The sequence below is a fragment of the Papaver somniferum genome, chromosome 7, assembly GCF_003573695.1.
Source record: "Papaver somniferum cultivar HN1 chromosome 7, ASM357369v1, whole genome shotgun sequence".
In the NCBI taxonomy this organism is placed as follows: Eukaryota; Viridiplantae; Streptophyta; class Magnoliopsida; order Ranunculales; family Papaveraceae; genus Papaver; species Papaver somniferum.
The window spans coordinates 219,216,519-219,288,607 of record NC_039364.1 but is presented as its reverse complement, the minus strand read 5'-3'; the positions used below and the strand labels follow the sequence as shown (position 1 = coordinate 219,288,607).

At 36.5% G+C, this 72,089-nt stretch overlaps 2 protein-coding genes and 3 long non-coding RNA genes across 6 annotated transcripts; 2 read left to right on the top strand and 3 right to left on the bottom strand.

The window, feature by feature from the left end:
• Positions 1 to 23,428: 23,428 nt before the first annotated feature.
• Positions 23,429 to 25,213, bottom strand: LOC113298584. The gene is made up of 3 exons (XR_003334280.1): positions 25,130 to 25,213; positions 24,749 to 24,825; positions 23,429 to 23,742 (listed from the first exon to the last, which is right to left on the bottom strand). It is a non-coding gene; the product is annotated as an uncharacterized LOC113298584 (long non-coding RNA).
• A 26,356-nt stretch (positions 25,214 to 51,569) lies between these two features.
• Positions 51,570 to 55,865, bottom strand: LOC113299600. Of its 2 annotated transcripts, XR_003335130.1 has the most exons (9): positions 55,143 to 55,865; positions 54,054 to 55,029; positions 53,445 to 53,952; positions 53,202 to 53,351; positions 53,016 to 53,058; positions 52,809 to 52,934; positions 52,535 to 52,725; positions 52,286 to 52,350; positions 51,570 to 52,187 (listed from the first exon to the last, which is right to left on the bottom strand). It is a non-coding gene; the product is annotated as an uncharacterized LOC113299600 (long non-coding RNA). The 2 variants fall into 2 exon arrangements; XR_003335129.1 differs by having other exon boundaries at positions 51,570 to 52,350.
• Positions 55,866 to 55,935: 70 nt separating this feature from the next.
• LOC113299599 lies at positions 55,936 to 57,974 on the top strand. Its single transcript, XR_003335128.1, has 5 exons — positions 55,936 to 56,043; positions 56,567 to 56,705; positions 56,853 to 57,175; positions 57,276 to 57,705; positions 57,866 to 57,974. It is a non-coding gene; the product is annotated as an uncharacterized LOC113299599 (long non-coding RNA).
• Positions 57,975 to 58,232: 258 nt separating this feature from the next.
• Positions 58,233 to 59,993, top strand: LOC113299598 (kunitz trypsin inhibitor 2-like). Its single transcript, XM_026548653.1, has one exon. It carries the CDS (start codon positions 59,307 to 59,309, stop codon positions 59,916 to 59,918), a length of 612 nt encoding a protein of 203 aa, XP_026404438.1. The 5' UTR covers positions 58,233 to 59,306; the 3' UTR covers positions 59,919 to 59,993.
• A 162-nt stretch (positions 59,994 to 60,155) lies between these two features.
• Positions 60,156 to 64,366, bottom strand: LOC113299597 (transmembrane protein 53-like). Its single transcript, XM_026548652.1, has 6 exons — positions 64,209 to 64,366; positions 63,544 to 63,692; positions 62,356 to 63,240; positions 62,159 to 62,264; positions 60,917 to 61,098; positions 60,156 to 60,651 (listed from the first exon to the last, which is right to left on the bottom strand). Exons 3-6 carry the CDS (start codon positions 63,102 to 63,104, stop codon positions 60,381 to 60,383), a joined length of 1,308 nt encoding a protein of 435 aa, XP_026404437.1. The 5' UTR covers positions 63,105 to 63,240; positions 63,544 to 63,692; positions 64,209 to 64,366; the 3' UTR covers positions 60,156 to 60,380.
• Between the last annotated feature and the right edge of the window lie 7,723 nt (positions 64,367 to 72,089).

Sequence of the window (72,089 nt, the reverse complement as noted above, 5' to 3'; positions counted from 1 at the left end):
AAGACGGAACAAAAACCTAGGGTTCTTCTGTGGGAGACAGATTTATCCTTTGATAGACTTTTCTGTGTGAGACAGATTTGTTTATTTTCAAGTCTGCGATTTTGGGTTGCAGCAACTCTTAGTTGTGGGTGAGATCAGCTAAGGGAATCAAGTGTGCACTGTCCTGCTGGGATCAGAGGCGTAGGGAGTACAACTGTACCTTGGATCAGTGGGAGACTGATTGGGGTTCAACTATAGTCTAGTACGAAGTTAGCTTGGAGTAGGCTAGTGTCTGTAGCGGCTTAATACAATATGTATTCAATCTAGACTAGGTCCCGGGGTTTTTCTGCATTTGCGGTCTCCTCGTTAACAAAATTTCTGGTGTCTGTGTTATTTCTTTTCCGCATTATATTTTTATATAATTGAAATAATACAGGTTGTGCGTTTGTGATCATCAATTGGAAACCCGACCTTTGGTTGTTGATTGATATTGATTGATTCTTGGACATTGGTCTTTGGTACCGTCCTTGAGTAATATCAAAAACAAGATAAAGATATTAACTCCTTGAGATACTTTTATCTAGATTGAGTCTGACTGTCTAGTTGATTCTCTAGCAAAGTATTTCGGAGTTAGTCCATACAGATTGCTAAGCGAAATATTGGGTGGTGTTGTTAGACCCCCGCTTTTTCAGTTGCGCTCCTTACGTCTCTGATCCCAGCAGGATACTACGCACTTGATTCCCTTAGCTGATTTTACCCACAACTAGGGCTGCACATGGTTCGGTTCGGTTTTTGGCCCCAAAAAAACCGAAACCGGTGACCTCGGTTTTCTAGTTTTCATAAACGCTGACAACCACTTGGCAATTCGGTTCGGTTCAGAACCGATCTGAATCTGTTTGGTTAAAAACAAGTCGGTTTCGGTTTTTATCCGTCTCATTCGTTATCAGTGACTCATCATTCATACATTGAAAGTCTAATTCCGTTGTTGTGCAATTGAAAGTTACAGCATATAAATTACAAACCTAATATTTACAATTGAGTGCTAGACATCTCTAGAGCTCCATTTCGTTTTATAATTTTGTTAATATCTCATTGAGGCAATTAAACATACACACACGGTATGTTGTAAAGATTCAATTACAAATACAACTTACACAAGGTCAAATCATATTCATACAGTAATCAACAGACATGCACTTGATTAACTTAAAAAAAATTAAGATCTAGAACTGTAAATATTAGATCATTCGAATCATATTCATACCCTTTGGTCTAAAACCAGAAAAAAAGAGAGACCATTTTAATTCGGTTAAGATCTTGAATTGAAAGCGGAAATGGATGAAGAGATTTTAATTGACGATAACAACACGCTAACAGTAGCAGACATACACTTGATTATAGGGTTCAATCAACGGTATAAAGAGAAGATGAGGAAATTAGTTAGGTGTCGATGATGGGTGATTCGTTGTGGTGAGATCCTAGCAGTGATGGTTGATAATGGTGGACTAGTGCTGGTGGCGAGAATTCTTTCTTTTTCTTTGAGCGAGGGAAATAAGTTAGGGCTATATAATTCGAAGATTCCTAACATCTACGGCCATCATTAACTTAGATGAAGGGCCCTTGTTCATCGGTTAAATACCGAGAGATACGGTACGGTTTTTGGAAGAAACCAAAGTGGAACCGTGATAAATAGGTTTTTAATTATTTGAAAACGTTGAATACTTTTGGTTTTACGGTTTCGGTTTGTTTCGGTTTTTAAGTGAATGATTTCGGTTCGGTTCATGGTTGTGGTTCGGTTTTGTGCAGCCCTACCCACAACTAACAGTTGCTACGACCCAAAGTCGAAGACTTTAATAAATAAATCTGTATCGCACAAAAAATTCTACGGTAATAGATAAATCTGTCTCCCACAGAAATACCAACGAGTTTTTGTTCCGTCTTTTGATAAATCACGGTGAACAGGAACCAATTGATAACCCGGACTTATATTCCCGAAGAATAGCCTAGAATTATCAATCACCTAAAAATAATCGTGATCGACTAGCGAAAGAAAATATTGTGGAATCACAAACGATGAGACGAAGGTGTTTGTGACTTCTTTAATATCTTTCCTATCGGAGAAATCAATTTCAAGCCAATCTTACGATTGTACTCAAATACGATAGAAACAGTAAGATCAGATCACGCAACTACAAAGAAAATAGTTGGGTCTGGCTTCACAATCCCAATGAAGACTTCAAGTCGTTAACCTACAGGGTCTCGAGAAGAAACCTAAGGTTAAAGGAGAATCGACTCTAGATAATACAACTAGTATCACACAGGAGGTGTGGGGATTAGGTTTCCCAGTTGCTAGAGTTCTCCTTTATATAGTCTTTCAAATCAGAGTTTGCAATCAATGTTAGCTTAGTAACAAAGCATTCAATATTCACCGTTAGATGAAAACCTGATTAGATTCAAGCTAATATCTTTCAACCGTTAGATCAAAACTTAGCTTGTTACACACAAATGAAATGCACGTTTATTTAGGTTTGTGTAACTGTACCCAAACATGTACACTTAGTTGGTTCAACAGTAGTTAACCAAATGGTTAGCCATATGAGCACTTCCATATCAACCCTATTCTTCATTACCACAACTAGTTCAAATGACTCAAATGAACTAGTTAGAGAGTTGTTCAATTGCTTAGATCTTATAGAAGTATACAAGACACAATCGAAGCAAAAACGATTTGATTCACTAGAATCAATTCATGAACTTTATAGCCACAGTTTGAAATTATGCATTCCTTAGTTTATATAAGTTTAAGTTCACGAATAACCGTTTTTAGAAAATAACCAACTTAAGTACGCATACTAGTACGCGGACTTAAGTACCTGGAATAAGTTTGTTTTCAGTTCACAAACTCCAGCATAAATTCACATGACGTGAACTTCCGACAGTGCGCGTACTGGTACGCGGACTTTAGTTCCGATTTTCCTGAGCAGCAAAGTACGCATACTTTGGTTCAAGGAATAAGGACTTACACACGTATGTGTTACTACACAATGTTTATATCCTTCCAAAGTTATATATTCTAAACTCTCATTTCAATCATTGAAACATTCTTATAGGACGTTATATAGTTGTTATTCACAAACCATTTTTCGTCAAAGTCATTTTCAAGTAATTGAAACTAATATGACTTTCGTCACTAGTAAAGATGAACTTGGCCAAAGCGAAAGCTTACCAACACATATTTAGAGAAATAGATAAGCGAGATAAACTCAGCTCGAAATAGCAAATGTGTATAATCAAAGTCCATATAGAAATACGACTTTTGTCTCAAGATAAGAGATAGAGTATATAGACTTTTTAGTGATAGATAAGTTCAAGTCTCTACATACCTTTTAGTCGATGAAGTTCCACAAGTTCCACAAGTTCCTTGAGTAGTTCTTCGTCTTTGTATGATGATCGCCATGGAGTCTTGAGCTCAACTACACTTTCTATCCTAGTACGAGACTTCGTTAATAGTATACTAGAAATCAAGACTTATAGTTTTGATCACTAACATTGACAAACATGCTTGAGATAGCAACGGATGCGAGTTCGACCGAGCAGTTCTCTAACAAGTTTCTTCTCTGTGCCAAATATTAGAATGACTTTTATGTTATTCATACGAATGTGATTTCCACATCGGATGCCCAACGATGATGGTGTTCAAGTTCTGTTGAGTTTAAAATTTTGAACTCTGGTCAAATTGGGTCCATTTACATAAGACAAAGTAAAGGACATTAATATGGTGTTCAAGTTCTTTTGAGTCTATACACGAAAAATTCCGATACCATTTTCCCGTGGCCAAGTTTATTTGTGGACGAGATGGATTACCAAAATCAAATTTCCTTATGGTTATGTGGGTAACACTGGTATGCCAAAGTTCAATTACTGACCATAACCCAAGTCGCCAAAATTAATTAACAATTTCTTTATGGTTATCAAAGGTGTAAACCATAAACCAAATTTCGTTATGGATATTAGAGGTGCAGATCATAAACCAAATTTCGTTATGGTTATCGAAGGATCAAACCCATAAACCAAATTTCTTTATGGTTATTAGAGGTGCAAACCATAAACTAAATTTCATTATGGTTATTAAAGGTGCAAACCACTTGTAAAACAAGTGCTCCTTTTGCGAACCAATTTTCTTTATGGTTTTAACAGGGACAAACCGTTTACTTACCATGTAGGATCAGAATCTCGCAGCAATAATGCCTCAGCGAAATTATTAACAACACAACACGACAGTGTCACAGAACAGCTTCAGAAACGACATAATAAACGACATCAGCCAAATCATGAGAAAAGTGTGACGATCCTGCGAAAATAAAGAAGTTTGTGAGATTGATATTTATAAGGTTGCGAGAATGTCGCAAGTCAAATCCAAAAATAAAGGACAGACTAGCTGTCATCCACTATGTAATTCCCTATAAATAGTCGTTCAGTTGTAAAGGAAAGAGAGAGATCTTTTTTGAGTGAGAAGCAAGTAAATAGGAGAGAGAAAATCTAGAGCAGTGGTTATTTTTGATTCATTTATCTTTTCTTGTAAGATTGTTCAAAGATTCATCAATAAAATTAAGGTTGTTAATCCAAAAATGAGTTGAATATTAATGAAATCTTGTGAGGGGTGTAGTGTTGGATTTCCTGCAACTATATAATGGCGCTAGAAACAGGGACTGAAGGTTGAAAGTTGAAGATTATTGTTGAGATTGTTCAAATCAAGAAAGTGATTAAACAAATCAGTGAACCAGTTAAAAGAAAAATGATTAGAGTCAATGAAGATGACAAAAGATTGGAGTGTAATATGATAAGAAAAACAATGGTTAATGAATTTCATGAAAACATCAAAGGAAGGATACATAAACGAGATTTTGAAGGAAGAAAGGTTATGGCGGCAGAAAAAACATCACCCTTGAAAGATTGGGAAAAGAAAAAAATCACATTCATGGCAGCAGAAATACCAAAAAAAAATTTGAGCCACACATCTCCATTTGTTATTACAGTACCTATTACACGAAAAGAGAAGGGGACGACAACAAAATCCATGAAAGAATGGATATTGAACAGAACTTTAGTCGATACAGGAAGTTCAGTGGATATAATATTCTATCATGCGTTCAAAGGAATGGGATTCAAAGATGAAGAAATGTCCTGTTCAACATATCTTGTTCATGGCTTTGGAAAATCCACAACAAAACCTAAAGGAGAAATAATGGTGCGAATTCCACTAGGAGAAATCGAAACACAAGTGACATTATACGTAGTGGATATGGTATCACCATATAACATGATGTTGGGGAGGCCATGGATACACGCAATTAAAACTGTAGCATCAACGTTGCATCAATGCACCAGGTTCTCCATGCCAAATGGAGTAGGTGAAATTAGAGGAGATATTGACAATGCGAAATTATGTTATCAAATTGAAGTAAAGCATTATGAAGGACGAGCAAAAAAGCAACAATTTCGCAGAAAAATAGCAAAGGAGGCAAAGAAAGAAGAAGAATTTAGAGTATACATGATAAGAGCAAAAGAAGGTAAAGGAATACCCAGCGAAATTTCGGAGGAAGGAGATGAACCTGCGAAGATGATAAAAGAGCCAACACCAATGGGAGAACCCAAGGCCAGTTACACTGCGGCAGAACCAACAAAAGAAATAAATGTTGGGACTATAGAAGAACCTCTAATACTGAGGATTGGAACCAAGATGGATGCAGAAGAGGAAGAAAGAACTGTTAATCTTTTGCGGGAATATAAAGATATTTTCGCGGGGAGCATGGATGAGATACCTGGAATAGATCCATCAATTGCATGTCATAAGTTGGAGATTAACAAGAATGTGAGACCATTTAAATAGAGAATAAGAAAAATCGCAACGACCTACCATCCTCAAATAGAAGAAGAATTGCAGAAATGCTTGAGGCGGGAATTATAAGAGAAGCTAAATACCCGGAGTGGATAGCAAACATGGTTGTTGTTCCAAAGAAAAATAAAGGGATAAGAATTTGCATAGATTTCACTGATTTAAACAAGGCTTGCCCTAAAGATAGATTTCCATTGCCGTATATTCCTCAAATGGTTGAATCAGCAGCGGGAAATGATAGAGTGTCTTCTTTAGATGGGTACAAAGGTTATAACCAAATCCCCCTCGCTGAAGAAGATCAAGAGCATACTGCTTTTTTTGCTCCAAGAGGTTTATACTGTTATACAAAAATGTCGTTTGGTTTGCCAAATGCAGGAGCAACGTATCAAAGAATGGTAGAGAAGGTGTTCGCGAAATGGATACACAAAACATTAGAGGTGTACGTAGATGACATGTTGGTGAAGAGTAAAGAAGCCAAAGATCATGTACAAGATTTGAGGGAGATTTTTGAACATATGCGGCATCATAACATTAAACTGAACCCTGAAAAATGCATTTTTGGGGTTGCATCGGGAAAATTTTTAGGCTATATTGTATCAAAAGAAGGAATACAAGTTGATCCAGAAAAGGTACAAGCAGTTCGTGACATGCCAACACCAGCAACGATAAAGGATGTACAAAAATTGAACGGACTTTTAGCTTCGCTAGGAAGATTCATTTCGCAATCATCAGACAAATGTAAACATTTTTTCAATATACTCAAGAAGGGTGCGAAGTTCAAATGGACTGATGAATGTGAAAAAGATTTTCAAGGGATCAAAGAACACCTTATGAATACATCTATTTTACAAAAGGCAGAACCATGAGAAGAACTATTGATCTATCTTGCGACAACATCACATGATTTAAGCGATGTGTTATTGCGAACGAATGCAGGTGTATCCTGCAACTACACCCCTCATATGATTTCATTATTGATCAACTCATTTTTAGGTTTACGCTCTTAATTTTATTGATTAATTTTTGAATGTTCTTACAAGAAAGATAAAGAAATCAAGAATGATCTCTGCTCTGAACTTTCTCTCTCCTATTTACTTGTTTCTTACACAAAAAGATCTCTCTCTTCTCTTTACAACTCGAACGACTATTTATAAAGGAATACATAGTGGATGACAGCTAATCTGTCCTTTATTTTCGGGTATGGTTTGCGACATTCTCGCAACCTTACAAATGTTAATTTCGCAAACTCTCTAAATCTCGCAGAACTATCATATCTTTCTCGTGATCTTTGCTGACGTCATTTATTTTATCATTCCTGAAATTGTTCTGCGACGCTGTTGTGCCGTGTCATTGAAAATTTCGCTGAAATGTTGTCGTTGCGAGATTCTGATCCTACATCTTGCCTCTTCTCATATCTTCTCTGCAAAGTAGAGAATGATGTGAGAAATGCCGCAACTGCTTATCTTTTCATATTCTGCATTTATCACACGTATTCTTTCTTCCATTTATTTCTCGACACGTCTTTTGTAACTGTTACTTTTTAACCGCTTATATCTTTCCGTATTAACCGTGTTTATTTTCTCGAGGAAAAATTCCCTCTATATATATTCCTTTTCACTCTCTTCTTCTTTCCTTTTATTCTCTCTGCAACTTCATCGTTCTTCTGCAAATTCCATTATTGCAATTTTTCTTCTTTCTTCTTCAACCTTTTTAAGTTCTTCTTCATCTTCATACTAGATCTTCATAGTTCGTAATTTTCTTCGAGACAATCTCCCTGCTATTATTTTTCATGGATTCATCAAGGTTAGTCTTCTTTTTTCTTCTTTATGAGTTTTGCTGAAATTGACATATTTGAAATTGATCTTGTTTATTGTCTTATTTGATGTTGTTTATGTTGTTTATGCGATTCCAATACTCTTGTTATTTCAGCAAAAGCGGCTCCAACACTAAATTTACAGTTCAAAACCCTAACATTCCCAAATCACAGCATAAGGTTGTCGCACATAAAAGAAAGTCTGCGAATGAGAAGGTAGTAAGAAACACTATCTTTTTCTAATAACAATATTGTTGCCTCTGTTTCTTATCTGGATTGTAATTCGCAGGGTGATAAAAATCTTAATAAACCCACCTTAAAACTGTTCCAACTTCTGTTCCCTTCCACTTACTCATTTCTTCCAAATCTCCTGCGACATCTTCGCAAGATAAACCTTTATCTCTAATTCGCGAAAATGCTGCCTCTGATTTTATTTCTTCACCTGACTTTTCTATGATTGAAATCCCCCTTGTGGATCCTTCTGCGAATGAAACCTCTTCTCTTCCCATTGAAAGTGTTTCTCAACCTTCTATCTCTACCAGTTCTCTACCCAAGTCTTTTCCTCTTTCGAAAGAAACCGTGGAAGGGATAGATATTGCTTTCAAAGTTTTATCTGAAATTCTGGATGATGGCAAGAAGTCTTCTACTGATCCCATCAAGTCTAATGTTTGCGAAATTCTGAGCAAGCATTTGGGTTCTGACAGAGCTGCTTCGCAGACAGCTTAAGAAAAAGAATGTAATGCTCTTCGTCTTGAAAATCAGAAGCTTTAGAATGTTTTGCTGGATCGTGACAATCTTCGCAAGAAGAATTATGAATTGAGAGGTATGATTTTCTTATCTATGTCTTTAATTTGCCTTTTCGATAGTTTTATCCTTCCCATTTTAATTATCCTTTAAATCCCTCTTTCGCATGTTAAGCATTAAATCAGAAACGAATAATGGAGAGATATCAATTTGAATCTGCTGTTGAAGAAGCCCATGTTGATAAAGAAATATTGATGGATCAATATAACCAATTAGATAACCTCTATTCATATTCTCTTGATCAGATAAATAATCTTACCAATGAAAATACCCAATTAGTTCAAGGACACGATCTATTAAGTAATGAAGTATCTCGTCTTTCTTATTCTTTAACTAAAGCTAATTTAGGGATGGAAACTTTATCAGATGAGAATAAAACCTTATCTCAAGAGAAGCGAACTTATTTAAACAAGATGGCGATATCTTCGCAACAACTTAATATTCTCCAAAAAGTATGTGCTGACCAAGAGCAATCTCTTCGCTCTTTGAGAAATGAACTTAAAGAAGAAACAGAATCATCTATCGCTGAAAGAGATACACTCATTCAAGGTAGAATAGCTTTAAGTGTAAAGGCGAATCAGCTTAAAGAACAATATTCCAAATTAGAAGAATCTTATTCTTCTCTTGCGAAGAAAAATGCCTTTCTTATTTCTAAAGAGAAAAATCTTCAGTCTCGACTTAAAGGTTTATTTGGAGATAAATTTGATGACGCAATGGACCATTGGGAGAATAGTTGTCTATCCTTGATTCAACACCTTATTTCGCAAACGGAAGGTAGTCATAAAAGTTTGACTGCCTTAATTATCTTTTCTTTGTCATATCTCTTTGAATTCCTTATCTTAATAAAATTTTGTATTCTATTTTTCGCTGTCTGAGAAGAATCTTCATTCTTCTATTTCTGTTTTGGAGGCTAAATATGCTAAAATTCGCAAAGAAAATGCATTGCTCGTCTCTACCCTTACTGGTTCTCGCGACCGAGCAGAAAGAAGACTTGATTATCTTGTTTATTTTAAGGATATTCAAGATAGGAATCATCAAAGAGCACTTCTTCGCCAAGTTCATCTCCGGGCCGAAGTCCTTGTAAATGACATTTTATTGTCCAACTCTCTTCCTCCTACATCAATTGATCCTTTAGAAGTAGATGATGATGAAGTTTCTCATCCTGCTGATAGTGATTATGATTACGAAAGCGGTGCAGAGGATAATTTCTTGGAAGATGAAGAAGAGGTTCCTTCTAAAGAAGTATCTGCTGGTGGTAATCAGAATGAGAAAGAAATTTCTCCTGAAGAAATAATTGCTGGCGATAATCAAGATGCTAGTCATGGTGAAGATCAAAACCGAAATGAAGGAGAAGCTTGCGAGAATATTGGCGAAGAATTTCTGTCATCTCCTGCTGCTGACATTAATATTGAAGCTTGAGCTTCTTATCTAGCTTTGTTTTCTTGAACTGTCTTATTTTATCACTTTTGAGAGTTACATTTTTCAACCAACTTTGGAGTCAACTTTTCCTTTTAATATTTTGTTGATAAGAAAGATAATGCTTCTTGTGTATCGATTCCCATACTTGCCTCTCATTATCTTTCTTGCAAAAAATAATCTGTTACGAATACTTATAATTAATTTGTTTTATCATATGGTCTTATTTTGCCTTCCTAATTAAAGGTCTTATTATGCCATCTCTTGTCATTGCGACAAAATCGCAGGACGTCCTTGCACTTTCATACAAAAACCCATTGATCTTGTCTTAACTTTTTCTTTTGTATTATGACCTCTTCAGGAATTTTGCGATAATATGACAGGCCTAAATATTCTTGCGAAAATAAAGCCCCATGACATTGCCGTCTTGCGACGATATCGCAGGACGTCTTCGCACTTTCATGCGAAAACCCATTGATCTCGTCTTATCCTTTTCTTTTGTATTATTTCCTCTTCAGGATTGTTGCACAAATATGACAAGCCTTAATATCCCTACGAATAAAAAGCCTCATGACATTTGTATCTTAAGACACTTATCAGCTCCCTAATGGAGGGTGTCGCCCTTATCTCCCCCCTGGTTTCCCCTTCAAGGAGGCGTACTTCTACCATACAAGGTTAGCTCCTCCCATCCAGTCTTAACAACAACCAGTTGTTTTCGCAGCCTCTTATCCCTTTTACCTATAGGGCTTGTGGTTACGAGACTGCACCCTAAGTGGGGTTTTCTTCGGGCCGAGTGCAGTATAAGCCAAGACTTGTCAAGAATGGCAAGGTACGCTTCAAACGTCCCTGGCACTCTTGACTCAATCGTATACCTCGGCGCCTTGATCAAATCTGCACTCCTTGGGAGAGTCCTTATTACCTTAGTCGCCCAACCCAAGTCATATGCTTAGGCAGAGAATCTAAGGTGTCTCTCCCGGATGGGCTTTATTGACCCCAAATCTCCATGACTCAGGTTCCGGTGGCGGTGTAGCCTTTCCATGAGTCATGTAACAGGTACCCCCTAATCTGACGTACTTTAGGTCTTACATTTGCCTCTTGCGAAATTTTATTCGCGAACTAGGGTGTACGCCATAAAGGTTTGCCCCTTTCTTTTATGTCATTGTTCTGTGATTATCTCTGCGACAATTTCGCACATCATGATCTTCTTTTGATATGAGTAATTCTGCAATTATTCTTTCAGAATTCATAACTTCTCAAAGCTTCTTACTGATAATATCTTTTTAAATACAACATGTTCCATGGTCTGTCTAATCTATGACCAACATCTCTTCCTTCTGGATCCATTAATTTATAAGCTCCTGTTCCAACTATCTCCTTAATGATGTAAGGTCCATCCCATTTTTTCGCTAATTTTCCACCATTTTCTCGCTGATATATTGGTGTTTCTCGCAAAACTAAATCTCCTGGTTGAAATTCGCGTATTTTGACACGTTTATTATATTCTCGAGCTAATCTTCTCTGATAATTCTCCATATGTTGTAAAGCTTTTTCTCTTCTTTCTTCTAATTCATCAAGTTTGTTTAAAATTAAGCCCGCGCTAAGATTTTTCTCCCAAGCTTCTCTTTTTGTTGTCGGAATAACAACTTTTGTTGGTAACACCGCTTCAACTCCGTATGTTAAACAAAAAGGTGACATTCCAGTAGCTTTTCTTCTAGTTGTATTATAAGCCCATACTGCATTATGTACTTGTTCGCACCATGTTCTGTGATGTCCTTCCAATTTCTTCTTTAATATATCTGCAATTGTTTTATTTGTTGCTTCTACTTGCCCATTAGCTTGTGGATACAAAGGAGTTGACTTTCCACATTTTATCTTGAATGCATTAAGTAACATTTCTATATTCTGCCCCTCAAACTGTTTCCCATTATCAGATACCAACTGTGCAGGAATTCCAAATCTGCAAATGATATTTTCGAATATGAATGTAAAGATATCTTTGTCGTGAATATGTTGTACTGCCTTCACTTCTGTCCATTTTGTGAAATAATCTGTTGCGACTATTAAGTACCTTCTTTGTCCAGTTCCTGGTAAAAATGGCCCCACAATGTCTAAGCCCCATTTTCCAAAGGGCCACACACTGGTTGAAGATGACAATGGTGCTCCTGGTGGATGTATTTTCTTTCCATGTCGCTGACAATCTTCGCAACGTCTTGATATTTGTTTTGCATCTTCATGCATGTATGGCCAGTAATAACCTTGCATTCTTGCTCTATGTGCCAAAGATCTTCCTCCACTATGATTGCCATCATCTTCACTATGTAACATTTTCAGCACCTTTTCTCCTTCCTCTCGTGTCAAACATCTGAGTGACGGTCCACTAAAGGATTTTCGGTATAGCAACCCATCTCTTAATTCATAATTCGCTGCTCGGCTTTTTAACTTGTGTGTTTCCAATCTATTTCTTGGTGTTTCTCCTTTTGCCAAATATGCATGAAGTTCCATTCTCCAGTCTGCGACATTGTTTATTTGTTCTTCTTTTTCATTATCTATTATCATCACATCCACATCTTCCTCTTCTTTATTGATTGATGGTGACAGAAGTGTTTGTATTTTTATGCATCTCGCAGTTGGATCTGTCATCATGTAGTATACTTTCCTTTTATTTAGAGAATAACTAGCTGTGAATCACTAGTGATCCTGGCATTTTCTAGTTTCATTTGTATTGCGAATTTTAAGGCATGTATCACAGCTTCATATTTTGTTTCATTATTAGTGGATGCAAATTCCAATCTGAATGAAAAAGCCATCTTTATTCCTTCTGGCGAAATTAAAACAATTCCAACTCCATTTCCTTCTCCATTTGATGATCTGTCTACCAATATTTCCCATCTATTTGGTTCTGTTAATAAATCTTTTGGATCTCCATGCTCTTCTTCTACATCCATCATTTCTTCTACTGCTTCATCTTCTTCTAAAGGAAATTCTACCAAGAAATCCGCAACAACTTGTGATTTTGGTGAAGACAAAATTTCATATTTAATATCAAAGTGGGCTACTTGTGCATTCCATCTCTCCACCCTTCCTGATCTTTTAGAATTCTTCATCACTGATTCAAATTGGTACTTTTGTTAATACATTTATCTTGTGTGCTTGAAAGTATATGCGGAGTTTAAATGATGCATAAACTAATGCTAAGATTAACTTTTCAATCTTTGAGTAATTCTTCTCAGCGGTATTAAAAGTTTTGCTAATGTAATAAATGGGTTTCTCCACTCCTGCGTCTACTCGCAATAACACAACACTTAATGCATGCGACGTTGTCGCAAGGTAAATCAATAATTCTTCTCCTGGTTATGCCTTTTGTAAAATAGTTGTATTCATAAGGTGTTCTTTGATTCCTGGAAAAGCCTTTTCACATTCATCACTCCATTTAAATTTTGCACCCTTCTTGAGTATATCGAAAAAATATTTGCATTTGTCTGATGATCGTGAAATGAATCTCCCCAGCGAAGCTAGAAGCCCATTCAACTTCTGTACATCTTTTATTGTTGCTGGTGTTGGCATGTCACGAACTGCTTGCACTTTTTCTGGATCAACCTGTATTCCTTCCTTTGATACAATGTAGCCTAAAAAATTTCCCGATGCAACTCCAATAGTACACTTCTCAGGATTCAATTTAATGTTATACTGCCGCATTTGTTCAAAAATCTTCCTCAAGTCTTGTACATGGTCTTTAGATTCTTTACTCTTTACTAACATTTCTTCCACGTATACTTTTAATGTTTTATGTATCCATTTTTCGAACACCTTCTCTACCATTCTTTGATATGTCGCTCCCGCGTTTCGCAAACCAAATGGCATTTTCGTGTAACAATATAAACCTCTAGGGGAAAAGAAAGCAGTATGTTCTTGATCTTCTTCAGCGAGAGGGATTTGGTTATACCCTTTGTACCCATCTAAAGATGATACCCTATCATTTCCCGATGCGGATTCCACCATTTGAGGAATATCTGGTAACGGAAAACTATCTTTGGGGCAAGCTTTGTTTATATCAGTGAAATCTATGCAAATCCTGATTCCTTTGTTTTTCTTTGGGACAATGACCATATTCGCTATCCATTCCGGGTATTTAGCTTCTCTTATAATTCCTGCCTCAAGCATTTTCTGTAATTCTTCTTCTATTTGGGAATGGTAAGTTGTTGCAATTTTTCTTATTCTCTGTTTAAATGGTCTCATATTTTTGTTAATCTCCAATTTGTGGCATGCAATTGATGGATCTATTCCTGGTATCTCATCCATGTTTCCTGCGAAAATATCTTCATATTCTCGCAACAAGTTAACAGTTCTTTCTTCTTCTTCTTCCATATCCATTTTGGTTCCAATTCTCAACATTAGAGGCTCCTCTATAGTCCCAACGTTTATTTCTTTTGTTGGTTCTGCGGCAGTGTAACTGGGTTTAGGTTCTCTCATTGGTGTTGGTTCTTTTATTGCTTTTATGGGTCCTTCCCCTTCTTCCGAAATTTCGCTGGGTATTCCTTTGCCTTCTTTTGCCCTTATCATATATACTCTAAATTCTTCTTCCTTCTTTGCTTCCTTTGCCAATTTTCTGCGAAATTGTTTCTTTTTTTGCTCGTCCTTCATAATGTTTTACTTCAATTTGATGACATAATTTCGCATTGTCAACATCTCCTCTGATTTCACCTATTCCATTTGGAGTGGGGAATTTAATACATTGATGCAACGTTGATGCCACAGCTTTTATCGCATGTATCCATGATCTTCCTAATAACATATTATATGGTGATTCCATGTCCACCACGCACAATGTTACATGTGTTTCGATTTCTCCAACTGGAATTCGTACCTCTATTTCTCCTTTAGGTTTTGTTGTGGATTTTCCAAAGCTGTGAACAAAATATGTTGAACTGGACATTTCTTCGTCTTTAAATCCCATTCCCCGGAATGCATGATAAAATATTATATCAACTGAACTTCCTGTATTGATTAAAGTTCTGTTCAACATCCATTCTCTTGTGGATTTTATTGTTGTCTCCTTCACTTTTCGTGTAATAGGCACTGTGATGACCAACGAAGATGTATGGTTCAAATTTTCTTTTGGTATTTCTTCCACCATGAACGCAATTTTTTGCTTTTCCCAATCTTTCAAGGGTGATGTTTTTTCTACCGCCATAACTTTATTTCCTTCAAAATTTCGTTTATGTATTCTTCTTTTGATGTTTTCATGGAATTCATTAATCAAGATTTTTGTTATCATATTACACTCCAATCTTTTGCCATTTTCATTGATTCTATTCATCTTTCTTCTAAATGATTCACTGATTTATTTAATCACTTTCTTGATTTGATTATTCTCAATCAACAATCTTCAACTTTCGATCTTCAATTCCCTGTTTCTAGCGCCATTATGTAGTTGCAGGAAATCCTACACTACACCCCTCATATGATTTCATTATTGATCAACTCATTTTTAGGTTTACACTCTTAATTTTAATGATTAATTTTTGAATGTTCTTACAAGAAAGATAAAGAAGTCAAGAATGATCTCTGCTCTGAACTTTCTCTCTCCTATTTACTTGTTTCTTACTCAAAAAGATCTCTCTCTTCTCTTTACAACTCGAACGACTATTTATAAAGGAATACATAGTGGATGACAGCTAATCTGTCCTTTATTTTCGGGTATGGTTTGCGACATTCTCGCAACCTTACAAATGTTAATTTCGCAAACTCTCTAAATATCGAAGAACTATCATATCTTTATCGTGATCTTTGCTGACGTCATTTATTTTATCATTCCTGAAATTGTTCTGCGACGTTGTTGTGCTGTGTCATTGATAATTTCGCTGAAATGTTGTCGTTGCGAGATTCTGATCCTACAGCAGGAGTGGAAAAGCCCATTTATTACATCAGCAAAACATTTAATGCTGCAGAGAGGAATTATTCAAAGATTGAGAAGCTAATTTTAGCATTAGTATGCGCCGCATTTAAACTTCGCATATATTTTCAAGCACACAAAATAAGGGTGATAACAAAAGTACCAATTGAATCAGTGATGAAGAATTCAAAAATATCAGGTAGGGTGGAGAGATGGAATGCACAAGTAGGACATTTCGAAATCAAGTATGAAATATTATCTTCACCAAAATCACAAGTTATCGCAGATTTCTTAGCAGAATTTCCTTTAGAAGATGATGAAGCGGTGGAGGAGACGATGGATATAGAAGAAGAACATGGAGATCCAAAAGACTTATTAACAGAACCAAATAGGTGGGAGATATTGGTAGATGGATCATCAAATGAGGAAGGCAATGGGGTTAGAATTGTTTTAATTTCGCCAGAAGGAGCGAAGATGGATTTTTCATTCAGATTGGAATTCACATCCACTAATAACGAAACGGAATATGAAGCTGTGGTACATGCCTTAAAATTCGCAATAGAAATGAAACTAGAAAATGCCAGGATCACTAGTGATTCGCAGCTAGTTATTCGCCAAATAAAGGGAGAGTACACTAAAAATGAACCATCCTTGAAGAAATACCAGAAGCTCGTTGAAGAATTGTCAGCGAAAATCCCAAAGATAAAATGGAGGCACATTTCAAGGAAGGATAACAGACTCGCAGACGCTTTTGCTTTCATATCAAGCATGATGACAGATCCAACTGCGAGATGCATAAAAATACAGACACTTCTGTCACCATCAATAAAGAAGAAGAAGAAGTGAACGTAATGATGATGGAAGGTGGAGAAGAAGAACAAACGAACAATATCGTAGATTGGAGAACATAACTTCATTCATATTTGGCGAAAGGAGAAACACCAAGAAACAGATTGGAAGCACACAAGTTAAAAATCCGCGCAACAAATTATGAATTAAGAGATGGGCTGCTATACCGAAAATCCTTTAATGGACCATCACTCAGATGTTTGACACGAGAAGAAGGAGAAAAAGTGCTAAAAATGTTACATAGTGGGGATGCTGGCAATCATAGCGGGGGAAGATCTTTGGCACATAGAGCAAAAATGCAAGGCTATTACTGTCCATACATGCACGAAGATGCAAAACAAATATCAATACGTTGCGAAGATTGTCAGCTGCACGGAAAGAAAATACATGCACCTGGAGCACCATTGTCATCTTCAACCAGTGTTTGGCCTTTTGAAAAGTGGGGCTTAGATATTGTGGGGCCATTTTTACCAGGATCTGGACAAAGAAGATACTTAATAGTCGAAACAGATTATTTCACAAAATGGACAGAAGTAAAGGCAGTATATCATATTCGCGACAAAGATATCTTTACATTCATATTCAAAAATATCATTTGCAGATTCAGAATTCCCGCGCAGTTGGTATCTGATAATGGGAAACAGTTTGAAGGACAGAACATAAAAATGTTACTTAATGCATTTAAGATAAAATGTGGAAAGTCTACTCCTCTGTATCCACAAGCTAATGGACAGGCAGAGGCAACAAACAAAACAATTGCAGATATATTAAATAAAAAATTAGAAGGACATCATAGAGCATGGTGCGAACAAGTACATAATGCAGTATGGGCTTATAACACAACTAGGAGAGAAGCTACTGGAATGTCACCTTTTTGTTTAACATACAGAGTTGAAGCGGTGCTACCAACAGAAGTTGTTATTCCAACGACAAAGAGATAAGCTTGGGAGAAAAATCTTAGTGCGGGTTTGATCTTAAGCAAACTTGATGAGTTAGAAGAAAAAATAGAAAGAGATTTACAGCATATGGAGAATTATCAACAAAGATTATCCCGAGAATATAATAAACGTGTCAAAGTACGTGAATTTCAACCAGGAGATTTAGTTCTGCGAGAGACACCAATATATCAGCGAGAAAATGGTGGAAAGTTAGTGAAAAATGGGATGGACCTTACATCATTAAGGAGATAGTTGGGACAGGAGCTTATAAATTAATGGATCCAGAAGGTAGAGATGTTGGTCATAGACTTGACAGACCATGGAACAAATTGTACTTAAAGAGATATTATGCATAAGAAGATTTGAGAAGTTATGTATGACGCAACAAAACGATTGCGAATAAACATTCAATGAAAGAATAGGTGCGAGATTATTCATATCAAAAAAAGATCATGATATACGAGAACTTCGCAGAGATAATAAATTCTACAAAGGACAATCAGAGAACAATGACAAAAGAGAAAGGGGCGAACCTTTATCGCGTACACCCTAGTTCGTGAGTAAAATTTCGCAAGAGGGAAATGTAAGACCTAAAGTACGTCATATAAGGGGGTACCTGTTGCATGGCTCAGGGAAAGGATACACCGCCCCCGGAACCTGAGTCATGGAGATTTGGGGTCAATAAAGCCCATCCGGGAGAGGCACCTTGGATTCTCAGCTTAAGCATATGACTTAGGTTGGGCGACTAAGGTAATAAGGACTTTCCCACGGTGTGCATAATCTGACCAAGGCGCCGAGGTACACGGGTGAGTCAAGAGTGCCAGGGGCGTCTGGAGCATACCTTGCCATTCTTGACAAGTCTTGGCTTATACTGCACTCGGCCGGAAGAAAACTCCACTTAGGGTGCAGTCTCGTAACCATAAGCCTTATAGGTAAAAGGGATAAGAGGCTGCGAAAACAACTGGTTGTTGTTAAGACCGGATGGGAGGAGCCAACCTTGTATGGTAGAGGTACGCCTCCTTGAAGGGGAAACCAGGGGGGAGATAAGGGCGGCACCCTCTATTAGGGAGCTGATAAGTGTCTTAAGACGCAAATGTCATGATGCTTTTTACTCGCAAGGGTATTAAGGCTTGTCATATTTGTGCGAAAATCCTGAAGATACAATAATACTAAAGAGAAATATAAGACGAGATCAATGGGTTTTCGCATGAAAGTGCGAAGACGTCCTGCGATTTCGTCGCAAGACGACAATGTCATGGGGCTTTATTTTCACAAGAATATTTAGGCCTGTCATATTTTCCCAAAAATCCTGAAGAGGCAATAATACAAAAGAAAAAGTTAAGGAAAGATCAATGGGTTTTTGCATGAAAATGCAAGGACGTCCTGCGATTTTGCCGCAATGACAAGAGGTGGCATAATAAGACCTTTAATTAGGAAGGAAAAATAAGACCATATGACAAAACAAAATATTTATAAGTATTCATAACAGATCATTTCTCGCAAGAAAGATAATGAGAGGAAAGTATGGGAATCAATAAACAAGAGGCATTATCTTTCTCGCCAGCAAAATACTAAAAGAGAAAATTAATTCCAAAGTTGTTTGAAGAATATAATTCGCAAGAAATAATAAAGATGAAACAATTCAAGAAGATAGAACTAGATAAGAAGCTCATGCTTCAATATTAATTCCAGTAGAAGGAGACAATGGACACTCTTCACCAATGTTTTGATTATCGCCAGCCTTTCCTTCATTTCGATTATGATCTTCACCAACAATGATTTCTTTGAAAGGGACTTCTTTTTCGCCGCCATCTTGATTATTGCCAGCAATTACTTCTTTAGAAGGGATTTCTTTTTCGCTTCCATCTTGATTAGCACCAGCAGTTGCTTCCTTAGAAGGGATCTCTTCTTCATCTTCCAAAAGATTATTCTATCCACCACTTTCATAATCATAATCAATGTCAGAAGGACGAGGAATTTCATCATCATCTACTTCCAAAGGTTCGATTGATGTAGGAGGAAGAAACTTGGACAATAAAATATCATTCACAAGAACTTCATCCCGGAGATGAACTTGATGAAGAAGTGCTCTCTGATGATTCCTATCTTGAATATCCTTAAAGTAAGCAAGATAATCAAGTCTTCGTTCTGCTCGGTCGCGAGAACCAATAAGGACAGAGACGAGTAGTGCATTTTCTTTGCGAATTTTGGCATATTTAGCCTCCAAAACAGAAATGGAGGAATGAAGATTTTTCTCAGACTCTGCGAAAAGTAGAATACAAAATTTCAGTAAGATGAAGAACTCAAAAAGGTATGACAAAGAAAAGATAGTTAAGGCAGTCAAACTGTTATGACTACATTCCTTTTGCGAAATAAGGTGTTGAATCAAGGTCAAACAACTATTCTCCCAACGGTTCATCGCATCATCAAATTTATCTCCAACTAAACCTTTAAGTCGAGATTGGAGATTTTTCTCTTTAGAAATAAGAAAGGCATTTTTCTTCGCAAGTGAAGAATACGATTCTTCTAATTTGGAATATTGTTCTTTAAATTGGTTCGCCTTTACACTTAAAGCTATTCTACCTTGAATGAGTGTATCTCTTTCAGCGATAGATGACTCTGTTACTTCTTTAAGTTCATTTCTTAAGGAGTGAAGAGATTGTTCTTGGTCATCACATACTTTCTGAAGGATGCTAAGTTGTTGCGAATATATAGCCATATTGTTTAAACAAGTTCGCTTCTCTTAAGATAGAGTTTTATTCTCATCTGATAAAGTTTCTATTCCTAGATTAGCTTTAGTTAAAGAATAAGAGAGGCGAGATATTTCATTACTTAATAAATTTTGCCTCTGAACTAATTGGGTATTTTCATTGGTAAGATTATTTATATGATCAACAGAATATGAATAGAGGTTATCTAATTGGTTATATTGATCCGTCAAAATCTCTTTATCAACACGGGCTTCTTCAACAGCAGATTCAAATTGATATCTCTCCATTATTCGTTTCTGGTTTCTTAACATGCGAAAAATGGATTCCAAGGATAATTAAATATGGAAAGGATAAAATCATTAGAGAAAGGAAAATTGAATACACAGATAAAGAAATCATACCTCTCAGTTCATCATTCTTCTTGCGAAGATTGTCGCGATCCAGCGAAACATTCTGGAGCTTTTGATTTTCGAGACGAAGAGCATTACACTCTAAAGTCATCATTTGGAGATTCTTATTCAAGGTTTCAACCTCTTTGTCAAAAGTTGTTTGCGAAGCAGCTCTGTCATAGCCAAAATAGTTACTCAAAATTTCGCAAACACCAGACTTGACAGGATCAATGGGAGACTTCTTAACATCATCTAGAACCTCAGACAAAACTTTGAAAGCAATATTTAAAGGAAGAGGCTCAGGCAGAGAACTGGCAATGATAGAAGATTGGGAAACATTATCAATAGGAGGAGAAGAGGTTTCATTCACAGAAGGATTAATAAGGGGGGTTTCAATCATTGAAAGGTCAGTTGAAGGGATGAAATCTGAGGCAACCTTTTCGCGAATTGGAGATAATGGTTTAACTTGTGAAGATGTCGCAGGAGATTTTGAAGGGATAAGTAAGTGAAATGGAACAGAGGTTTCAACGGTTTTGAGGTGGCGAGATTTCTTGAGAGGTTCGTTGGCATCCTCATCACCCTGCGAATCACAATCCGGATAAGAAACAGAGGAAACAATATTTTTATTAGAAAAGAATAATTTTTCTTACCACCTTCTGATCCGCATACTTTCTTTTGTTTACAACAACCTTATGCTGCGATTTGGAAATATTAGGGTTCTGAACCGTAAATTTGGTGTTAGAGGCGTTTTTGCTGAAATAACAACAGTATGGGAATCACATAAACAACATCAAATAAGGCAGTAAACAAGATCAATTTCAGCAAAACCCATAAGAAAGAAAAAAGAAAACTAACCTCGATGAATCCATGGAATACACCAGCAGGAAGATTAATTCGTAAAAATTAAAAAAGAAGAAAATTACGAACAGTGAAGATCTACAGAGGGAACAGTATGGGAATGGACGAAGAATTAAGAAGATTGAAGAAGGAAGATAGAAGAAAAATTACAGCAAAGGAATTTACGGAGAAACAGATGAAGTTGCAGAGAAGATGAAAAAGAGAGTAAAAAGAAGAAAAGGGAGAGTAAGAAGAGTATATATAGAGGAGATTTTTGAGAAGATAAACACAATTAATACGAAAAGATGTGAGCGGTTGAAAAGAGGAGATTTTCGAGAAGATAAACACAATTAATGCGAAAAGACGTGAGCGGTTAAAAAGCAGCAGTTACAAAAGACGTGTCAAGAAACATATAGGAGAAAGGATACGTGTGGTAAATGCAGAATATAAAGTGATGGATAGCTGCGGCATTTCTCGCATCATTCTCTACTTCGCAGAGAAGATATGAAAAGACCCAAGATGTAGAATCAGAATCTCGCAGCAATAATGCCTCAGCGAAATTATTAACAACACAACACGACAGTGTCACAGAACAGCTTCAGAAACGACATAATAAACAACATCAGCCAAATCATGAGAAAAGTATGACGATCCTGCGAAAATAAAGAAGTTTGCGAGATTGATATTTATAAGGTTGCGAGAATTTCGCAAGTCATATCCGAAAATAAAAGACAGATTAGTTGTCATCCACTATGTAATTTCCTATAAATAGCCGTTCAGTTGTAAAGGAAAGAGAGAGATCTTTTTTGAGTGAGAAGCAAGTAAATAGGAGAGAGAAAATCTAGAGCAGTGGTTATTTTTGATTCCTTTATCTTTTCTTGTAAGATTGTTCAAAGATTCATCAATAAAATTAAGATTGTTAATCCAAAAATGAGTTGAATATTAATGAAATCTTGTGAGGGGTGTAGTGTAGGATTTCCTGCAACTACATACCAAATTTCTTTATGGTTTAGGAAAAATGTGAACAACTTGGTAATAACGTTGCAAAGTAGTCAACTGAAAACAAGCATATTAAAAAAAAAAAAACTGTACGCCAATTTATGATTTACATACGTATAACTATTAGGATTTAAGTTGCAATTCGTCGCATGTTTAGTAGCAACGTTTGCAGAAATTAAAAAATAATTTGTAGTTAATGTTTGCAACATGTATTAGTGAAATTAAACAAGGATATAAAATAAAAATAAAGTATATCAATTGAGTTGCTAAAAAAATAATCAACGTCAAGGAGAATATAAATAGTACAATATGATGGTTTTTCAAAAAACAAATCACATGGTAAATAAGCATGGTCTAAAAAAATGTATTGTATCATTGTATTGATGACTAGAATCGTACATGCATATATAACATGGTGTAGTTGAATATGTTTCTAACAAGTAGTAGTATATATAAAATTATGATATCATGATTTCCAAAAATAGATAATATATATATATATACATATATATGCATCATTCTTTTCAAATGCAAGTAATATACATACACGCAGTATTCTTATGAAAAGTAATACAACATCATTTGATAAATTTTGAGACAAAAATAGAGATAATCTTAACTTTTGGTCCAAAGTAAGAACTAAGGGTGCACACGGTACGGTTCGGCTCGGTTCTTGAAGAGACCGAGTATCTGTACCTCCCTAGTCTCGGTTCTAAAATTTCGGACCGGTACCTGTACCTTGTACCTCGGTTCCGGTACCATTCGGTACACGTCCGGTACCAGGTACGGTTCCGGTACCAGTCGGTACTTTTCCAGACATAAATATGTCTTTTTCTCTCACAACATAAGTACCTGTTTTTTACCTGTTTTTCAATATATTAAGTAATATCTCAATCAAAAAACAAAGCACCAACTAATAAGTAGCAATATTACTAGCAAATCAAACAAACAAAGTCTTGAAAATCTGAAAAAAGAAGTAGCAGTAGGCAGTAGCACACAAACTGACAAACACACACACTAAAGTCTTGAAAATCCGAAAAAAGAACAAGTAGCAGTAGGCAGTAGCCACAGACACACATACTAAGTCTTGAAAATGAGAAAATCGGAAAAAAGAACAACTAGCAGTGCATCTAGTGCTGCAGTAGTCTTGAATCTTGATCTTCTAATCCATGTCAGCAGCACTTGTGGTGGCATCAGTGTTGATAGGACCAAGTAACGCTGCAAAAACAAATAATCGCAGTTAGTAACTATTAGTCTATATCTATTACTGCCAAACACAAGTAATAATGTAATATGTATATCAGCAATGTATATGTTTGTACAATTGTATGTTACCTTCTTCAAGTTCAACATCATCATCTGGTATGTAATCAGATAGAAGATCAAGTTGTATTGGCTTCCTTAGTCAGCTTTGTGTGCAAAGCAATGCCTCAACTGTCCTTGTAGATAAAAAGCTTCTACAAGGACTTAAGACTCGCTTTCTTGTGCTAAAAGCAGACTCAGAGGCAACAGAAGACACAGGAATGGCTAATATGTCCTTAGCCATATGTCCAAGTATCTTATACTTTGTATTGTTGGTCTTCCACCAACCCAATAAGTCAAACTCCTCATCATCATCTTCTCCTTCACCTTCTTCATACTTGTCAATGAAATATCTATCCAACTCTATTTTTCCCATGTCATCATTTGGGATACTCTTGAACCTCTTACTCCTTGACATCAACTCTTTCATACGATTTGGCCATGCCCCTAGTTTACTTACACTGCTTTGGATTGTCCCTGGATAGAACTAAGTTTAAGGCTCTAAGCCTAGTGTTAAGCATTAATTATGCGATCTCTGTGGGGGCATCTCTTAAAGTGCTTCCACAATGTTGTTGTTCCATTTATGCAGTTGTGAGCCCTATATATCCTTCTACAGTAATTGCAAGTGGCTTCTGCAATATTTCTCCTAGTGAAATGACGCCATATTATGTTCCGATCCCTAGATGGACTTGATGCATCCATGAATGATTGGTCACTGACAAACAATATATACACAATTCAAACATGAATCATTGCTGGAAAAAAATCTAAAGAACACAAAAAACATGCATTCAAGACACCAAGCTGAATCCATAAATCCAAAATCTAATTGGTACCCATTGTCTGTTGAAACTAGATGTTACCAAGATTTTTAACTTGAACCAAATCATCAAAACAATTGGCATAAAGAAGAGATCCTTACCTTGTCAGACCGGATCTCAACGATTTTCTTCAGTGAAGGAGCAGCACATGCACATCGGTATTGCTAAGCAGAACAGCCTATTAAAGCCAGCAACAAATTCAGTCTATAACATCAGATACATATGTAATCAAAATGATACTAGCATTTCATAAAACACAAATTCAATTAAGAAATTTTCTGAAAGGAGATTGAATTATCCAGTGAGAATAAATGATTCATAATAAAGGCAAAATAGGGCTTTAGGGTTTCAAAATGATAACACTGGTAATTCATTCATGTCATCAGATCAATAGAAACTTTCAGGATAGACAAAAATAACATCAACTAATTTTTTTTTCATTTCATTAGATCTGGAAACTACAAATCTACATTGCATCTTACCAAATCGAGATTTAATGAACCCAGTAGTCAAAAATCAAAATCGAGAGGTGGTGTAATGAAGATCGTGGAGTTGAAGTCTTGAATCTTAATACAATGATACAACAGAAAAAAATTCGTCAATCACAGGCATAAAAAAATTAAAAACAAATTAAACAAAAAAGATGAAACTAATCAAAAGAAATGACGAACCTGATTTCTAAGAGTGAGAAATTAAGAGATGATTGAATATTTGAAACAAAGAAGATGGATTTAGTAATGGGGTTCTTCACTTCTTCTCCTTCTCAGAGAGAGGAGACGGAAAAAAAAAAGAAAGGAAACTGATAAGAGAAACCCTAGCTCTGTTATGTTGGCTTATATACCCCCTCTAATCTAACGGCTATTACTAATCTATGATCCCCTAAATCTAACGGCTCTTCATATTCGGTACTTTCGGTCCGGCACGGTACTTGTAGTGGACCGTGTACCTGTACCCCCAGACCCCGGTTCCTATTTTTTGGACCGGTACATGTACCCCGTTCCCCGGTTCGGTCCAAAATCAGGTACGGTTCCACCGGTTCCGGCGCGGTCCGTCAGTCCGGCTCGGTTCCTGTGCACCCTTAGTAAGAACAATAAAAGTTTTTTCTATCAAAAAAGACTTATATCCTTTAATGTGATAAAAGCAAACGAACAAAAGATGAAGGGGACAACATATGACACTCGTGAATAATAACTAATATTATAAGGCATGCTAAAGATAGACATACATGCATGTGCTAAGAAAAAGAAGGATCTTTCATGATTTTTTTCTTCAAACAAGAAGAATAACACTTCAACTATTACATGAGTTATTGTGAAAAAGAATACAAATTTAAACTCTTTTAAAAAAAAAAACAAGCATGTGATGAGGAAGACACAAGTTATTTATTATCATGTCAAGTAGGAGCATTTTTTTCATATGGTAAAGAAGAATTTTTTTCTTTTTTGGTATTATATTAGGAGAAGCAATATCATGTGATATATAAAATACAGAGACAAACATACCCCCATAAAAAAAAAACCATGTGCATAGTAATAAATATACATGTATTTTCTTAACAAATCAAAAGGGTGATTTAGATATACCTTCTTTTAGCAATCCTTATTTGACTTAGAAGTGAAGAATCAATTCTCAGTATAACTAGCAAAATGCTTCTTTGATAGTTGTACTTGATGTAGAGAACAAAATTTTATTTTTTAATTGATTAAAGCAACACTCACTTGGTTAAAGCAAGGTGCTGATAACGTGTTTAAGGAAAATGCTGAGAAGACAAAAGGTAATGGAGAAGAGGAGAAAATCAATTATTCTCATTTATTAACTATTCTCATATAAATACAAGAATGAGATAATTCTAGCTATTACATGTGTTAGCTTGCATGTGAAGTGTGCATGTGAAATGGTGTTACATGTGTCTAGAGGAAACAGGGAACATGAAATGTGTTCAAGGAGAAGGGAGGTGCATGACATGTGGTCATCCACACATATTCCTACAATAAATATTTGACATTAGTATGATTTTTTTTATCTCAAATTATATCTATAATAGAAAATAGTTATTCAAAATATACATAAATATATATTTATGTTTAAATCCCATAAAATAGAATAAAACTATATTAAAATATTATTTCTATTTTTGTCATTTATTACAACTACCATAAGTGAACCTATTTTCTACCAAACACAATTTGATCATTTTTTTTAAATTAGCTTTAGCCTTTAGCATATAGTTTACCAAACGCTTAACTGTTTTTTCTACACAAGAAAACACAACGGAAAAACGCTTTTACAAAAGCCGCAGCATCACCAAACTAAGACTAAAGGTGATAAAACATCACCTGTCGGTAATTTCAAGGAAAGTAACGAAACCGTTACAACAGTTTCTCTCGACTCAACAACGGGGAAGGTTGAAAAAAAAATCAAGGCGGAAAGGTTGGATGGTGTTTGTAGGTTTGTTCTTGGCGGGCCAAAAACTGGTGCCTTCTTCCAGTTGATCTGTTCTAAAAAAGTTGAAGTAGAAGAAGACACAAACTACATAGATATTGAAGTTTTTCCTTCTTCAACACTCCAATATCTCTGAATCTGACTTGTTGTAATTCTATATCTATTAGAATTGATTGTGGGGATGGTGATCCACCCAAAAATGAAACCTTTCTACTAATTCTTAATCAAAACTAGTACTTAATTTGTAAATCTGTAATCTTTACTTGATTAATATGATTTCTTTCTTTTTCTCGCTGTGTTATCAATTGTTGAATCTCCCAAATGCTGTGATTTCAACTTCCAAAAGGAACTGAATCATATTCACTGCTCCTTATCTTGAATGAGGGATCTACAAAGAATTGTGAAATGATCACATTAAAGTTATTAATGTATCATGGAGGCCTATAAAAAATCGGTGTGCATATGCAAGGGGAAAATGTAAACCTTTCGTAATTTCTAGTACCCTTAAAACATTCATGTTTATCTTTGTATTTTAAATCCTTTGGAAATCAATAAATCGTTTTACTGTTGTAGAAACCAAATGTAAGTATGTTTGGTCGTACATTTTGCGGTATGTATGTTATCTGACCTTCACATCTCATGAATGTTATTACTTCTATAGAATGTTGTTTTCGAGGACACACATTGTTCGGATTCTTCAAATGCTTGTCATTATTGTTGTTAAAAAAACGGGGGTCTAACAACCACACCCCATATTTCTCTTAGCAATCTGTATGGATTAACTCCAATATACTTTCAAGAGAATCAACTAGACAGTCAGACTCAATCTTGAGAATAGTATATCCAAGAGTTATATCTCTATTTCTCAATTCAATCTGCAATCAAACAAATAGGAATTTGCGAGCCGATTGAATATAAGAAATAACTTGGACGGTATCAAAAACCAATATCCAAGTATCAATCAATATAATCAACAACCAAAGGTTGGATTCACAATTGATTGAACTTACGCACAACCTGTGATATTTCAATTATATAAACAAATATAATGCGTAAATGAAATAACACAAACACCAGAAATTTTATTAACGAGGAAACTGCAAATGCAGATAAACCCCGGGACCTAGTCCATATTTGAACACCACATTGTATTAAGCCGCTACAGACACTAGCCTACTCCAAGTTAACTTTGGACTTGAAATGTAGTTGAGCCCTAACCAACTCACACTTATCAAGGTACAGTCGTGTTCCTTACGCCTCTGGAACCACGCCGAATTTTGTGCACTTGATTCCCTTAGCTGATCTCACCCACAACTAAGAGTTGCTACGACCCAAAGTCGAAGACTTGATAAACCAACCTGTCTCACACAGAAAAGTCTATTGAATAGATAAATTTGTCTCCCACAGAAATACCTATGAGTTTTGTTTCGTCTTTTGATAAATCAAGGTAAACAAGAACCAATTTATACACCGGACTTATATTCCCGAAGAACATCTTAGTAATATCAATCACCTCACAATAATCTTAATCGTATGGTAGCAAAACAAGATATTGTTGAATCACAAACGATGAGACGAAAATATTTGTGACTACTTTTTATCTTGCCTATCGAAGATTAAATCTCGAGCAAATCTTAGAGAAGATAGTACTCAATCACGATAGAATACAACAAGATCAGAACATGCAACTACAGAGAAAATAGTTGGGTCTGGTTTCACAATCCCAATGAAGTCTTCAAGTCGTTAACCTACTGGGTTTTGGAAAAACCTAAGGTTAAAGGAGAATCGACTCTAGTCGCAACTAGTATCACACATGAGGTGTGGGGATTAGTTTTCCCAGTTGCTAGATTTATCCTTTATATAGTCTTCAAATCAGGGTTCACAAATGTTACCTTGGTAACAAAGCATTCAATATTCACCGATAGATGAAAACCGGATTAGACTCAAGCTAATATATTTCAACCGTTAAATCAAATCTTAGCATGTTACACACAAATGAAAAGTGACTTAATTTAGATATGAGTAACCGTATATAAACGTGTACAATTTTGTTGGCTCAACAATAGTTAACCGAAGTTAGCCATATGAACACTCTCATATCAACCATATTCATCTTAACCATAACTAGTTCAAATGACTCAAATGAAACTAGTTCTAGAGTTGTTCAATTGTTTATATTCTCATAGAAGAAGTATACAAGACACAATGGAAGCAAAATCGATTTTAATTCACTGGAATCAATTTATGAACATTATAGCCACGGTTTACAAAAAATGCATTCCTTATTATATAAATGTATTAGTTCATGAACAAACCGGTTTTAGAACATAACCTACTCAAGTATGCAAACGGGTACGCATACCTAAGTGGTCGGACTAAGTTTGGGTTCGCCAGTATGCGAACGGGTACGCATACCTTCCAAACTCAGTTGAATTTCCGGAAATTGAAACTCACGCCAGTACGCATACCGGTATGCGTAATAAGTTCCCGGACTTTCATTAACCAACCAGTATGCATACATGTATGCATACTATGGTTCCCGGACTTAGAATAACTTGCAACAGTTAGCCTACAAGTACGCATACTGTTCCATATCTAATCATGGTTATTTGTTCTAAACTACCATTTCAATCATTGAAACATTCTTAGAAGACGATAATAGCTGTCTCATACAAACTATTAGCTTCAAAGCAATTTTCAAGTGATCGAATGATCAATCCGAAACATTCCGAGTCTACATCAAATTACTGTCTCACGCATATCATGTAAGATGTTATAAGGCGATTTTCACATGACATCTTCTGACTTTCATCAAGAATATAAGATGAACTTGGTAAAAGCGAAAGCTTACCAACACATATTTCGAGAATTATGTAAGCGAGCAGCGCGAAATATCAAATGTGTATAACCGAAGTCTATATAGCTATACGACTTTTGTCTCAAATATGAGATAGAGTTGATAGACATTTGAGTGCGATAGATGAGTTCAAGTCTCCACATAACTTTTGTTGATGGAGTTCCACAAGCTCCCCTTAGTAGTTCTTCGTCTTCAATCGATGAACGCCGTAAAGTCTAATGCTTAACTACACTTACTATCCTAATCCGAGGCTTAGCTATAAGTAGACTACAAATCAATACTTATAGTTTTGGCAACTAAACTTGACAAACAAGCTTGAGATAGCAACGCTTGCGTGTTCGACCGAGCAGTGCTCTAACAATCTTTCCCTTTGTCAATTTTAGTTACAAAAATATCAATACATATGGATTACAAAATAAATTAACTTTGTAGCTTCTCATCCAAATGCTTGATTTCCTTGGTTCTTCAACAATATTCGAAATCTTCGTCACTTCCAAGTACTCCAGTGATTTCGAACGCGTTCAACTCAGCATCATAGTTGTTGAAGATCTGTAGCTATAACAATGAGAAAAAAGTAGCTCTCAATCATTGTTATACAGTTTCATAGTATTACTACACAGAATCAAAGTCCAATTGTATCACAACTTTTATAACAATACTACGGTGATAGGTATTAGTCCCCCTTAGTCAGTACTTCATCTCACATGAAAACCACTCCCCCTTACATAATGATCCGTAAATAATATGTATTTGTAGTGTGAACTACACATTAATTCTCCCCTTTTTTTCAATATAAATTAGCAAAGGTACGAAAACTATTGAGATCATAATGAAATTCTCATAGAGATACTTCATGACTAAAAGAGAACATATCAACTTTGTTTAGATGAAATCATATAGTCGAAACTAAATACATTCATCAAGGAGTTAATAAAGATACAAGAAACTTCTACAATACTCCATAGCCGCACTCCCCAAAAAGATTTGGCAATTAAGCACATGTTGTAAAAGCGGGGGTCTAACTGAAAAAGCGGGGGTCTAACAACACCACCCAATATTTCGCTTAGCAATCTGTATGGACTAACTCCGAAATACTTTGCTAGAGAATCAACTAGACAGTCAAACTCAATCTAGATAAAAGTATCTCAAGGAGTTAATATCTCTCTCTTGATTTGATTTTTACTCAAGCTAAAAACAATAGCGAGTCTTTATCAAATACAAGGAATAACTTGGACGGTACCAAAGACCAATGTCCAAGGATCAATCCATATCAATCAACAACCAAAAGTTGGATTTCCAATTGATGATCACGAACACACAACCTGTATCATTTCAATTATATAAAATATAATGCGGAAAATAAATAACACAGACACCAGAAGTTTTGTTAACGAGGAAACCGCAAATGCAGAAAACCCCCGAGACCTAGTCCAGATTGAGTACACACTGTATTAAGCCCCTACAGACACTAGCCTACTCCAAGCTAACTTCGGAATGGACTATAGTTGAACCCTAATCAGTATCCCACCGATCCAAGGTACAGTTGTACTCCTACGCCTCTGATCCCAGCAGGATACTGCGCACTTGATTCCCTTAGATGATCTCACCCACAACCAAGAGTTGTTGCAACCCGAAATCGCAGACTTGATAATTAACAAATCTGTCTCACACAGAAAATTCTATCAAATGATAAATCTGTCTCCCACAGAAAAACCCTAGGTTTTTGTTCCGTCTTAAGATATGAAAATCAAGGTGAACAGGAACCAATTGATAATCCGATCTTATATTCCTGAAGAACAGCCTAGACTAATCAATCACCTCTCTACAATCCTTCTTGACTACACAGGCGGTTTGTCGAGGAATCACAAACAGTGAGACGAAGATGTTTTTGATTTATTTATCTTGCCTATCGAAGAACTCTCACGATCTCAATCCAATCAATAGATTGTACTCATACGATAGAAGATGCAAGATCAGATCACACAACTACGATAAAAGTAGTATCGGTCTGGCTTCACAATCCCAATGAAGTCTTTAAGTCGTTAACCTGGTTTTAGAGAAGAAAACCAAAGGTTAGAGGAGAATCGACTCTAGCGAGCGCACTAGTATCACACAGACGTGTGGGGATTAATTTTTCCCAATGCTAGATGTCTCCTTTATATAGTCTTCAAATCAGGATTTTTCCTTAGGTACAAAGTAATCAATATTCACTGTTAGATGAAGACCTGATTTAGATTCAAGCTAATATTTCTCAACCGTTAGATCGAAAACTTAGCTTGTCACACACACTTGAGATATACGTTTACTGGGTTTGTGAAAACTGTGCCCAAACGTGTACGTATATGTTGGTTCAACATAGTAACCAAAAAGGTTAACCATATGAGCATTTCATATTAACCTTGTTCTTCTTCACCATAACTAGTTCAATTGACTCAAATGAACTAGTTAGAGAGTTGTTCAATTGCTATGAGATCTTATGTAACTACACAAGACACAATTGAAACAAAGATGATTCGATTCGATTGAATCGGCTCATGAACTTTATAGCCACGGTTTGCATAAAACATTCCTTAGTAATTTAAGTTTCATGTTCATAGCACATCTTTAGATCATAACCACTTAAGATCACAAACAAGTTCGCGGACTTAAGACAACCGGCAGAGTTTTTCAAACTCAGCAGAAAATCTCGGCAAGGAGACTTCCGCCAGTTCGCGGACTAACACGCAAGCGAGTTTTTGGAAAATCCCAGCAGAAATTCTCGGTACGAGAACTTCCGTCAGTTCGCGGACTTGGCAAAGACAATTCCTCCGGTTTCTCTCGTCATGTAATCTAAAATCTCATTCCAATTATTGAGACATTCTCAGAGGACGTTATATAGACGTTATTCACAGACCATTTCACGTCAGAGCAATTCTCAAAGTAATTGAAACTTTTCATGACTTTCGTCACTAGGAGAAGATAAACTTGATCAAAGAGAAACGCTTTACCAATAAATGATTTACAGATATAGATAGGCGAGATATACTCGGCTCGAAATATCAAATATGTATGATCCAGTCTATATAGCCTACGACTTTTGTCTCATAAGAAGTAGGAGATAGAAGAGATAGAATTTTGAATGATAGAGTTCAAGTATCACATACCTTTTTGTTGATGAAGTTCCACGGTTCCTTGAGTAGATCTTCATCGTTGTATAATGAATCGCCATGAAGTCCTTGAGCTCAACTACACTTTTCTATCCTAGTCCGAGACTTAGCTATGTAGGCTAGAAATCAAGACACATAGTTTTGATCACTAACATTGACAAACATGCTTGAGATAGCAACGCATGCGAGGTCGACCGAGCTATGCTCTAACACTAACAACACCACCCAATTTTTCACTTAGCAATATGTATTGACTAACTCCGAAATACTTTGCTAGAGAATCAACTAGACCGTCAGACTCAATCTAGATAAAAGTATCTCAAGGAGTTAATATCTCTATCTTGTTTTTGATATTACTCAAGTTAATAGAAATCAACAAGTCCTAATCAAACACAAGGAATACTTGGACGGTACCAAATACCAATGTCCAATGTCCAAGGATCAATCAATATCAATCAACAACCAAAGGTCGGATTTCCAATTGATGATTACAAACGCACAACCTGTATTATTTCAATTATATAACAAATATAATGAGGAAATAGAAATAACACAGACACCAGAATTTTGTTAACGAGGAAACCGCAAATGCAGAAAAACCCCGGGACCTAGTCCAGATTGAATACACACTGTATTAAGCCGCTACAGACACTAGCCTACTCCAAGCTAACTTCAGACTGGACTATAGTTGAACCCCAATCAATCTCCCAACGATCCAAGGTACTGTTGTACTCCTACACCTCTGATCCCAGCAGGATACTGCGCACTTGATTCCCTTAGATGATCTTACCCACAACCAAGAGTTGTTGCAACCCGAAATCGCAGAATTGATAATAAACAAATCTGTCTCACACATAAAAGTCTATCAAAGGATAAATCTGTCTCCCACAGAAAAACCCTAGGTTTTTGTTCCGTCTTAAGATATGAAAATCAAGGTGAACAGGAACCCATTGATAATCCGGTCTTATATTCCCGAAGAACAGCCTAGATTAATCAATCACCTCTCAACAGTCTTACTTGTATAAACAAGAGGACGTCGAGGAATCACAAACAGTGAGACGAAGATGTTTGTGAATTCTTTAGCTTGCCTATGGGAGAATTCTCACGATCTCAAGATAATCAATGAGATTGTACTCGTACGATAAAAGATGCAAGATCAGATCACACAACTACGATAAAAGTAGTCTCGGTCTGGCTTCACAATCCCAATGAAGTCTTTAAGTCGTTAACCTGGTTTTAGAGAAGAAAACCAAAGGTTAGAGGAGAATCGACTCTAGCGAGCGCACTAATATCACACAGACGTGTGGGGATTAGTTTTTCCCGATGCTAGATGTCTCCTTTATATAGTCTTCAAATCAGGGTTTTGCCTTAGGTACAAAGCAATCAATATTCACCGTTAGATGAAAACCTGATTTAGATTCAAGCTAATATTTCTCAAACGTTAGATCGAAAACTTAGATTGTCACACACACTTGAGATATACGTTTACTGGGTTTGTGAAAACCGTGCCCAAAAGTGTACGTGTATGTTGGTTCAACATAGTAACCCAAAAGGTTAACCATATGAGCATTTCATATTAACCTTGTTCTTCTTCACCATAACTAGTTCAATTGACTCAAATGAACTAGTTAGAGAGTTGTTCAATTGCTATGAGATCTTATGTAACTACACAAGACACAATTGAAACAAAGATGATTCGATTCGATTTAATCGACTCATGAACTTTATAGCCACGGTTTGCATACTGCATTCCTTAGTAATTTAAGTTTCATGTTCAGAGCACATCTTTAGATCATAACCCACTCAAGTACGCAAACAAGTTCGCGGACTTAAGGCAACCGACAGAGTTTTCCAAACTCAGCAGAAAATCTCGGCAAGGAGACTTCTGCCAGTTCGGAGACTAGGTTTGCGGACTGAGTTCGCGGACTAAACACGCAAACGAGTTTTTGGAAATCCCAACAGAAATTCTCGGCAGAGAACTTCCATCAGTTCGCGGATTTGGAAAAGCCAATTCCTCCGGTTTCTCTCAATCAACAAAGTTCACAAACTTCGGATTAAGGAATAGGACTTATGCACATATGTGTTACCACACAATGCTTATATCCATCATTGGTTATATTGACCTAAACTCTCATTCCAACCATTGAAACATTATTAGAGGACGTTATATAGTTGTTACACTATTTCTCGTCAAAGCGATTTTCAAAGTGATTGAAACAATATGACTTTCGTCATTAGGTAAAGATAAACTCGATCAAAGCGAAACGCTTTACCAACACATGATTTCGAGATATAGATAGGCGAGATATACTCGGCTCGAAATGTCAAATGTATATGATCCAGTCTATATAGCATACGACTTTTGTCTTATAAGAAGTAGGAGATAGAAGAGATAGACTTTTAAGAGATAGATAAGTTCAAGTCTCCACATACCTTTTTGTTGATGAAGTTCCATAGTTCCTTGAGTAGATCTTCGTTGTTGTATGATGAATCTCCATGAAGTCCTTGATCTCAACTACACTTTTCTATCCTAGTCCGATACTTAGCTATGTAGACTAGAAATCAAGACTCATAGTTTTGATCACTAACATTGACAAACATGCTTGAGATAGCAACGCATGCGAGGTCGACCGAGCTATGCTCTAACAATCTCCCCCTTTGTCAATTTTAATGACAAAACTATTAATACATATGGAATATAAAAAGGATAAACTTTAGTGGCTCCTATTCCATAGTCTAATCTTCAATGTTCCCTGAAATCTTCGTCCTTCCAGGTACTCCAATGATCCCAAAGGTTGTAAGTTTATCATCACCGTTGTTGAAGATCCGTAGCTATAACAATGAGATAAATCGAGATTCTCGATCATCATTATACAGTGACATAGTATTATTATGTAACATCAAAGTCCAATTGCATCACGACTTTAACAATAATACTACGGTGATATGTATCACTCCCCCTTAGTCAATACTCCATCTCACATGGAAACCACTCCCCCTTACACAATGATCTGAAAACCATATGTATATGTAGTAGAACTACATATTAATTCTCCCCCTTTTTGTGAATAAAATTGGCAAAGGTACAAGAACGGGATCCTAATGAAATTTCCGAGAAGAGACGTTTCATAGACTAAAAGAAAAAAAATACATACCAACTTAATTTAGATGCAATCATAAAGCCGAAGCTAAATGCATTCATCAAGGAGTTTTAAGATACAAGATAACCCCTATAAAATTCCACAGCCGCACACCCCCCAAGATATTACCGTTAAACACAAGTTCAAAAGAACTCTCTTCCATTTGATGTCATTCCTGAAAGAACAACAAGAGCGACCTTAATTTCGAAAAAAAAGAAGGATTTTTAATTGGACACCAAAAACTATAGGAATGATTTTCTATATCCAAAACTCAATCAAATTAATCACAAGTAAACCCATGATTAATTTAATTGGAATACGCAACTAAATCAAACCAAAAAAGTGATCAATTTAATTGATTGTGCTCAACATAAGTAAACTTATGGAGCTACGACTAAGATAATCATTCGGAGATGACTAACTTAACCGTTCATATACTCAACATAAGGAAAACCTTACGGAATATACTACTACATTAACCAATAAACATGATTAGTGTATCCGTTCATATACTCAATCATAAGAAGAATCTTACAGAGTAATAACTAATTAACCAAACAATATGATTAATTTAGTTCAAAATGCTCAACATATAGTTCCTTACGGAACAACCAACAAAGCTAATCACAAAATAATCAACTTAGTTGTATCGAGCTCGACATAAGACACATTACGGAGCCTCACAGTAATACATAAAATATGGATCAATAATGATCATTACTGTGGAATACATACAAGGATATATTCTATTTTCAATCACTATTTGCATAACGACATAATAGACTTTATCCTTGTCACACAAAAGATTTTATCCTATTTTTCATCAAATAAATGACAGCACATGCATAACTTTTGTATTTGTCAAAAGTCCATTCGTCCTTTCATCAATACAAATACCAATTTATGAACGACTTTATTTTTGATAACATATGGGACCTTCAAGTTCACGGACGCAAACAATACATATCCTATAAACAATTGCAATATCAAAAAATCATAAAGATTAATACTGCAAAATTCATCTTCCAAACGATTTTAGAATTTAAATTAATAAATTTAAATTAATAAATTTAAAATATTGAAGATGAAAATCGTTGGACATAGCTATGTGTAATCACAATAGTGGCTATTCCAAACTCTAGTAATCCTTCTTAAAAACAAGAATAAATTCTCATAAGAAGTTTCCTAGGCATCAAGACAAACTCGTAATGCACATATAAGATGATTTATCCTTAGAGGGTAGAACCAATCTTTTTCGCCCGGATTTACACTAAGAATAGCTACCAAAGGCGTATAAAAAGATTTTCTTAACAAAGAATAACATACAAAGTCAATAAAGACCATGCATCATAGTTCACACAAGATAATTGTGCACATTCAAGAATCTCATAGTAATACGTACCAGTGCCCATCTCAAACTTTCTTCTTTGTGATTCACCAACAACATTCTTGTAAAAGCTACAAATGAGCTTATAAGAGTGGTACTCCAAGAATCCAAGTGCCCAAGTCCAAGAGAAGTGGAACAAGTGCAACGAAACGGAGCAAAATACTCAAAAACAAGAGACAAGACAAATACCAATCTTAACTCATCCAAATTCAAGGTTTCTCATCTCCATTTTGAAGAGAATTCAAAGAGGAAGATAGTGCAAAACGAATGAGGTCAATCCGAGTTTGGACGAAGAAGTTACGGCTAAAACAAGTTTACCGAATAACGACGTCTACAGGCAAGTATGCATACGGGTTTGCAAACGAATTTTCATGATTTAGAGCAGTTTGCAAACTGGTTCTGCGAACTTAAACCCCTGGATTTTGGTTTTAAATGATGTTATGCATACTTGGTATGTGCACCATGAAGTCCAAACATCCCGAACTAATGTTTTCGAACCTAAACATTTAAGAACCTTAAACACATATCAAGTTAGGTAGAAATGAACGATAATCAAGGTACATGGATATAGACATACCTTTTTAGAAAAGTACAATTGAATTCTACATCCTTACCGAATATAATCTGTGCGCCCCAGTTGTTGTGCTTCCCTCATTGTATACATAGCAGGGCATTTCTTGGTGAGGATGCACTTTCAACATAAACAAGTTGTGTTGAGGTGAATAATGTCTTGCTCACCATGGCACCAAGAAAGAGTTTATTTCCAACAACTCTTAAATCTTGTAGTGTTGAGAAACACCCAAGGAACTGTTTTTATAAGTCTATCAAAGAACTTCAAGAGAACCCAAAAAGATTTGTGTTTCCGATTTCTTGTTTTCCAACTTATAAAAAACAGTTTATGCAGATAGTTTTTAGTACTGCGAAGGGAAACTCTTTTGATAAAAAGAGACGTCCTAGATTCTTCATAAAAGAAGACAATACTACTATCTTGATAGGAAGTATCAGGAATTGAACAACAAATCAATTCATGCTTTGAGGTGATACACTCAGATGACTGAGATTTAAACTCCTCTTGTAATTCGTTTAGTTTATCACAACTAATTGGATTACGCAGAGGAGGATCATTGCTCTCACTGATTAGTAAATCAATATAAACCTCAACATGAATATTATTCATCATAACTTGATTTAGCCTGTCAAGAGATTCTTGCTCTTTCTGGAGGTATAACTCAACATCAAGAGATAAGCTCTCAAGCTTCTTTTCAAGCCCTGAAAACACTTCAAGGGATTTTAAACCTCGTGGAGGTTTAGATAGAATTTCTTTTACAGATTTTATTAAATCAGTCATGGAAGAGAATTCTGAAATCCCTGGATCTGGTGGTGCATTTATTGAGATAGCACTACGGTCCATAGAGTCAGATCGCTACAAACACAGACTTATAAGGTCTTGAACGTGTTTGCCTGCTCTGATACCAATTGAAAAAGCGGGGGTCTAACAACACCACCCAATATTTGGCTTAGCAATCTGTATGGACTAAATCCGAAATACTTTGCTAGAGAATCAACTAGACAGTCAAACTCAATCAAGATAAAAGTATCTCAAGGAGTTAATATCTCTCTCTTGTTTTTGATATTACTCAAGCTAATAGAAATCATTGAGTCCTAATCAAACACAAAGACCAATGTCCAATGTCCAAGGATCAATCAATATCAATCAACAACCAAAGATCGTATTTCCAATTGATGATCACAAACGCACAATCTGTATTATTTCAATTATATAACAAATATAATGCGGAAATAGAAATAACACAGACACCATAATTTTGTTAACGAGCAAACCGCAAATGCAGAGAAACCCCGGGACCTAGTCCAGATTGAATACACGTTGTATTAAGCCGCTACAGACACTAGCCTACTCCAAGCTAACTTCGGACTGGACTATAGTTGAACCCCCAATCAGTCTCCCACTAATTCAAGGTACAGTTGTACTCCCTACGCCTCTGATCCCAGCAGGACACTGCGCACTTGATTCCCTTAGCTGATATCACCCACAACCAAGAGTTGCTGCAACCCAAAATCACAGACTTGATAATAAACAAATCTGTCTCATACAGAAAAGTCTATCAAAGGATAAATCTGTCTCCCACAGAAAAACCCTAGGTTTTTGTTCCTTCTTAAGATATTCCCGAAGAACAGCCTAGATTAATCAATCACCTCACAACAATCTTTCTTGACTACACAAGAGGATGTCGAGGAATCACAAATAGTGAGATGAAGATGTTTGTGACTTCTTTATCTTGCCTATTGGAGAACTCTCACGATCTCAAGCCAATCAATAGATTGTACTCGTACGATATAAGATGCAAGATCAGATCACACAACTACGATAAAAGTAGTATCGGTCTGGCTTCACAATCCCAATGAAGTCTTTAAGTCGTTAACCTGGTTTTAGAGAAGAAAACCAAAGGTTAGAGGATAATCGACTCTAGCGAGCGCACTAGTATCACACAGACATGTGGGGATTATTTTTTCCCAATGCTAGATGTCTCCTATATATAGTCTTCAAATCGAGGTTTTGCCTTAGTTACAAAGCAATCGATATTCACCGTTAGATGAAAACCTGATTTGGATTCGAGCTAATATTTCTCAACAGTTAGATCGAAAACTTAGCTTGTCACACACACTTGAGATATACGTTTACTGGGTTTGTGAAAACCGTGCCCAAACGTGTACGTGTATGTTGGTTCAACATAGTAACCCAAAAGGTTAACCATATGAGCATTTCATATTAACCTTGTTGTTCTTCACCAGAACTAGTTCAACTGACTCAAATGAACTAGTTAGAGAGTTGTTCAATTGCTATAAGATCTTATGTAACTACACAAGACACAATTGAAACAAAGATGATTCGATTCGATTGAATCGCCTCATGAACTTTATAGCCACGATTTGCATACTGCATTCCTTAGTAATTTAAGTTTCATGTTCAGAGCACATCTTTAGATCATAACCCACTCAAGTACGCAAACAAGTTCGCGGACTTAAGGCAACCGGCAGAGTTTTCCAAACTTAGCAGAAAATCTCGGCAAGGAGACTTCCGCCAGCTCGCGGTATAAATACGCAAACAAGTTTTTGGAAATCCCAGCAGAGAACTTCCGTCAGTTCGCGGACTTGGCAAAGCCAATTCCTCCGGTTTCTCTCAATCAACAAAGTTCGCAAACTTCGGATTAAGGAATAAGACTTATCCACATATGTGTTACCACACAATGCTTATATCCATCATTGGTTATATTGACCTAAACTCTCATTCCAACCATTGAAACATTCTTAGAGGACGTTATATAGTTGTTACACTATTTCTCGTTAAAGCGATTTTCAAAGTGATTGAAACAATATGACTTTCGTCATTAGGTGAAGATAAACCCGATCAAAGCGAAACGCTTTACCAACACATGATTTCTAGATATAGATAGGCGAGATATACTCGGCTCGAAATGTCAAATGTGTATGATCCAGTCTATATAGCATACGACTTTTGTCTTATAAGAAGTAGGAGATAGAAGAGATAGACTTTTAAGAGATAGATAAGTTCAAGTCTCCACATACCTTTTTGTTTATGAAGTTCCACAGTTCCTTGAGTAGATCTTCGTTGTTGTATAATGAATCGCCATGAAGTCCTTGAGCTCAACTACACTTTTCTATCCTAGTCCGAGACTTATCTATGTAGACTAGAAATCAAGACTCACAGTTTTGATCACTAACATTGACAAACATGCTTGAGATAGCAACGCATGCGATGTCGACCGAGTTATGCTCTAACACAAGTTCAATTAAGAACTCTCCCCCATAAAATGTCATTCCCGGAAGAACAACAAGAGTGACCTTACTTTTACAAGAAAAGAAGGTTTCTTTGGACATCAACAAATTACATGAAACATGAATTTGTATCCAGAAATCTCAATTAAGTTAACTAAAAGAGAACCCATGATTAATTTAATTGGAAATGCTCAACATAAGAGAACTTGCGGAGCCACAAAGTACTTTCACATAGAAGTGGATCAGGGAAAGACTAATACTGCGGAATATACAATGATTCATTATATTTTTCATCAATATTTGCATAAAGACATATAATAGACTTAATATTTGCGATCAAAAGTTCATCCCATCTTCCATCAATATTTGCATAATGACATAATAGGCTTAACTTTTGACGTATATGGGACAATCATAGTTCACGGACGTAAACACACATATCCCATAACAAATTTTTGCAATACATGAAACCAATAAAGATTAATACTGCAAAATCATCTTCCAAATAAATTTTAGAATTTAAATAAATAAATCAAAAAACATTGTAAAATGAAAAACGTTGGCAATAACTATGTGTACTCACAATAATTGTTATTCCAAACCCTAGTTATCCTTCTTAAAACACAAGAATAAATTCTCATAAGAAGTTTCTTAGACATCGTAGAGCTTTCTCAGAGCATCTACTGAGAATCCTTTTCATTATTGAAAAACCCATTGATTATGGGATCGTTCAATTCCTCCAATTCTTCAGATATATCAGTTAACTCAATAAGTTCTCTTTTTAGTCCACACAAGGTATTCTTTGTTAGAGACAACATACGTTCATAGTGAGCTATAGTTTCTAAAGAAAAAATGATTTGATATTTTAAATCATTTCTTTTGTTGATGAAATCCTTCACCATACCTCTAAAGTTATTATCAAAATGACAAACAGACAAGAGGCAGTTAGAGGAAGAACCTTCTTCATCATTTGTAGATCTCTCCCTCTTCTTCCTTGAGGAAATGATTCCTTCATAAAGATATACATTAACTGCTTCAGCTGCATCCCTTTTTGTGGTACCTCTAGTTACAGGAGCCATGAAACTGTATCTTTCAAAGATAAGAGAAGTGAAGGGCATTTTGATCACAAATGAATATAAATAGACCAATGGACATCCATACCCTAGAAGAACTTTGAAAAAGTCTTTTACGGTTCAAGATTCATTATCTATTTTAACTAAGAAGATATTTTCTTAACATAATAAAAATACGAAATTAATTATACAAAACTTGAGCAACCTTGACGAAATCCTCATTTTCTCAAGTTAAAGATGAGGATGCAGACGTCACTAGTATTTGATAGTGATGGAGTGAGTCGAATGCAAGGTTTGTTGTATAAAAAAACTTCTTACCTCGTCCGAATCTAGTTCTTTTAGATTTTTTATTGTCTTCAGGAGTACCCTGTTGATTACCCAAGTCCAGATTCATTCTTTGCATGTCACTTTGAAGTTTGGAAATCCTTTTGTTGTTCCTCTTGGAATTCCAACACTTATTTTGGACATGACTTACATTTCCGCAAAACGAACAAATCAAGGAAGATTTATTGTCTTGCATACTTGCCTCCTGTTTATCACAACATTCATCATCAATTATTCCAAAACAGTCTGGAACAAAAGAGTTGTTTGTGCTCACAGTTTTGCTTTTGAACCATAAACCATTTGTATTTCCAAAAGACCTCCGACCGAATAGCATTGCTGAGATTTTGTCAGAGCTTCCAGACAACCTTTGCAGGTCACACCTAAGAGTATTAATCTCTTTTTTCCTTTAAAGACAGGGTCCTGGTGAATTCATCATTAAGACAATCTATCTCAAGATTTTTCACCTGAAGTAATGATTCAAGTTTCTCCAACAACGCCTTTAGTTGGAGATTTTCTTGGTGAATTTCTTCACAATTATCCAAGAATTCAAAAATCTCAGTGTCAGTCTCAAAATCTGAATCAGAATTTGAATAGGAAGAAGTTTCTGCTGCGAGAGATGAAAATTCTGCATTAGAAGTATGCAAGATATTGATAATCCGGGATGATTTTTCTTGTATTGAATCATCTGAAGCATTAACCAGAGAGACGCCTTTCTCACATCTTTTGCTTCTTTTTACAATATCCTTGATCTTTTGTGTAATCAGTGATTTGTGAAATCAACATGATTCGAACAACATTCATCAGCCCTAGACAAGTTAGAAGATTCGCTTGTGTTGGTCACAGCATAGAACACAGATGTTCTGACTGTGTTCTGATCAAGATCAAGTATTTTTAACTTCCCAACAAGAGTATTTCTAGAAAGCGTATCAAGGTTATTTCCTTCAACGATGGCATGTTTTTTAGAATCGTATCTATATGGCAATGATCTGAGGATTTTCATCACAATGTCCTTTTCAGGAATAGTCTTACCCAACACAAAAGATGCATTAACAATTTCAGACACTTTGTGATTAAACTCATCAAATGAATCTTCATCTGCCATATGAAGGTTTTCCCAATCAGAATTTAGGTTTTGAAGCCTAGCTTCTTTTTCACATGTGTTCCCTTAAAATACGGTTTCTTAGATATCCCATGCATCTTTAGACCGAGTGCACATAGTCACATGATGTTGAAGATCTAAGGTAATGTCATGGGTAATTGCATTTAATCCGTTAGAATTTTGCTTTGCGGCAATATTCTCGACGGCATCATAATCACTGATATCCTTTGGAGCAGTTACATCGCCTTCTGTAACAACCAGAGGATTATAGCCATTAACACCATAAACCCATGATTCAAAATCACGCGCTTGAAGAAAGGAACGCATAGCAATTTTTCACCATAAGTAATTTGAGCCATCGAATACTGTTGGTACGTTTATAGAGATATCACTTTTTTCCAAAGAGTCAGATCGCTACAAACACAGACTTATGAGGTCTTAAACGTGTTTCCCTGCTATGATACCAATTGAAAAAACGGGGGTCTAAAAACCACACCCAATATTTCGCTTAGCAATATGTACGGACTAACTCCAATATACTTTCAATAAAATCAACTAGACAGTCAGACTCAATCTTGAGAAAAGTATATCCAAGAGTTATATCTCTATTTCTCAATTCAATCTGCAATCAAACAAATAGGAATTTGCGAGCCGATTGAATATAAGAAATAACTTGGACGGTATCAAAAACCAATATCCAAGTGTCAATCAATATAATCAACAACCGAAGGTTGGATCACAATTGATTGAACTTACGCACAACCTGTGATATTTCAATTATATAAACAAATATAATGCGGAAAAGAAATAACACAAACACCAGAAATTTTGTTAACAAGGAAACCGCAAATGCAGAAAAACCCCGGGACCTAGTCCAGATTTGAACACCACACTGTATTAAGACGCTACATACACTAGCCTACTCCAAGTTAACTTTGGAATTGAATGTGGTTGAGCCCTAACCAACTCACACTGATCAAGGTACAGTCGCGTTCCTTACGCCTCTAGAACCACACCGGACTCTGTGCACTTGATTCTCTTAGCTGATCTCACCCACAACTAAGAGTTGCTATGACCCAAAGTCGAAGACTTGATAAACCAATCTGTCTCACACAGAAAAGTCTATTGGATAGATAAATCTGTCTCCCACAGAAATACCTATGAGTTTTGTCCCGTCTTTTGATAAATCAAGGTGAACATGAACCAATTGATATTCGGGACTTATATTCCCGAAGAACAGCCTAGTAATATCAAGCACCTCACAATAATCTTAATCGTATGGTAGCGAAACAAGATATTGTGGAATCACAAACGATGAGATGAAGATGTTTGTGACTACTTTTTATCTTACCTATCGTAGATTAAATCTCGTGAAAATCTTAGAGAAGATAGTACTCAATCACGATAGGAAACAACAAGATTAGAACACGCAACTACAGAGAAAATAGTTGGGTCTGGCTTCACAATCCCAATGAAGTATTCAAGTCGTTAACCTACAGGGTTTTGGAAAAACCTAAGGTTAAAGGAGAATCGACTCTAGTCGCAACTAGTATCACACAGGAAGTGTGGGGATTGGGTTTCCCAGTTGCTAGAGTTATCCCTTATATAGTCTTCAAATCAGGGTTTGCAATCAATGCTACCTTGGTAACAAAGCATTCAATATTCACTGTTAGATGAAAACCTGATTAGACTCAAGCTAATATGTTTCAACCGTTAGATCGAATTTAGCTTGTCACACACAAATGAAAAGTGACTTTATTTAGATATGAGTAACCGTACCTAAACGTGTACACCTTTGTTAGCTCAACAATAGTTAACCGAAGTTAGCCACATGAACACTTTCATATAAACCATATGTACTGTTCTAGTACAGTTGAGGATGGATTTGAACGGAAATGACTCGGAAATAGAACGAAATCTAAGTAACTCTGCCGAAGCATCCAACTACAACTACATTAATTCATAACTTACCCCAAAATAAGGTTCTTCTTACAACTTAAATGCAACTGGAGATGGAAAGAAAACCCTAAGGAAGAAATCAATCCTAGCCGGACACATGTCCATAGTCCACTATTCAATAATTACCAAATAACTAAACTACCGACCCATTATTTAGGCAGACACTCAATTACTGAGGGCAGCCATATCAAAAGTCACATGACAATCCACCCCCTTAAAGACATCCTTGTCCTCAAGGATGAGAAAATTGGTCTCATGTTGTCTTTGATTGCACAAGAGTACACTATCGAGCTGATCATCACATGTTGATGCAATTTGCTTTAGCTTGTTGACATTTCTTCATTGATACTGCCACTTCTCAGGAATCTGCATGTTAAACCCAACGATGACAACTGCTTTGAAGTTCATATTGATCCACTTTACAGTACTTGCACCACATACGCCCATAAGAAGCATACTAATTTCCCGTTGCAATGAGACCAGCAACATGAACACAGAGAAGTTTTGAATGACCAGTAGTCTGAATGGAACTATCAGTAATACCCAAGAAAACTCCAAGTTTGAAAACAAGTGCATAAACAAAATTTTCACTATAATTTGACATTACCCTGGAGGTATTACACCTATTTCCACGATCAAATAATGCACATGTATAAACAAAATAAAGATAGAAACAAGCACCACCATGATCAGTGTCCCCATTTTTAAACAACAATATTGCAAATGACTGTATAAGCCAGGAATTTAATCCATACCCATATTCAAAAAGTAGCTCATGAGTAGAATTTGCATTGTATTCAACCATTAGCATCGAACACATAGTGAATACACAAAAACTAGAAGTATTTATGATTATATTGAATGCAGAAACACCCGCAAGGCAAGAAAAACCCTTAATAAGCTGGAATTCTTTCCCACGATCAAACATTCTAAGCACAGAATCGAAGGCAAGTAAGGAATAATCATCAATTAGTAACTTGGAACTCACCTCAAGCAACTCACACTTGATATGTAAGAAAAAAAATTCCTGCTCCTTTGATTTCAAGCACTTGAACAGACCATGGACGAGCCTTCTTAATGCACCCCACTCTAGCCAACAGGAGAAAGAAAACTTTATTGCTCGCTGACAATTCAGCAAGCATCTTACTATTATCACCAAAATCACCAGATGTAGCCAACACAATGAATAATAAGTCCCTAATCCACACTTTCATTTGATGCACAAACTTAGAATCAAGTGTAGGAAAACAAAAAACCCATATAATAAGGTTTATCTCCTTACCACGATCAAATACTATATCAACTGACTTTAAACAACGACAAGAAGATAACCCAGTAGGCAGTAGGTTGAAAAAAAAATTGTGCTCAAAATATACAATATACATTAGGAACATTTGAACAAATAGTTTCCGGGTGGTACTAAAAACACCACCATTATCCAACACACAAGCAATTTGAACTCGAAACCATGAATCTGACCAGTACCCATTCTTGGAGTTCAGCTCATATAAATTTCTATCAAATTCATCCATTAGAATTGAGCAAACATATAGGGCAAAAGAAAATGAAGTAATTGAATCAAAACTGAATTAATAAATTCCAGCTAAGTAAGAAAAACGTCTAATGAGTTTGAAATCTTTTCCACGGTCAAACAATAACCTAGTAGCATAAGGAAGAAGAGAAAAACAATTCTTACTAATGACTTTGTTGTTACCACTGAAGAATTCCTTCAAGATTTGGAGTTGCTCACAACTACCCTCATTACTCAAAGCTTTTGTAGTTTGAAAATTTACCTCATCAGGTAAATCTTCCTCTTCATAGAACAAAAACGAAGGAATGAGCAATTCAAAATCGAGACAATCATCATCTTCTTCAGTTTCGACAAAGAAAAATTGGGGAATCAACTCATCAGAGGAACCGAAAGAATCAACAATCAATTCTTCAGCCACAAACAACTCTCCAATCTTTTTTTTCTTCTGGAACCACAACTTCTTCCACTGTTGGCTCGTCAGAGTGAATTTGTTCGTGAATCTGTTGAGATTCTTTAACCCCGTGGATTATCTAACTGCTTCATCGCTGATGGTGGTAGGTGAATTGATTCCCACCTAAGCTTCCTGAAGGAGATTTGAGACTCTATTTGCGAAATATGATAATTTCGACTTGGTGAAGGTACATCGTAAGCAGCTCACTATACCTTCTCTTTAGATCAAGGTAATGGACATAAGCTTCAGCTCTCTCCGTAACTAGATACAAAATATCCCCATGGATCGAACGAATCTGATACCACTTTTACCGTTCTAGTACATTTGAGGATGGATTTAAACGGAAATGAATCGGAAATAGAACGGAATCTAAGTACCTCTTCCGAAGCAACCAACTACAACTTCATTAATTCATAACTTACCCAAAAAATAGGGTTCTTCTTACAACTTAAATGCAACTGGAGATGTAAAGAAAACCCTAAGGAAGAAATCAATCCTAGCCGGACACATGTCCATAGTCCACTATGCAACAATTACCAAATAACTAAACTACCGGCCGATTATTTAGGCAGACACTCAATTGACACCATATTCATCTTAACCATAACTAGTGAAATGACTCAAATGAAACAGTTCTAGAGTTTTTTAATTGTTTATATTCTCATAGAAGTATACAAGACACAATTGAATCAAAATCAATTTTGATTCACTCGAATCAATTCATGAACATTATAGCCACGGTTCGCAAAAGATTGCATTCCTTAATATATAAATGTATTTGTTCATGAAAAACCGATTTTAGAACATAACCTACTCAAGTATGCAAACGGGTACGCATACCTAAGTAGCCGGACTTGGACTGTGTTTGCCAGTATGCAAACGGGTACGAATACTGTCGTTCACATCCGAACTCAGTTGAATATAGTGCGCGTACGGGTACGCATACTAAAGTTCCCAGACTTCAACTGACTTCGCCAATACGCATACGGGTATGCATACTGTAGCTCCCAGACTTCACCCGACCAACCAGTATGCATACGGGTATGCATACTAGATTGCCGGTCTTGGACTACACATATGCAAGTAAGCATATTGTGTTTATATCCAATCATGTTTAGTCGTTCTAAACTCCCATTTCAATCATTGAAACATTCTTGGAAGACGGCAATAGCTGTCTCACACAAACTATTAGCTTCAAAGCAATTTTCAAGTGATTGAATGATCAATACGAAACATTCTGAGTACATCAAATGACTGTCTCACACAAATCATGTAAGATGTTACAAGGCGATTTTCACATGATCATATTTTGACTTTCGTCAAGAATATAAGTTGAACTTGGTTAAAGCGAAAGCTTACCAACACATATTTCGAGAAATATGTAAGCGAGTTAAACTCAGCTCGAAATAAGTCTATATAGCTATACGATTTTTGTCTCAAATAGGAGATAGAGTAGATAGACTTTTGAGTGATATATGAGTTCAAGTCTCCACATATCTTTTGTTGATGAAGTTCCACAAGCTCCCTTTAGTAGTTCTTCGTCTTCAATCGATGAACACCGTGAAGTCTAATGCTCAACTACACTTTCTATCCTAATCTGAGACTTAGCTATAAGTAGACTAGAAATCACGACTTATAGTTTTAACAACTAAACTTGACAAATAAGCTTGAGATAGCAACGCTTGCGAGTTCGACCGAGCAGTGCTCTAACACAAGGCTCTACAAACAATCAAGATCAGGATACTCGAGTTATCAAGATAAAAGATAAATGGACTTGTGAAGGACTTGGTTTCACAAGTCCCAATGAAGTCTTTGTAGTCGCTAACCTCTAAAAGGATTTCTGGAGAGGAAGACTCTAGATACAACTAGGACACCAAAAAAATTAGTGTCAGGATTCAAAGATCCCAGTTTCCAAGAGTTACCCTTATATAGACTTCAAAGCCTAGGTTGCTTTAGGTTTAAGCTAAGATAGCTTTAGAACCAAGCAAACAATATCTACCGTTGGATGAAAGCTTTGAATCTAATTCACATATACAAGATATATACTATGGTTAGGTAAACCGTAACCAGACCGTGTATAAAGACTATGTTCAACATGGTTACCCGAAACTAGCCGATTTGAACTTAAAAGCTTAACACTCATTTTCATGTTCACTAAGACATTGATATTGAGTCACAAACATGTGTGATCAAATTAGTCTAGTGTTAATTAGAGAATTGATCAAATGAAAAATTACTTCATGGAAATAATTCAATTACAGTTGAATAAAAATCGACATAGTTTGTAAGTGTTACAAAGTACAATTACTTGAATCGTTTGTGAATCGGCTGAGTCACAGTACGCGAACCAGTTTGCAAACTTATATGTAATTACCGAGTTCCAGAGTTGATAGAACTTTTGTAGCTCACGTACCGGTTTGCAAACTTTAGATGCAACTCAAAGTTCCGGAGTTGACAGAACTTTTTCAGTTCACGTACCGGTTTGCATACTCAAGACTTTTTAACTGGTTCTGGAGTTCACAGAACTTTTTCAGTTCACATACCGGTTTGGGTACTAAACTGGTTCTAGAACATATAACTGTTTTGGCTTGCATACCGGTTTGATTGTTTTAACTCAGTTTCCTTACCACAGTTCCAAAATGGTTTGTATACGAGTATACATACCTATCCGGATCATGAAACAAACAGATTTTACCATGATGTACATACGAATATGTATATCACACAAATATGAAAGTCGATATATAGCTACTCTGCTACGTGTACGAATACATTTGATACGGCTTCAAACATATAACAGTTTTCTCAGTTTGTAAGACTGATAACATTGTCTTGTATTCCGAATATAGAAGTTTTATATTTCTCTAAATCAATTCGAAACATTCCTCAATAACATCAATGACACATATCAGTGTTCCAGGTTACTTTCGAATGATAAACTTGAATCATGATTTGGTTCCGAACAATTAATTGTTCTCCACCGAAATTTGATCAAGTATGAACAAATTTTCGTTAAGCTTAGTCATTATATTTCAAGAAATTCGTAAACTAAATAATTAGTTCTCGACTCGAAATTCTTGTATATGCAAGCTAGTCTAATTAGTTATGCGACAATCATCTCAAGGATAGAAAGGCGAATATAACTTGAGAAATAGATGAAGTTCTCCACAAGTTTCGGTTGATCTTCGCCTTCAAAAGGTAGAACGCTAATGATGACTGGTTCGTTTCTCAAATCCATTATCCTAGACCGAGATTTAACTAATTGTAGATTGGAAATCAAGATATAGTTTTGACAACTAAATTTGACAACGAGCTTGATATAGCAACACTTGAGTTTGATCGAGCAATGCTCTAACAAAGTCAAAAGTTTGACTTGACAGTCTCCGACCAGCTTAGATACCAACCATTAGTATTTAAATATTGGGTACCATCTTTAGGCGTTGGACATTTGCCGGGTACCAACTGTTAAATAGCCCTAAATGATTTTACTAAGCTATCGATTGTAAAAGATGAAACAAACCAGGTTTTATAATTTTGGAGAAATTCGTTTGGGGCGACTTTCACATTTGGTAGCTAAGTAATTTTACAAACTACCGATTATGAAAAATTGGAATTTTCAATTTGGAGGTTTTTCATAATCGGCAGTATTCCACGTCCACGAGACTACCGATTGTAGATATTTGGGGTGCAAATCTTATAATCGGTAGATATATTACCTACCGATTCTGGGAAGTTCATGGCATTTAATGCAAGCAAAAGTCGAATATTTTTGTTTACAAACGCGTACAAACGCACACAAAATGGGTATTTGAGTTTTTTAACACAATACATGCATGTTTGATCCATTATTAATTTCGATCTCGTGTGATTCTTCATTTTCTTTCATGAAGTCTTCATTTAGGGATTCTCCTCCACAAAAATTTGGATCATTAAAAAAAAAACCCAAATCATCATCGCTAAAAGTTATTGAACCTTCAACATTATGTTCTTTAAATGTTGATCACCTTTTTCTTCGTACCCATCTATTTTTGTTATGAATTTAAGAAAAAATGGTTTTGCTCCCATTTATTCTTCTTTTTCTTTTTCTTCTTCATGGCATTCAATGCAAGCATAATTAGGCGTTCAATGCAAGCATGTAATAGGTGCATGTAGATCAGCATATTAGATCATACCGACTCGACTAACTGCCCAACACTTATGATTATATGAGGCAAGGACGAGTTATTAGGCGTTCTAGGCATAATGTTGAAATAATTATGCACTGACGATTCAGTAGCTGCATCATCGTCCACGAAAGAATTTGCTTGAAGTTCTGTTCGTTTCCTCAATAATAGAGAACTCATAAATCCTTTTAATAGTATTAATGATTTCTAATAGGTCAAAAAATCCAACAGCGATCGTATAGCATACCTCAATAAATGAAAGTGATTCCTTGGCAAGGGATGCCATTTGAAGGTGGTCAAATCGAGAATTGACTGAGGGCCAAACAAAAAGGCATCATCAAGAGTGAAAACATCAGACAACTGTGCGTCCAAGTCATCAGTATCAAGCTAAACAAGCAGAAGTAAATCAACAGTAGACTCGGCCCACTTGAAAGTAAAAATTTAACCATATGATAAAACAAATAGAATGATACTAGTACATTGACAACATTCATACCTTGGTCAATGACAACATTGGTTCTCCACTAAAATGTAGGGCTTCCCCTAGCCTAACTAGTTCGCATGATGCAGCTTCATCATCTGTTGCGGATCTAAACTCTTTGAAGTCTGCTTGAGGTTTTACGCACAGTTGTAGGTCATCACCAATTCTCAGATATCAATCATCCTAATTGCGTAGGAATATTAAATCTGAATTAAATAGAAACAGTGATGAGACAGTAAAATAGATATGTCAGACTAGAATTCCCAATATTAAAGGCAGCTGAACTTACACTGATACATGCCACTGAAGAATGAAAGTCATTTAGGTTGGGTATCTGATATATCTTTGCTGCAAACATTTGCAGGATGTTGCTAATATAAAAAGAGACCGTAGGTAGGATTCACGAAGGAGGTAACTGCTTATGAAAAAATAAAAACTTATGACCGCAAGTAAAGCTAAAGGTTCCTCCTCATTATGAGATTCTCAAGCTGCTTACCGTAATTAAGATCCAGAGATATTTTATTCAGAGAAAGTGGAAGCTGGAAGAAGCATATGTGTTGTCGATTGAGTTCCGCGACATCAAATATTCAAGCCAGTGAACCAAAAATCAGACACAACACAGAGTGTTTTCAAATGATGGATATGACTCAAGTTAGATGAGGAACTATAAACATAAAGATACCTTAGGGCGGGAAGAAGTAACTGTTAAGCTGAAAGAATGGGCTATAGCTTCAAAATTGGAAGGCAAATTATCTGAAAGACTGGCTTGCATTCAAAAGGCAGAAATCAAATGAATTGTTTGATCTTCACTTAATTGAATAGTATTTAGTTCCTGAAGTAACCATTGAACACCTTCAGCTCAAACACAGATAAAAAACATATTATGGCTCGAACAACTCATTAACACATGAAAATGACAACTTACTGCCTCTAGGGAAACGTTCGACCCACTTGTTTTCTCAATTATTGAAGAATTTAATTTGGAAAGGTTGGGCAATATTTTACGAATCCAACCTTGCTTCCATTCCTCTTCAATGGTTTCACTTCCCCTGAAAGCATCAAGGCTGCTTATCTACCTTTTCACCGTCCTTTTCTTTGTGGAGTTTTTCGAGCAGAGCAGTCGCTAAGTTTTGCATTGCCACCTCTTTGCTTCAGATAGAGACCCCAATGCAACATAGAGAGTTCAGATCTGAATGATGGTATTAGAATAGCCGAAAAAATTTGGTGTCACCAATACATGCTTCAGCATCATGATGCATCAAGGTTCTCAGAAGTTGGAAAAAGAAGTTTCGGGAAAAATTTGCACAAAGGGGGTCAAACCCCAAATCTCTAAAAAGAAAAAGTTGGAGACTGAATAGACCTTTTGTGAATGAAAATAACTCTCATTGGTGGAAGATCCTCCAATGTAATCGCCGTCGAGGAGCATCAACAATCTAATAGAGGGTGGTCACAAATGAGTTCACGTATAAATAAGACAAAAACTAATTAAATGCATTGAGTAAAAGAAAATCTCCATATAAGAGAATAAGCTTACTCCTCTAGCAATTTCTAGTAAACAATCTTCTATAGTTTTCTGAAGCGAAGTACTAGTGTTTGGCTTTTGTTGTCCGACAAAACTCAACAGAAACTTGAAGACTCTTCTTCAAATGCCTATAAATATCATTGACTATTCCAATGTCAGGAGCTGGTGCTCTTAACTGCTGAGCCAAGGCTGATGCGATCTTAATCATATAAAATTTAGTTTGGGGGATCATATGCGACATTTTTTTGGTCTTGATGGCGAATGATAGCAGCTAAAATAAGTTGTTGACAAATCTCCAAAAAAAGGAAGAAAAGATTACTATAAAGAAGACCACAAGTAAGAAACATTTCTTTACCACATAAAGGCATGAATATTCGATACAAATACCTGAGTTTTCCACAAAGTAAGCAAGGAAAACATGGAAGTCATAATTAAACTCACCTGACTATAGATGAATGTGGTTAACGTATGGCCTCCAAGAAACCGAACAGAGTCTGTCCAGAAGTTCAGAAACAACATCCAATATATTGTCAGCAAAATAAACCCTAAAGAAGTAATAACATTCATGAGATGGGAGGATCAGATAACATACCATAGATGTCAAATGCACTTACACTTGGTTTCCCACAATAGTAAAACAATTCACTGATTTCCAAATCGTTTAAATGGCCAAGAATTAAATGGAATGTTTGACAGGTACTAGAAATTACTGAACACTTACATTTGCCCCTTGCATATGCGCAACAATATGTTTATAGGCCTCCATAGTAATATACAAAACTTTAACGTGCTCATTTCGAAATTCTTTGTAGATCCTTTGTTCAAGATGTTTGACAATGTGCAATAAAGAGCAGTGAATCGAATTCACTTCAAGTTGTTTCATATCAGATGTTCTTAAAAGATTAATGATACAAATAAACTTCAATATATATACTTCTTTTGGAATGGGAAATAGGCCACAAATTTTCTTTCATTTGGAGGAACCCTCCTGCAAATTCCTTTCAGAAATTAGACAATAATTTATCACCCTTAAAGATACTAAAAAAGACTACTTTGTAACATGCAAACTAAGCTACAGGGCGAAGGTGATTTAATACTTACACGAGATTAAGGGAAGATCTCAGCAAGCAATTTCTTATAATGCTGGAAGCAGGACAGCAAATACACACTGGAAGAACCTTCTAAACAAAACCCAATTTGGTTAAAGAGATTTGGAGATTTTGATCGTCAATTTAACGAATAAAAAGAAATCACACTGGTAACAGTTCCCTTTGCACAATTGAAAGCTTCGTTAAGTAGGATTTATACAATTGAAAAAAAGAATAAAAGATTAAAAATTACAACAAATAGAAAAATCCAATTTGGTTAAAGAGGTCATAACCAGTAGAAATTTCTACGGTTAGGTCTTGGGTGGATCTTTAGCTCCACAATCAATTCTAATCGAAATTGAATTACAGCAGGTTAAAGAAAAGTTTGGGATTGTTGGGGGAGAAGCTTCAGCAACATCTGTGTCTTCTTCACTTTTATTAGCAGCGGCAGAACAAAATAATTTGAGAAGATAAACAACAAGAGCACCTGAACTAGGACCTCCTATAACAAAGCTAGCCACAACCATCCAGCCTTTCCACTTGCTTTGAACAGTAACTTTTCCCTGTGAATCAAAGAGGATGGTTGTTGATGTTGAAGTTGTTGTTCCATTATCATTGTTCTTCACAAGTGTTCCAGTTGGAGAAGATTTCTTCTGTGGAGCAACAGTAACGTTTTTGTGAAGGATTTTATATCCTTTCTCTTTGATTAAGGCACCAGAGGAAGAAGTGTTTGTGGGCACCGACCTAGCTGAAATAGATGACCAGAAACTGCAAATTATACAAATTAAAATCAGAAACCTAACCAGGGAAGCCATTAGAGAAGATCAAGAAATTTGAAGAAAAATGGAGAATGAAGAAGAAGATGATTAGAAAATATGGAGAAAGAGTTGAGAGTGTTAGAGCAGAGATTACAAGTAAGATATCTGGGTATTGCTCTTACACGCGGTTATCTTTATATAGATGTTTAAATTTCTTAACGGTCTTTTTTAAGTTTCTAAAAACTGGAACTTCCCAAAATTCGATTTTTTTTTAAAAATACTAACTTGTAGCCGTTATCATAAGTTTCTAAATACCGAATTCTAATTTTTGTTTCTGGGATTATACACCTGAAAGAGCAATACAACAACAAAACTATGAGGAAGAGGTCAAAGATTCAAACTTACCAATTTTCTTTATGTACACCAAACAATTGATGCACTAATAGATATGAGTCTGGAAATTAGTCGCTCAAGATGCATTAACCACTATAAGTTAGTTTCAATGAAGCAAAACTGATTTACTTCTATAAGTTAGTTTCTGAAATTGTGATTTGATTTTATTTGAAGATGAATTTGGTTTGACTTGAGGTGAATTTGTGTGTGTTGAATTTTTGCGAACTGATATATTCAATGATCATAAGTGGATTTGGAGTTGGTGATGCTAATTTACAAAGTTTAGATATGTCAACAGGGGAAGAGTGATTGTGGTCTTGAAGTGTTTGAAACAAATACTAATAGGAATGACAGCAGCTAAGAAGCAATGAGTTGAGGCTAAGAGTTTGCTATCTATATTAATCATCCGTGACACAGTTTGCTAGGTAAATTCATAAGATTTGGTTACAACATGCTAATGAAACTACAGCTTCAGCCACTCTTCACTGGAATTTCCACAAGATAAATCTGAGTAAAGATTTGTCCTTTTTTTTCATTTTTGTTACTGATTTCTTCTTTGGCTTACATTTTAGGAAACTTTTCTCAGCCTGGACTAGGATAAGAGACCCGTATGGTGGGTGAAGGCAGGAGGCATTGGAGGTTTTCTCTTTTCGTGGTGAATAAATTGCTGGTGAAGGCAATATGTGATCTCTGAAACACAAAAAATTGGACAATTTCTTGGTCGTTTCTTCATATAGGAGTTAGCCTTTTCAGGCAACTTTGGGCAACAAGGTTGAACAACATCATTTGGTTATACAAGAAAAAGTTGATATTGGATAAATGTACCGATTGAAAGATTTGCAAGATATCCCAAATCAACCTGTGTATATTTTGTGGTTGACTAGTCAAGAAATAAGTATGTTGATTACCTTGTAGTAATGTTTGATAATTTTGAAATCTTAGTGCTGGATTATTCTTTATGATAGTCTTTGAAACACATATTGACCCTTTTATAGGTGTTAAGGAGGGGTAGATGTGAAAGGCTTTCCATACTTTCGACTGCCCTGGATGTCCTCCAAAGCACTGTAAGTGGTTGGTTAGCAGGGTGAGACTTGCATTCTGTAATTATCATGTATTTACCAGGAGAACTCCGTCGTTCTCTGCCCTGCCCTTAGCTGTCAACTGTCTTTGCTTTTGATACTTTTAGTCTGATATGAATGTGGATGGTCGTAATAGTCTTTGTTCTCTCATGTGTATTCGTGATTTGCCTATGGATGTGTTTTGTCACTGAACCAGGGTTATCTGGATATTGACTGCGCATAGATTAAGAATAGACACAACAATGGAATCGTCACAGCTGCCAAAATAATGGACAAAGCAATGGAAATCGCACATCATCCTAAAGTGCATGTGCAAAAATTTCCTCTCCTCACTACAGTTTCAAAAGTAATCTTGCTTTTTTTTCATGTCATATACAAGTATTAATTTCTACACCTCAGGATATTATAAATTATAATCTGTGAAGAGTTTCAAACTCCCATTTTATCATTACTTTCATCTTCTAAATTAGTAATACTACCTATTCATTTGTATGTCGGGACTTCAGAACAGTGAGAAAAATGCCTCTCAGAGATTTCTGTCTCATAGTTCCACCCCTTGTAATCTACTCACTAGATTTCAAAATCAACGGCAAGGCTAGTATAATGAGGAGGTGGGCCTTGATATAGTAAACCAGGTAATTGTATATGATGGGTTCATGATGGGTGTTGCATTTGTTCTCAAGGTATACCGCATATGTTCAGAGTCCACTTCTTCTGTATCTCAAAAAAAAAAATATTACGTAATTTGTTGGCAAACTGATTTTCTTAGTTGGTGCAAAATATGTGAAAGAAAATAGTTAATTTTCCTTTCTCTCGATAACGAAAGAAAATGATTTTTTTTTTTTGTTCGAGTAAAAAGATAGAAAGCAAGATTTGCTTCTGATGCCATATTTTTAATAGTTCATAATAGTTGGCTTTTTTCTGATAAATTATGTGCAGAAGTTTCAGAGGCTAGCATTGACGTGCCCAAATATTTCTATTGCAGGTTACAGAACAAGAAAAGGCTCTAGCTGGGCTTCACTGGTTTTCTAACATGAGTGAGCACTTAGATCAGCAATTGTTATCTCTGGAGGAAAGTAAAGACACGGAGCAACATCCTGGTAACAATAGTCTTACTTGATTAAAGATTTGGGGCCAAACAGGTTCGCCAAGTTCAACAAAAACAAAAACGGTATGATAAACATCGGATTCTACTTGTCAACAGCCAATAGTTTTTAACTGTTTTGCTCAGTAAAGGTTTTATTCAGGTGTTCGATTCCCTACTTTGTTCAAGCGGACCTTCTTGTACCTACAATCATCCATCTAAGTCTTCAAATTTTGCTCGTTAAAGTCCACATCTACCTAATTTGACACAGGGATTATCTTATGCCCATCTCCATTAGACCGATAAACTCAAAGATCATTTAATATAAATGGACTTTTTCTCAATTTCTCTTACTCAGACAGGTGCTTTTGTACTTTAACTTATGTCAAAAATCATTATACAAACACAACAAACTTTGATTAGTCATTCACTCATGGATAATGAAACAAATTACACTCAACATTAACTATCTGAAAACAAACCGAAAACAAACAAAGTAAGTGGCATTCACATTACAACCATTTCTGTATAGAAATTGTAATGGTTCAACTACCACCAGTATGTACATATAATGATAACCATAAGAAAAAGACTTGTTAGGAAAAAAAAAATTGGTTTTCGTCTCTTGTGTCACATGAGCAGTATAATTTGCATAGGCCTGTTTAAATTTGCATCATTTTTGGTTTTCTCTGTGTTCTCTGTCCGTAATCTGTTTCACATGTTGGGAAGTCCAGTTCTTATAAATCTTTGTGAATATATTTCAAGCAACTATACGTTTCTGCCCTCTCTCTATATAATGGTTGTCTGTATAAATCTCACTTGCCCTGATTACAATCTCAATTTTGAAAACACAGCATAAGAAAATGAAGATAAGTTTACTAGTATGGGCTCTCTTACTTTCTTCCTTAAGTATTTTATCGTTTATGGCTTTAACTGACACAATTGTGCTTGATATGGATGGCGCGAAACTCCGGACATCGTCAAATTACTACGTTGTTCCTGTTATTCGTGGGAAAGGTGGGGGTGGACTGGGAATTGGGCTGCGAGACAATACATGTCCCTTCTTTGTTCTGCAGGAAAATTTTGAAGTTTCTAATGGAATACCACTGAGATTTTTTCATGCTGATAGGAATCTGAAGGCAGTAAATATATCAGTTGATGTGAATGTAGTGTTCTCAACAGCGACAACCTGTGTACAATCGACTGCTTGGAGACTTGGAGAAATTGATGATTTAACGGGCAAGAGGTACGTTAAAACCGGTGGGATTGTTGGTAATCCAGGTTTAGGGACAGTTAATAACTGGTTTAAGATAGAAAAACATGGAGGTGGAGGAGACTATAAACTTGTTTATTGCCCCGGTGTTTGTAAGTTCTGTAAAGTTGTTTGTGGGGATTTGGGCGTTCTTTATGAGGATGGTAGTAGATGGTTAGGTTTAAGTGATGCACCGCTAGCAATGACGTTCAAAAAAGCATAAAATTGTTGTGTTACATTTAGAAAGGCATAAAATTGTTGTGTTCTTTCCTTATCATTCACATTTAAGTTTCAGAAACGGTGTCTTTTGGGGCAATTTATATTTATGAACTACTCCTAAAAGAAAAGAAAAATTGGGAGAAACTTGGTCAGAAACAACTTTTTTTGCTGGAGGATTCTATTATGCATTACCTGTGAATGTAGAAAAAATATAGCAGAAAAAAATATACAACCCAAGTAATGAAATGTAAAAACGAACCAGAGAAATGAATCACTTTTATGTATTCTTGCACTACTTGATAGCTTGCAAGTAAGAATCGTTACAACCAAAAAATGGATGAAAACATTCTTCCTGTTAATTTTTACAACAATAAAAGGAGTAAGTTACAGCCGAGAAAAACTTTCTTCTATTTTGTAATCTATAAATGTATAAAAAATTATGGTGAAGAAAAGAATCAAAATTCTATTAAGAAGAATGTTTGCAACAGGTGAGCACACAGTCTTCGAGAAAGTTGGTGAGTTGAGAAGTATAAAGGGTAGGATCGTTACGGTAATGATCAACATGAGGCGTCGAGACAAAGTCGCAAGCCCTGACTTCTATCCCAGATTTACGTTGTTCCTCAATGAAAGATTCTACAGATTTAGCTGGAATAACCTTGTCTGCAGAGCTGTAAATATACAACTGCGGGCATTTTGGTTGCTTCACTGCTAACAAACTCATAACATCCAAGAGCCTCCTATAGATCGACAGAACATTGGTAGAAATTTAGATGCTAAACGGAGATGATACAATAGCAAAGTAGAAGCATATCAATTATTTATCCATGCAACCAACTTCGATATTTTGAACAAAGCAATGGCATAAGGTAGAGCATACAAGGACACAATTTAAAGTAAACCAAGACTTTAGCTGGATGTTAAAACCAAGGTTGCAAGAGCGTTTAAACCAAAAGCTTATTTTAGGATATCTGAACATAAACGATTCACAGGAGGAAAATTTACCTGTTAATTTTGGGGAGATTGAGAACCACCTCGAAGAATTTCTCCAAAACTACTAGCAAAGCTGCTTCAGTTACTGCAGGTCTGGGTTCTGCAACATTCTCAGAATCAGAACCGCTGAACGCACTTTTAGTTGCAACACTTTGCTTTTTCAAAAATGCGGCAGAAAAACCTGATGCCCAAACCTGAACGATAATAGTAAAAAAGATTTAGCATTTTACTAAGTCAAATGGAAAGAAAAATAAATGAACTACGGAGATAATACTCCATCGCTCTTTCAATTCGAGGGAACACCACGGGGACATTAGGTTTTGGCACAATTACATATGCCAACATCAGGTATTAGCATCAAATTTGTCCAGTTCAGGATTTAATCCTCATATATTATGCTAAAATTAACCCAAAATGTCTTCTCTCTATTTCTGACCCCATTATCAAGTGTTAGCATGTGGAAACCGCCGAAATCAACAGTTGGGACGTGAAATGATCATCATTCACCTACGGTTAGAATTAAGCATCTCCTACTATGGCTCTGGCTATGAAGTTATACAGTTAGGTTTCACCTAGCCATTGGATGGCAAACACAACTGCGTACACAAAGCGCCTGTTAGGCAGGACAAGCATATGACGCTTTGTCAGGGAAATTCACAAAAGAAATGAGAAATCTGTTTTATATTTTTCACATCAATTAGAATGGATGATTTGAGAGTGTAACTCTGGTTAACATTTTTCTTAACACTACTGGGTGGAAGAGTAAAAAGGTGCAGAGTGGGACCATTTGCAAAAACTGGACAAATTTGTGTATGTGAATATGAGGTGCGTTGTGGGTTGGCAACCTAATCAACCCGAACTTTATGTATGCTAGTCCTTGCAACTTCAAATACAATTTCTCAAACACACTATGCTAGTCCTTGCAACTTCAAATACAATTTCTCAAACACACTATATTGAGTATTGCTGTGCTACGGGTGGGGATGGGGGACAGACATCCCATGAGTCTTCTTAGCAAGTTCATGGAGAATTCATCAAAAGCACCATGTTGAACATTTATGTTTTGTGGCAGGGACTGCCTATGAGTACCGATGAACAGGTCTCTAAAATCTACTGTCCAACTCAGACGAATTAGGAGTTGAGAGCTTCTCCCTTTAACTGCTGGCTGCTGGTTATGTATATATAGCATGACCTAAGCTCTAAGAATGTACATAACAGAAAAGTAGCGAAAACCTATAGACATTTATGTTTTACCCGTGGGTCTGGAGCTGCAGCAGGAGCCGAATCCACAACACAACCTCTAATCCTTCCAATTATAGATTGATCCTGCTTCTGAAACTTTTCAAGAATAACTCCATAACTGTAAGAGAAATGATATCAGAACATCAAAACAATAGATATCATAGTAAAACGATATACAACGTCAAAATAAGAAGCGAGAGTATACTCACGTTAACCAGCCAGTATTGCTGAAAGTATGAAAAACTAGATTTTTTCCTTCCTCTTCTTCTAGCCAATCAGCTAGATGGTTAACAAGCAACTCTATGTTTTCATCAGATTTTCCAACAACCTGATAGTTAAGTATCTCAGCCATGGGAAAAGTGAAAGTTATCGCATGAAATCCCCTTGAAGTATACCAATCTGCATATCTTTTCAGGTGCTTCTGCTTAGCTCCCAACCATCCTAGCAAAACTACAACTGTACGAGACTTGGCCGATGAACATTCTGCATCTTCCGAAACCTTATACGCCTTTGGCTCTGGCAAATGCCATCTGTACATCCCTTCTGGAGGTGGCAAAGGTGTAGTGTTTATGTAATCTATGGCTTTAGGAGCCTTGGACAGTTCAGCTGATTGATACAATGACAGAAGTGCAGGCGGTGAAGCAGTAAAGGAAGAGAATAAACTAAAGTGACTAGATGGAAAACTTGAAGTAGGAACAAGAAACTTAGAATTTGGTGTAGGTACTCTAAATCTTGTTGCAAATGAAAAGTTTGTTAAGTTAGAAACGGATAAGCCGGATACCCATGACTTAAATTCCTCCGAAGTAGAAGCTGATGTACTCGATTGGGCATCAGTGAAACACGGCTCTGATTGCTTTGGAGGCGGCAATTTATCTGGAAGGTCGGCAGAGACAGTAGCAATTGCAACTGCAGCAGCTGTAGTTAGTGGTCGATGAAGGATTCCAGAGAGGGAACCCATGTTTGAATTAACTGGTTACTCAACATACAACTTTCAAACAACTTTCAAGAAAGTATTGAAAATTCTTTCAACTTGAGAACCAACCAGTCAATATGAAGGAACCAAGACAGACAACCAGAACCTTCTATATGATATCCTGTTCAGAGCAAAAAAAAAAAAAAAGCATTCAATTCAGGATATGTCTATATGAACGAATATTTATAGGAATCAGAATAACTTTGTTCCAATAAAATAGTACTACTGAACATCAGCAAGGAAACTGCTTATTCTCCGCGTGGAAAACACCAGTCATAAAGGGTTGCCATGTTTGAACCCATACTTTTAGTCCAAAAGACAGAATTACCCATTCAATTTCTAATTTTTGACCCATATTACAATCCATTATATTATACTATTAGAAGACTGATAAGGCAGATACGAGAGGTGGAAAAATTCTTACCAGCTGTTCTGATTAAGCTATTGATAAGGGTGAGTTGTCAAAGCAACAGAATCAAAGTTCGTGATACTTCAATTATGTTGAAGAGAATCGGGCTGCCAAGTTCAATTGACAGCCCGACCTTTAACACAAGAATTCCTCTCAGTCGATCCCTGCACAATGAAAAAGTAAAAGAAATGGTCGATTACTGCAATGGTTGAAAGGGGTAATTATGTCATTTCGAGTTCGTTAATTCCCACCGATTTTTTTTAGAAACGAAGCTTTGGGGTAAAACAGTCATAACAATTTCGGAAACAGAATTACAGAGATTCAGAATTAAAAAGGAGCCGTTAAAAAGATTGAACTGCAGCGTAAATGACATTATCACCCTCATTCATCCAAAGAAACGGCGGAAGTGAGTTGAAAATTGGTATAGAATCGCTCGAGATGAAGATTTCAGAAAAACATCAACATCAATTTCACCCGAAAAGGAATCAATTGAAATATAAGTAAATTCAAATTGAACCCTGAAATAAAAATAATAATTAAGGAACCCTAAAAAAATTCAAAATCCCATAAGAAGATGAACAAAAAAAAACGTTCCGAACCCAGAAATAAAAAAAGCTGATACAATGAGAAAAACCAATCCTCTGAGCAAAGAAAGAACACAAGAAGAAACAATTCGTTACCTTTTTAGTAAAACTGAGAGATCGAGAATGAAACCCTAATTTCTTGAATAGAAGATTGGTGTTGTGGTATGAATGAGAATGGGTGTGAAAGAAGAAGAAGAGTTTTTTTTTTCTTGTTGTTGTTTGTGTGTTGAGTTTCTTTCTTTCTTTGTGTTCCTGAACTCGCGTGCCTTTGCTGCAACCCACCTTTAATTACGGACAAGTTCCAACATAAAGGGAGGGCTCCGCATCCTATACGCCAAAATCCTCTACAACTGTGCGCCTACCAATAAGGAAACGCTATGTGTTTGCATTTAAACATACCAAAATCATACGTTTTTAGTATATTAAAGTTGTTGAAATTGAAAGATTTTCACGGAAATAAAAAAGGAAAATATTTATCCTTCCTCAATTATCTTCCTGTACAGACTAATTGACCTTATTAATCGTTACTTAATTTATGAATTGTCGACTGCCCTATTATTTTCTTATCCAATTGTCATTTAACCCAACTTTTTTTTCTTCTGTTTTATGAAAGTTTTTTGAATTTCATTCATAGCTTCAAATAGATTACATTATGGTTAAGAACATCAAGAACAAGATTACAAGTAATAAAAACTAGATTTATTTTGTAAAAGGATCGTTACTTTAGTACCTAATTAGGGTCTGGGTCGTAAAACATGTAGTTGATGCGTTAGGGTCGGAGACTAACCGAAGACTGTTATTAAATTGTTAAATGACTTTCTGTAGTTTATAGAATCCCCCTGACTATCTTTTGACTAGCGCAGACGGTTTGAATATTTATAAAACATATAACCTCCAATCCTTCTTTTTCCATTTTCTTTTTCTAAAGCCCATGTCTGGTCTCCATTCTTGTGGGTTCAATAAACTCGCGTTAATTATGAAGTTTCTCAAATACGGATAATTGATGGGTTCATTAATAAGAGTAAATCTCAATTAAGGAAACTCTTTGCTAGGAGACAAAGCTAATCAACGATTCTCATGGAAGATATCTATAACAGGGATGCAAGTGGCGCATAATGATTACACGTTATAGAGTTGCAGGCCAAGTCAGTGTGCAGCCAGGATTGCGCGACACTGCGTAGACTGTCAAGTGCTTAGAATGGCACAACCCCGCAGGGCCAATGAATTGTAAGGGTGGCACTACATTGTAAATGCATTTGTCTAAGTAATGAAGCTATTGGCCGACACAATGAAGCTTCAGTAAGTAGAAGGCAAGACAAAGCCAAAGTTGCAAGATGCAACATACGAGTTGGCATGCGACATGTTGGCATGTCCGTGGAATTGAGTTGGCCCAAACTCAAGGACGATGCAATCATGTAGAATATACTAAGGATTAGTATATGCATTAGTTCAAGGCTGGTCAAAGCTTGAACAATGCAAACAAGTTGGTAATGCAAGAGTTGCATTGTTGTTGTCAAGCTAATTGGCGAAGTGAAGCATATATGACGCATGAGTAACTAGAGTGAGCTTAAGGAACTGGCCTCGATGTTTGAAGTATAAGGATTGTTCGTGCATGAGTTTGGAATGATAAACATGCAGGGCCAAGAGAGCTGAACGTTGGTGCAAGATAGAATCCAGTATGGCACAGCAAGTGAGCAATACGGCTCAAGTGACGGTTAGGAGTTGGTGTATGGCTTTGCGAGCATGCCAATGAAGTGAGACAAGATGGAACGGTTATAAAGTGTGTTTATAACCATATTAGGGTATTCATAACCACCAAGAACAAGTGTGTCACCTTTTGGCGTGACAACTCAATAGGTGGCAGTTGAAAGTGACGGTTATGGAAACTACTTGGACACTTGGCTGTCCAAGGCTTGTGCAACGGTTGCACAGAAGTTTGGGCCTGATCCTAGTTATTATAAATAGCCTAGGAAGAAATAATGTTGGTGGTGTTCAATTGATAGAAGAACCACTAATGTAGAGAGAGTTTTAATCATTCACCAAGAGGGTGAATGGCCTGTTTTGGTCCATGAGTTGGACGAGTTTTGTAATCTTACTTTAGTGCAATAAAATGGGTTTGTAACGATATCCTTTGTGTTCATTATGTTGTTGATGTTGTGTGAGAATTAATTAAGTACATGGAATAACATCTTATGCTTATGGGGGCATGAAGAATTAGAGAGAAAGAAGAAAAGACTTCCGTTGTGCAAAGCCTTATGAGTGAAGGCAGATGCGTACTTTTATGCAAGTATGCAAGGCTGAATGATTTTGGGTGAAGCTGATTCACTGAACCACAATCATTGCCGGTCATGTCCCATGAAAATTTTAGGCGATTAAATGGGCATGTGACAGCCGGTATCATAGATGTGTTAAGGGACACAGTTTGCTGATTTTTCTCTCTTTTACTCAAGTTAATGTCATTTGTTTGTCGAATTCAGTGAAGAATTGTTTGGGTTTCACTAGTATGGAGACTAGAAGAAGTTGATCTTGTGTGGAAAGCTCAATTGGAATGAACTTTGAAGTTTGATGTAGCAGCAGGCCATAAAAGTTTATGACAAAGGTGTCAAAATTCCATCCCAAAGTGTTAGACGAACGTGCAAGAGTCATTGAAAACCGGGTTTTCAAGTGATGACATGACAAAATTAAGGAGTATGCTGACTTCTATGGTGCAAGTCAGGTGTTAAAGTCCATGTTTCTCACAAGTATACGAAGATGATGCATTAGGAATGCATATCTTTGTGGTGTTATCGGTAACGAGTACATTACAAGTTGTAATGGGAATTTTGTGAAAATTACCGAACTCAAAGAAGTTGATGGCCTTTGCAATGGAAAGAAGATGGAGAACATGTATATGCGATAGATTGAAGGTGTTTTCATCGTATCCAGTTGATGGAAGATTATAGTTATCTCTCTCGAATGCATGTACATTGGTGGTAACGCAAAGTCTGGTTTTGAACCAGCATTTTTGTGGCAATGTGATGCCATAAAAGGAGAATTGGAAGGCCAATTATTGTATATCATAAAGCTTATTAAAAGGCTGAAGAAAGAAGCGCAAGTTAGGGGAAAACCGATACACCACGGTCTTGCGTTTGCAAAGAGTTCTTCGTTGATGTTAGATGCGCACAAGGAGTGTGCTTGCACCTGGTTTATGAGTGGGATCAGTATGCTTGGAAAAGGGTGTCCAAAGTCCTGCATTTGATCATAACCACAAGCGGATGTTCTTGTCAACTGCAAATCAACAATTGTTGCTACTGAAGTTGATTTTGGAGAAGGTGAAAGACAAGAGAAACCATTTGTGCAGGGGAAGTAAAAATGGGTTCCAAGTTTGAAGAAGAATGCGACATTCTTGCTTCATGGAACGTAGGCAGTGGCGCCTCATTTGCAAGGACTATGGCTTTGTTTGAAACTGTCCAAAGTGTTTATCCACGGAAGTCATTGAGTCATATGACTTTGCTGAGCTCTATGGTGATGCTCAGAATCACCAAGTTAAGTCCGTTTCAGTTGTGCAAAGGTGCACAAGTTTGTGTCAAGATTTGGGTGCTAATTGGCATAACATGTATGCAACAGTAGAATGCGCCAAATGAGATCTGGGCATGGCCAGAATGCATAATGCGTGAAGAAATGCAAGTTAGGCAAATTGAAGATGCATGGAGAAAGAAGGACAAAGTAGTGGTGATGCATAAGAATGGCATGAGGTCATTTTTGAAGAAACCTTCATGAAAGCTAAAGCAAAATGATAGCATCAGTCTAAAAGGAGTGTTCAACTAAGTGTCAATTATATTGTGCTTCGTTATGGGAGTTGCATAAGAACGTTGATAGTTGGGAGAGTGCACGTGGCAAAGTGAATTGTTACATTGGGGACAGTAGGTGCTATCTCGCTTCCTTTGTTTCTTAGAAGCGAAGTTGAAGTCAGTATTTCAAGGCTTGTTAGGTCGTACAAGTTGCAATCAGTTGGCACGAGTATTTTCTCAAGTTTGAGTATACTTTCAGTTTGGTTCGAGTGGACCTTGGTGTTGGAATGAAGTCTTCTATGTAAGGTAGTAGTGAATGAAGGTATTTTAAGTGAAAGATCTTGCCTCTTTCGTTCAAAGTAAAGCTAGTTCGCGTGGAAGATGCTACACGGCATATTAAGCCAAAATATGCAATGGAAGACGTTGAAAGTGAAAGAAGCAAATAAAAGAGTTGGTGGCATAGTCGAGTTTGTTGTTGAGAGTTATGTGGAAGTGCGGAGGCATTTGGCAGCGAAGGCATGGAGTAACGCAGAATGAAGATGTAAGTCCATCAAGTATATGAGTTAAGAGTAACTCATTGTTAGGAAGAACATGATGTTGTTTTTCCACCACGTTAAAGCGTAGAAGTTTGAAAGAGCAAGTGATTCTTAAAGTGCTGGTTTCAAAGGCGTGTGAAGAGGAACCTAGTCTATTGAGACAACCGTAAAAACCCTGGTATCCTAAGTCATGACTATACAAAAGTCATGCATTTCAATCAAGGTGTAGCGAAAATGCAAGCAAAGAACAGCAAGGTGTTGGTTATTTGGCATACAAATGGTGCAAAGGTAGGAAGCGTAATTTACAATATGATTTGGAGGCCAAATCTAGTGTAAGTTTTGTTGCATTTCTGAAGACAGCAAAGGATATGGATTGTGGCGCATACCAGAGTGGTATGGAATCATAGCATGCATACCTTAAGGCATGGCATGATTTGGCGTAGGCGCATACGATTGGAGAACACTTAGTCTACAGTAAGGCCTGTTGAATTGCAAGAGTGCAATGTCTGTCGGAATTGAAGGCAGTAAGCTAAGTTATGCATATCATGGTGATATGTTGGTTGTTTGGTGTGTACACTTAGGCATGGAATGGCTTGGAGAAAATATTTGTGATGCTGATGCAATCGAATGAGGACTATTGGTTTAGGGTTAGCCAAAAGATTACAACTTCCGAATTTCAGAGGAGTTCTGAAAATGCATGGCGTAATATATCACAAAAAACATTTGGGTATTGATATGTGATTGTAGTGGGAGTTGAAGCGTAGGCCAACGTGACAACAATAGTGCAAGTCAGTAGGATCAATGGAAAGGTAGTAAGCTAAGTGATGAAAATTGGTATTAGGTATAAAAGCTTTGGCAAGGAAAAGGCCAAGCAAAGTTTGTTGATTTCTGAGAAGGGCTCAGAAGCGTACAAGGCCGGAGAACAAGTATATTGAATATACTAAGTTGCGTTCAACGAGGACGTTGAACAGATTTGGTGGGAGGAGGTCTATAACAGGGATGCAAGTGGCGCATAATGATTACCGTTATAGAGTTGCAGGCCAAGTCAGTGTGCATCCAGGATGGCGCGACACTGCGTAGACTGTCAAGTGCTTAAAACGCGGCACAACCCGCAGGGCCAATGAAGTGTAAGGGTGGCACTACATTGTAAATTCATTTGGATAAGTAATGAAGCTATTGGCAAACACAATGAAGCTTCATTAAGTAGAAGGCAAGACAAAGCCAAAGTTGCAGGATGAAACATGCGAGTTGGCATGTTGGCATGCGGCATGTTGGCTTTGCGAGCATGCCAATGAAGTGAGACAAGATGGAACGGTTATAAAGTGTGTTTATAACCATATTATGGCATTCATAACCACCAAGAACAAGTTTGGCACCTGTTGGCGTGACAACTCAAAAGGTGGCAGTTGAAAGTGGCGGTTATGGAAACTACTTGGGCACTTGGCTGTCCAAGGATTGTGCAGAGGTTGCAGAGAAGTTTTGGCCTGATCCTAGTTAGTATAAATAGCCTAAGAATCAATAATGTTGGTGCTGTTCAATTGAGAGAAGAACCACTAATGTAGAGAGAGTTTTAGGCATTCACCAAGAGGGTGAATAGCCTGTTTTGGTCCATGAGTTGGACGAGTTTTGTAATCTTCCTTTAGTGCAATAAAATCGGTTTGTTGCAGTATCCTTTGTGTTCATTATGTTGTTGATGTTTTGTGAGAATTGATTAAGTACATGGCAGAACCTCTTATGTTTATGGGGGAATGAAGAATTAGAGAGAAAGAAGAAAAGACTTTCGTTGTGCAAAGCCTTATGAGTGAAGGCAGATGCGTACTTTGATGCAAGTATGCAAAGCTGAATGATTTTGGGTGAAGATGATTCACTGAACCACAATCATTGCCGGTCATGTCCCATGAAAATTTTAGGCGATTAAATGGGCATGTGACAGCCGGTATCAGAGATGTGTTAAGGGACACAGTTTGCTGATTTTTCTCTCTTTTACTCAAGTTAATGTCATTTGTTTGTCGAATTCAGTGACGAATTGTTTGGGTTTCACTAGTATGGAGACTAGAATAAGTTGATCTTGTGTGGAAAGATCAATTGGAATGAACTTTGAAGTTTGATGTAGCAGCAGGCCATAAAAGTTTATGACAAAGGTGTCAAAATTCCATCCCAAAGTGTTAGACGAACGTGCAAGAGTCATTGAAAACCGGGTTTTCAAGTGATGACATGACAAAATTAAGGAGTATTCTGACTTCTATGGTGCAAGTCAGGTGTTAAAGTCCATGTTTCTCACAAGTATACGAAGATGATGCATTAGGAATGCATATCTTTGTGGTGTTATCGGTAGCGAGTACATTACAAGTTGTAATGGGAATTTTGTGAAAATTCCCGAACTCAAAGAAGTTGATGGACTTTGCAGTGGCAAAGAAGATGGAGAACATGTATATGCGATAGATTTAAGGTGTTTTCATCGTATCCAGTTGATGGAAGATTATAGTTATGTCTCTCGAATGCATGTACATTGGTGGTAATGCAAAGTCTGGTTTTGAACCAGCATTTTTGTGGCAATGTGATGCCATAAAAGGAGAATTGGAAGGCCAATTCTTGTATATCATAAAGCTTATTAAAAGGCTGAAGAAAGAAGCGCAAGTTAGGGGAAAACCGATACACCACGGTCTTGCGCTTGCAAAGAGTTCTTCGTTGATGTTAGATGCGCATAAGGAGTGTGCTTGCACCTGGTTTATGAGTGGGATCAGTATGCTTGGACAAGGGTGTCCAAAGACCTGCATTTGATCATAACCACAAGCGGATGTTCTTGTCAACTGCAAATCCACAATTTTTGCTACCGAAGTTGATTTTGGAGAAGGTGAAAGACAAGAGAAACCATTTGTGCAGGGCCAGTAAAAATGAGTTCCAAGTTTGAAGAAGAATGCGACATTCTTGCTTCATGGAACGTAGGCAGTGGCGCCTCATTTGCAAGGACTATGGCTTTGTTGCCTGTCCAAAGTGTTTATCCACGGAAGTCATTGAGTCATATGACTTGCTGAGCTCTATGGTGATGCTCCATCAAGTTAAGTCCGTTTCAGTTGTGCAAAGGTGCACAAGTTTGTGTCAAGATTTGGGTGCTAATTGGCATAACATGTTTGCAACAGTAGCATGCGCCAAATGAGATTTGGCATGGCCATAATGCATAATGCGTGAAGAAATGCAAGTTAGGCAAATTGAAGATGCATGGAGAAAGAAGGACAAGTAGTGGTGATGCATAAGAATGGCATGAGGTCATTTTTGAAGAAACCTTCATGAAAGCTAAAGCAAAATGATAGCATCAGTCTAAAAGGAGTGTTCAACTAAGTGTCAATTATATTGTGCTTCGTTATGGGAGTTGCATAAGAACGTTGATAGTTGGGAGAGTGCATGTGGCAAAGTGAATTGCTACATTGGGGACAAGGTGCTATCTCGCTTCCTTTGTTTCTTAGAAGCGAAGTTGAAGTTAGTATTGCAAGGCTTGTTAGGTCTTACAAGTTGCAATCAGTTGGCACGAGTATTTTCTCAAGTTTCAGTATACTTTCAGTTTGGTCGAGTGGACCTTGGTGTTGGAATGAAGTCTCTATGTAAGGTAGTAGTGAATGAAGGTATTTGAAGTGAAAGATCTTGCCTCTTTCGTTCAAAGTAAAGCTAGTTCG

Coding starts and splice junctions, on each gene's coding strand:
- LOC113299597 (XM_026548652.1), bottom strand. CDS start 63,104: ATGGGTTCCCTCTCTGGAATCCTTCATCGACCACTAACTACAGCTGCT. Junction 62,265..62,355: donor AGCAATACTGGCTGGTTAAC/GTGAGTATACTC, acceptor TTTCTCTTACAG/TTATGGAGTTATTCTTGAAA. Junction 61,099..62,158: donor CTGCAGCTCCAGACCCACGG/GTAAAACATAAA, acceptor ATTATCGTTCAG/GTTTGGGCATCAGGTTTTTC.
- LOC113299598 (XM_026548653.1), top strand. CDS start 59,307: ATGAAGATAAGTTTACTAGTATGGGCTCTCTTACTTTCTTCCTTAAGT.